The following is a 72089-nucleotide window of genomic DNA, read 5'->3' on the forward strand; positions in this document are numbered from 1 at the left end:
AGAAATCCAAACTCAAACCAGGGGCTTCAGGAGCTCCACACTCAGTCCAGGCCTGGAAGCCGGACCCTGCAGTTCCTGCCCTGACTTTGTGACTTTAAAACAAGTTTTAGAAAACAAAAAACAGCACAAAGTAGAAATTCATGCTGCAAACTAGCATAAGAATTTATAACAGTGAGCAGTGAATTTAAGGTCCAGCTTCATAATTTGATAAAAAAAATTAAGTGTGAGCATACTGATCACAAGTGACATTAAGTACTATCTATAACACAGAACACCACATGGCCAGGGATAAATTTTATTTTCTCATTTTTCCACCTTAACTAGATGGTTACATTTTAGTAGGTCTTCATCCTGAGTCAAGCGTGCTGTGATATGGGAAATATTACCAAAAATGACTAGGGGGGCTGGCAAGATGACTGCTGGGGTGGGGGTGGGGAGACACACTTGCCACTAAGTCTGCCAACTTGAGTTCAATTCCTGAGTCCCACCTGGTAAGAGAAAACTGACTACCACAGGTTGTCCTCTGAATCCCCACATTTGTGCTGGGTGCATGCATGTGAGCGTGTATGCACCCACGCGCGTGCACGCGCGCAAACACACACACACACACACACACACAAATGTAAGTACCTTTAAAAACAAGGGAGGGTAAGAGGGTTCAATAGGTGACGTCATTTGCAGCCATGCCTAACAACCTGAGCTCAGTCCCCATAACCTACGAGGTGGAGGAGCCTGACAGCGCCGAGTTCTCTGACTGATACCCCAGTGTATCAGAACAGGGAGGGTTAAAAGTCACGGTTCCCAATGGTCTGAAAGAGTCAGAAGGAAACACCAAACTTTTGACAATCATGTACTAATAAAATTAGTTTTCCCACTTGAGTGCTGGCTAGTGAGAGCATCTCTGTCCAGGCCTTGGAAGACAACTTTAGGATGTCACAGTCACTGCTGGGAGCTTTCGGTAAGAGGTTTCAGCAAGTTGTCAAAACAAACAAAGCACACCTACCTACTTCTTCAACAGTAACTTCACCGCCACTAGGGGGAGCCATCTGCTTCGCTTTCTAACAGGATCTCTAAAGATGGGAGAAACTCTCAATGTGTCTGCATAGGACCTGGGAAATCTCGAGTTCATTTCCTGACTCCACAGCTGACTCGGTAGTTCTGGAGCCATGACGGGAAATGGTGTTTTTTGTGGGGGCTGTCAGGTTGTTTTCTTGTTTTTGCAAAAGCTCTCAGGCATTTCTGGGATGCTACCACCAGGGTTCAAGAGTCCCATCCCTGAAGAGGGGACAGGAAACATGCGCGCACCCAAGGGTGCGGAGGAGTCTTGGGAAATGCAGTCTGCTGGACGTGATGCGGTCGCTGTACTCATGAACCTCACTATGGTTCTGGTCACCTGCACAAGATGAAGCCAGCAAAATCAGCCGCCATTCCAACAAGCAGGGCTAATTAGACTCAGTGGGTTACAGGGACCAAGAAGAGAACACGAAGCTGGGGCATGCTGGGAGTGCCTGGGGAGGTGGGAGGTGGGGTGCATATGATCAAGGTACACTGTTTGAATGTATGGAATTCAAAGAATAATTAAAGGTGTGATATTAAAACTATGTCACTGGTCACAGCTTTAACCCTGGCACTCGGGAGGCAGAGGCAGGAGGATCTTTCTGCGCCCAAGGGCAGACAGTTCTATAGATCAAGGCTACACACGAGCAGCCGTCTGAAGTCAATCAACCAGCTGTGGCTTCTCAAGAACAGCGCACTGTGGTGAGCGAACACACGCAGTGAAGTGAGTTCAGAAGAGAAACCCATCACAGGAACACAATACAATTATCTTCAAATTTAAATTTATTAAGACATTCAGCTATGTCTGTCAGTTTACATCCAAATTTGCTACAAAAAAAAGAAAACCACATCCCACATTAAGAATACCAAGTCTGAAATACACTTTTTTTGAGCCAAGCTTATTGTATAAATAAATGACTAGTTTTCTTTTCATATCAAAATCCCATAAAAAAAAATGATATCCCCCCCTCCCCAGTTCTACCTGTAGCCATGATGAATGTAAAAATTTAAATATGACACATCCTTGTCAAAGAAAGAGTGCAAAGTCTATTCACAGCTTCAAAAGTGGCATTTGCAGGGTGGGATCATACAGTTAGGTACTCATTCCCCAAGTGCAAATGTTGCCAGAATTTAACACTGCTTTTGATTCAGTTGTGAGAATGAGACATTACACAGGACTGAACAGTACACCAGGGCCTTCATCAGTGCCCTAAAGCTCCTCCCACTTTGGCCTCACTTTTAAAAGTGGACTCCAAAGTGTTCATTAGAGTTTTAGTTTACCTCACACAGCCAACAAAGTATACGATATATTAACAAAAGGTCCATATACATCAAAATATGAAGACTCCAGCATCAAGTCCAAGGGTCTCAGGTGACATGAATGTCCCCCAAACGGCCCAGTGCCCGCCCACCCCTTCTCTGAAGCACATGTTGATGGGTGCGTGCCTCCATCTTGGATTGTAGTCAATGCTTCTACATCTTTGATTCCATTTGTGGTGCTGCAGAAAACGACAAAATCACCTGGTGGTTCCAATCAACTGAGGGGAAGGGGAGCAGAGAAAAGGGCTGGTTGTTACCCATACTTTATAATCAGAGTGATCCTGTCCCATGGGAAAGGAAAAGCCAGTTCCCACCTCTGCCTGCATCTTCCCATGCTGACCTCCAGATCTTTGTCCTCTTGGCCCCTTCCAAAAACTCAAACCTGATTTCATTATCCCTCGCAAATCAGGGGCCACTCCTGAAGTTGCTGAGATTGAATTTTCTTGGCAAACCTCCACAAAACATCAGCATAGAACATATAAACACATTTTGATTAGTGTACATTGCAAAATTTCTCCTACAACACGAAGTGGGCTGGAAAGCAGGTGGTGTCCACCGAGTACCCCTGGAACAGATCCTTGGAATGTCAGGGCCCTGCCGCATCCTCTCCTCCATCCTCTCCTCAGATCTGAGCATGAGCTCCACCTTGGGCTGCCCTTCTCCATGGTGCAGAGCTCCAAGCCTGCTGCTTCTCCTCTAGGCCGACTCAACAGGACACACTCCGCCTTTTGTACTCTGAGGATCCTCTCTGGGGTCAACAGCCTCTTCCTGACTTGCTGAGCTTCTGCTGTGTTCACTACTGTCCCCAGAACCTTCCTGTGTTCCAGTCCCTGGAGGACGCTCATGGTCAGGGGGTTCGGGACCTTCCTGAAGTACAATGTTCTGCTCAGCCCCTGCAGGAGGTTGTGGAGCCGGTTCCGTCCCCAGTCCTGGAAGCTGGGAGGAGTTTTTGAGGTGGCAGTGACACAGAGGGCAAGTATCCTGGACATAAAGCCATTTCTTAAGACATCCTGCATGGAAGAAATGGCTGCAAGGCGTGATCACAGCCGATTTCATGTCCTAAAAGAGAGGTTGAAAGAGGCACCTCAGAAAAGTCAACCACTTAACCTTTAGGATCTACCCCAAGCGCCCTGACTCCAGCCTCTCTTTGAAGTGCAAACAGAACCCCCGCAGCCCAGGCCTTGGGGCCATGTGACATCACTAATAAAGCGGCTGCCCGTGTCCAGTATGTAAGAGCCACCGTGGACACTACATCAAAAGGGAGCAAACCCAAAGTGAATAAGAAACTGTCTTCTAAACAAGAAACACAAAGGTTACACTACACAGTACAAAGATGCAAGCCACTGGGATAAGACAAAAATAATTATAGCCTTGGAAAAAATCTAACACAGACAGGACTTTTTCCACAATTATGCGCCAATGCAGCTAGAGACTATTCCATGAGGAGACTATATGCAGGGAGACAAAATTCGGCCATGGAACACCAGAGAGTTGGCAAGGAAGTGGCAATTGTGTTAGGGCCAATGCACAGACGTTTTTAAATCACTTTGTATAAACCAGCACTCCTCAAGAATTCCATCCTATTCTTGGGCTACACCAGACCTACTAAGTTAGAAAATCTAAACCAGGATCTGTAAATCTATACTTAGAACAAGTCCCTCATATGACTTATAGGTACTCAAGATTAACAATCATAGAAACCAATGAATGGTGACACCCTCTTTTGATATTAATATTCTTTAGGGATGGAGGGCCTGACAGGAATTTAAAATCTTAGGATTTCTTTTTCAAGTACTATTTAATATCCATAAACAAGGAAGTGTGAAGACCCCAAAATTCCTTGCCAAGAGTTGGTAACACCCGGGAGTCAATTTTGAAGCAGGGAGCTGGGAAGCTAAGCAACTCAACTCTCGTGTTCCATGTGTGAGCGGCAGGTAGTTCTAGCACCTCAAAAAAAAGTGGTGACAACAGGGGACACAAAAAAAGGACTCTTGGACCCCAACATAGGAGATTTAGACACTGGCTGTCGAAGCCGACTGTGCCAAACTTAGTTTTTCTGTGCTTTGCTCTGAGGATAATGAGGCTAAAAAAGACATGGAGTCTACTTCAGAAACAAAGAGAATATTGGACCATGACCAGACTCAGGACCACACTCCTCAGTGCATCAAATGCTGGCAAGGAAACAATAAATGTTCCTGGTACACTTTTAAAAAGTGGAAGCTTTATGTTACTATGAGAAAAATTCCTACCATTGGTAGTTATACACACACACACCTACAGCATCTGAACTACAAGGAGCCCTGGAGGAAAATCATTACTTCACACACAGCGACACTATCTATAGCTGTCTGCCACCAGCCTACACGCCCAGTGATGTGACACGGAGCCTGGTTGCAGCTGTTGCCAGGTAATTTTGTCCACACCTCCAACTTAATTCTAAATGCTGCTACTCAGTCCTCCCACAAGTGACTGGGGACCAAACTCTAGGCTTTATAAATTTCTAAGATGACTTAAAATTATCTTTCACTTGTACTAGAGGGCAACCATCATCTTGACATGAGGCCGTCTGTCCATCCATCCTCAACAGCACTCTCATATTCTGCCTCCACCAATGCTCCAAAACCCACAGGACTGGAATTCTCTTAGAGAACAGCATTCACTCTTCAGCAGCTTTGAGTCCAGACACTGCTCCCCAACCCCTCAGACGATACAAGGAAAAGTCAAAATTTTGGCACACCACTTTTCAGAAGTTGCTGACTCCTGGTTGCTAGGATATATTTAACCATACATATATGTGAACACTGTGTCTCTGTGTATTCAGTAGTAAATATAAAATACACTTAACCTGTTTCTCCTTTATTTATGGGTGAGCAATAATATTGAAAACAATAATAATTAGAACTTGAAAGACTATATTAAAACTGAACTTAGAAGTAAAATGGATATATTTTTTCAGGTCTTTAATAATCTAATCTATGAACCCCATTATTTTTTTTTTCAAATCCAGAAGTTGTGTCTGGACATTTACGTTGAACCAGTTCATGCTGTAGCCCCCAAGGATCACCCCACCTGATCCACCCAAACAGACTGCCCCTGAGCCGGTCACCTGGTAACAGATGGCACAGATATCATTGTGCTTCTCCAGCTGCTCTTTCGTAGCGATGGGGAGAGACTTAATCTTATTCACAGCATCCCTGCGGAGTAGGAAGCTCTTCCATCCCAGCTGGGCACGAAGCCACACGTTGTAGTAGGAATGGATAAAGATGATCATGGAGCCCATCACGGTCCACTCTCCAAAGATGGTCTCTGAGACGCCGTAGGCCACCACACAAAGGGCCACAAGAAACTCTAGCAGGCGGTAAGTACCGTTCACATAGTAGATGACATCGTCCATGTTTTCCACGGGCTCTTTGCGGAATTCCTCAACCATAAATAAGACGTAAATAAAAAGTGTTCCCAGAACCTGGAAAAAAAAGTATGTATATTATTAGAATTGATCATAAGAAAACATTTCTCCCTAAGTCTAAAGAAATAACACACTCTTGGTTCTTTTAGGGTACCATATTTAAAATCTCAAGCATACCCAGAGAAGACTGAAATATAAAAATATGGTCTAAGAGCCAAAGGTGATGCACGTGGGTGACGGTAGCCAGCTACTGAGATGGCAGACGCCACACAGCCAGAGCAGCGTTCAAGAAGTAACAGTCTCCTCATGGTCCATCAGCTCTCCGCTGACCTTCCTCAGCCCTCTGCTCCTCTGCCCTCTACAACAGGTCTGAGAGCACCACTTCCAGGGCCACGTTTCCTTTAGCTGCTCACTGAAAAGGCAGCAGACTCCTCCAAAGTCACAATAAGCTTGCCATGTCTAGACAATGCTGTTCACATGTATGAACATATGTATTCATGTGTAATACATGTTAGCTATAAATGTTTATATTATATGTCATATGTGTACAAACATGAGTTGTATAGATATATATTATAAGAGTATTTTTGAGTAGACATATACTTTGAAAAGTCCACCCTAAACAAGCTCCAAGGTATTTTAGTGTTATAGTTTCTTATCAATTTAAGGATTATAAGACAACTCTGCATTGTATCATTTTGCAAAGATAACCTGAAAGGCTTAAATTGTTTTGTTTTGTTTTTTTAAATATACTTTTGTCAAGATGGCACCAAAACCAAAGGTGGCCTCCAGCCCCTCTGAAAACCAAGAAAGCAGACAGTGATGGAAGGCAACCCCAACGCCCTCAGAAAGAACTCGCCCAGGAGAAATTAGCTTGAACACTATGCCACTGTCAAGTTCTCCTGACCACCTAGTCAGTCATGAAGATGGAAAGCAAACATGGTGGGTGCACTTGTATTCCTGTAGATGACAAGGACAACAGGTACCAGAGCAAACCGGCTGTGTAAAAACTCCATGACACTGATGGCCAAAGTCAACAGCCTGTTTGGACTGCACTGAGAGAAGGCCTGTGTTTGGCTGGCTCATGATTATGATGATTTGGATACTACCAACAAAATGGGATCACCTAAATTCGGTCCAGATGGCTAATTCTAAATATATTCTTATTTTCACCATGAAAAAAAAAAAAAACAAAGCAAAATGTTTGTATCATTACCACAAATGGAAAACCACATGGTCTAGGTAACATGCACGAAAACAGTGTCTTCATGACATGTAAGCGTCATGCTTCTCATCATAAAGGAGTTTCTCTCCCCTCCCAGAAAGACCCCAGAGATATTGAGATGCGCCTATCTAGCATTTTCATAACCAGCTGTGCTCACATACATGCGAAACGCTCTAGTAAAGAGTGCAAGGGGACAGCAGGAGTCCGACTCCTCTGCTGGGGAGGACTGTGAGCCACCAGGTAGTGCAGAGTCAATCTGAGGCTCACCTGGAGAGAGGTCAGAATGCTGCTGGAGATGATGATGAGAAGCCAAAAGTCCATGTGGAAGAACTGGCAAATCATGTAGGCCATGTACGCTGGGAATACGAGGAGGAACAAGCAGAGGCTCACAGCACGGAAGTGTTTCCACAAGCTCCTGGACAGACACAAGAGTCTCTTAGCTTCAAGGCGGTCACTAACTGCTTCCTCCCCAGAGCAGTGAGGCAAGGTGGCCGCTCCTTAGCTCTGCAGGCACTCTCAGCGGTGACGGTTTTCTCACAACTTTTCCCACTCACTGTAGCTACCGTGGTCCCTTTACTACCGTGGACCACTGAGGATATGGGGGTGGGAGGCCCAGACCCTTAGGTAAGGCTTCCCCCCTAAGTTTCCTTTGTATTTGGTTCTGATAGAGAAGAAACAAACGGGAGACTGGATCCGCATCTTGGAGGGATGAAGAGCCACACCTGCTAATTAGTTCTTATTGGAGTGCAATTTGGGGTTTTTCTGTCTTTTACAAACTTTCTATAGTATGCTAGCATTTCCACTAATATGCAAAATTAATTAATGTAATCTTAAAAAGACACTCAAAAAACAACAAAATAGTGACTGTAGCTAAGTCAGAGCACCCGGATTTTTAGTCCCATGCAATATCCTTTCAACTGAGCCTACCCTTAAATATCCGACATGCTTTATGGAGAAACCTTGAACTCCAAGATCAAATCTCCAGTAGTTGTAATTGACAACAATCACTAGGATTATAACTGAGATGCAGCTGAGAACGCGAGCACTAACAAAATGACTTTTGCAGCCACAGCACCTTTTAAAAGAATTTTACAAAATGTTTGCCTATGGAGAGGATGGAGCACTTGAGCAAAGCTGACAAACTGTAATTAAAATGCTAATTTCAATTATTTTATAAATCTGCTCTCACAATTCCACCTCCCAGGAGACTGCTCTCTCCAAGTAATAATTCAAACATAGTTCCAGAACCAAGCATCAAAACGTGGATGGAACACGGATGGAGAGAACAGTGACTCTGAGTTTTAACCAGTCTTTTATGGAATTTCTTTGCATGAACTACAAACCATAATAGTATCATTAGTTTTGTACGTTTGTTTTGTGGTGCCAGATATTGAATTAAAGTTCCAAACATTTTAAGCAAGCCCTCTGCCACTAAGCCAATATTCCCAGTACGCAAGATAGCATCTTTGAAGAAAGAATGCTTTGGGTTTTAGGTCTTTAATGTGTTCTATGGCTGCAGCCACGGCTTCATCAGCTCAGTTGTTAGAGTGCTTGGCTAACATCTATTGAAAAGCGTGCTGGGCCACATGTCTATAATTTCAGCAGCAGAAGTGGAGGCAAGAGGGCCCTGGGGACTAGACAGCCAGGCAGTCTAGCCAATCAGTGAGCTCCAGGATCAGTAAGAGAGCCTGACCCAACATTGACCTCTGTCGTTCTGTCTCTGTCTCTCTATGCAAGAAGAGACTCTGATTCGACATCAAACTCTGGTCTCTACACAAGTGAATGCATACCTGCATATATTCCACATAAGAATAAACAATAACTTTAAAAAATAAAAATAAACATAATTTAAAAATGTTCTTAATATTAGATGTACACAGATCCAGCTACTAATTTTATTTGGTCCCATATGGCATCAAAAACCTCCATTAGGCCATCCCTCCATATGTTGCAACTTCTTAAAAGACCATCAAAGAAGGTTGCAATTCTGTAGGTACCTATGTTTATAAACCTTATCCTTTCTTCTTCACTTGCATTTCCCCCTAATACTTTGTCTCCTTTAACTATCCTTACATAGGATAAAATCGTACCCTATCTCATACACTTACGGGGCACTCTCAGGCTGGGGATAAAACACTGGCGTGTAAGTTTGAGAACTAGAGTTCTGATTCCCCAGGGAGGCAGCTGCCTAATCACAGTGCTCAGGAGATAGAAACCAGATTCCCCACGGCAAGCTGGCTGACTAGAGTAACTCAGTCATCAAATCTCATGTATAAATCAGGTAGGTGTACAAGAATCTAGGAAAACACCCAGAACTCATCTCTGGCCTCGACATGTACATATACACACACAGGCAAATACAACACATGAATGACATACAAAGACACAGAGTCAAAAACTTCCTATCAGGAAGTAAACAGCCAAGGGAACAGCACATTTCCAGCCATCTCCCCTCTCTAAACCTCTCCTTCAACCTACAGGCTTGTGGGAAAAGATACAGCAACAGGATCAAAGAGGATGAGGGTGCTCCTTACTTGTCTCTGGATGCTCCCAGCGCCAAAACAATGGGATCTGCAATCTCTAGCATGGACTGCAGGATGGAGGCAACGACGATGAAGAGGATGATGCTGAGCAGGAACGCACGGTGAACCACCTGAAGTTCTATGAGGCCGGTCTGCACTGCCAGGATCAGCAGAGTGACTCCTTCTGTCATCCCCCTGACAGGCAGACAGTGCAGAGGTCAGTTCATGTTCCAAAGGCTCTGACTGCTGACTCCATAGTTTTACAGCTATGCTGACATTTCAGGCTAAAACCCTATCTGTATGCAAAGTGACTGCGTGTCCCATTGCATCAGTGTGACACGACATACTGATGTACACAGATCCTTACATGTTCAAAAGCATGCAGTGAGTTTACCATACAACAAAAGAAAGAAAAAAAAAAGCTTCTCAAATGAACAATTCCTACACAGACTGCCACTGAGACAGAGCTACCAGGACAGCCAATGGAACGTGCAGACTCACAGCACCATCTATACACCAATCTCCCCCCCGCCCATACACACACACAGACACACAACACAAGCAAACTAAACATAAAAGTATTTATTTAAAAACATACTTGCTTCTTGGAAAGGAAAATATCCTTTTTAAAAAAGATAAGAAGTAGGTGGGCAGTAGTGGCGCATACCTTTAACCTCAGCACTCAGGAGGCAGAGGCAGGTGGATCTCTGTGAGTTAGAGGCCAGTCTGGTCTACAAGAGCTAGTGCCAGGACAGGCTCCAAAGCTACACAGAGAAACTCTGTCTTGAAAAACAAACAAACAAACAAAAAAAAAACAAAAAAAAAGAAAAGAAAAGAGAAAAGAAAAAAGGATAAGAAGCACTAAACAGCATAAACAAAGACAAATCTTTTTGTAATTAATTTTCATACGGAATAATATATATATGCCAAAAGTCTCATGACTTTATAATATTCTATTGGTTTGGTTCATGAAAACAAAACAAGACAAAAAAGCCTCAGATAAGAAATAATAGGCATCATTTAAAACTATGCTAGAAAATATTTCAAAGTGTGAGGATCCTGCATAGTACACTGGAATGTGTGGGACAGGGAACATGCCAATTTTGACAATATCCACAGGTAAAATATTAATGGAGAAAACTTGCTAATAAATCAATCAATTGAATACTGGAGTATACTGAACAAACCTGCCAACTCAACAATCCTCCTGGTAATAACTGACTTTACAGATTGGCTACACAAAAATAAAAACATTTGCTAAAAGAAAACAGCCAAGTGGGGTACGCTCTCTGACACCACAGAAGCACCAGCAAAACCAGGTCTCTGGACACCCGCGGGGCAGTGACCCCCTATCTTCAACTAGCAAAACGCTGCAGGGAAATACTAAATGTTATATTAAGCGAGCTTAAAAAATGGACCAGTCAAGTGCAACATAGGTCTTATTCATATCTTAACTGAACAAAGTATTAAAAAAAATCAGTAGAGGAATCTGAGTAACTGGTTGTGATATCAAAGGTTCTTGTACTAGGAATGGTGATTTGACCCTAGCTATACCTCTGTGAAGATATTTAGAGATGGGGCTGGAAAGATGGCTCAATGGTTAGGAACACTGTCTTTTCTTCTAGAGGACCTGGGTTCAATTCCCAGAACCTAAGGGCAGCTCACAGCTGTCTATTATTCTAGTCCTAGAGAATCAGATACCCTCTTCTGCCCTTTCAGACATTACATGGTACATGCATGCATGCAGGCAAAACATACACACACACACACACACACACAATAGAAATATGATTTTAACAGGACACGTGCTTCAAATGGGAAAAAGCAAGCTTTCTAATTTCTCAAAATCTAGAAAATCCAATGAAATATCCTATATTCATCAGAATATACATATAATTAAAATACATTCTCCACATTGAAATTTAGTTGTTTTTCACAGTACTTCAATCTCAATACTGCAACCAGCTGGTCAAGACCAAGAATCCTAAAAACTCCATTTTCTCTAAAACCCATCAAAGACATCCATAAAGACCACATCCATACTCAGACTGTACGTGACCAGTTTACCTATTCATGGCAGGATCGTTCATGAAGGCGCGATATCCCTGCAGGTAGAACTTGCAGAGTGTCAGAACACCCAATGCGACAAAGGACACCGTGAAGACCAAGCCCAGAAGGGAGTAGGGTGTGCTGCAGCACTCCGCGATGCTGGAAAATGGGAGGTGGGCAGCTGAGTTCTCAATCTGCAGTAAGAGCATCTTACGCCTTTCAATCACCAGCAATCACCCAGGACCCCAACCTGAGGCAGCGCCACCCATCATTCCATAGAGAAGCTAGGTTTTCATTTTGCTCTTTTATTTACTGGAACAGGGTCTTGCTCTGTAGACCAGGCTGGCCTAAACTCACAGAGATCCGCCTGCTTTTCCTGAGATTAAAGGAGTGTACCACCACCCCGGGCCACCATAAGCAATTTAAGCCACTTTACCACCTGCTGTTCTAAACAGCAGCAGCAGCGAATATCCAGCACACATAACACATCTCAGCAAGGTCCTTAATTTTTTTTTTGAACTTTATTTAATTTTCTGTACAAGTGTTCTGCATGTACACCTGTGTGCCGGAAGAGGGCATCAGATCCCATTGTAGATGGTCATGAGCCACCATGTGGGTGTGAGAATTGAACTCAGGACCTTTGGAAGGGCAGCCAGAGCTCTTAACCTCTGAGCCATCTCTCCAGCCCAGGTCCTTACTTTTTATTATCTACCACCATCAAATGCAGAAATTCCAAAGAGTTTAAACCTTCCTCATGCCTCCAGAACCATGTAATTCAGATGATGGCAAATATTCCACAGTAACCTGTGCTACATGCATGTTGTTATAGCAACTGTTAGCTGTTCAAAAGCTCAGATTGTACCTACTGATCACATGGGTACTTGTTAGCACTCCCCCACGTGACCAGTCATTATCAAAGACCTCCTCACTACCCAGGAGGCCCCCAAATTCAGCAGTATTAACCACACTGCCATTGCCTCAAATTTAAATTTTATTTGGTTATATAAAATAATTTAATTTTAAACAACTACTTTACAACCATACCCAGGAATAGAATTCAAGATTATTTAAAGATTGTTGTAATTTTAAAAATTAAAAATCATAACTTTGATAAGCATAAAAATGAAGCTAATTTAATATTGAACTGGTCATTAAAATATATCTGGTTTTGTTGATATCAGTACATGTTTACGGAAGCTACTTAGAATTACAATACCTCGTTTTTACAATGTGTGACCAAGGATACATGTGAACACACCACACACATACACACATACAAGCAAATAAACAAATCATAAGAGACTGAACCTGGGACCTGTATGGACAGAAAAAACTGAGCATTTCCAATACAGTCTCAGTGGAAATGACAAATATGGACCCAACATAAGCTCACAATAGACACTACAGTGGCTAAGGGCGCAACATGACACACAGGACCTAAAACAAAACAGAAACCCTAATGTAGGGCCAGAGAGACAGTTCAGTGCGTGAGCTTTTGCTGCACACACACGAGGACCCAAGTTCGGATCCCAGCACCCACCTAAAACGCTGTGTGGCTTTGTGCACTGAGGGGAGGGGGCAGCCTGGCTCTAAGTTCAGCGAGAGACCCTGTTTCAAGGTAATAAGGCAGGGACTAATGGGTCCAGACACCCAGCACCCTCCTCTGCTACACACTGACACACATGTGCAAACACCCCCATGCCCCCCACAAACAACCTTAAATCCTGAAAACCAAGTGTTTGAATCCTTTGGGGCTGAACAGAGAAGTGCTAGGATCCATCCATTTACCAATTATTTTACTATCTCAGCACAGAAGCAAAACATGGATATGAGGATATGATCCAAGCACAGAACAGCCCAGACATAGGGCTTGAGAGGCATCTGTGCCTCTTGTCACAACGTCACCAGGAAGACGTCTGGAATCTCCCCACTGTAAATAGGAAATGGTGAGAAAGGTTCCTGTCTCTCAAAGTTGCTGGAAAGATAAAGGGGAAGGGAGGGGCTTAGCAGTAGCAGGTCTGAGAGGCTCAACATGACCACCATTTTAGTAACATGTTCACAAATCCCTCGCTGAACCCTGGTCCCCATGGCAGCCAAACACACCACCACACGTCAGTCCACACAGCCCTTCACTGCCAGACAGAGCCCCCACAGCTGAAGAGCTATCATGATGAAATACAATCCTGTGATACTGCGAAGAAGGACGTCCCAGATCCAAGTTCTCTCTTCTGAGAGTGAATTACCTTGTCAGGAAAAGGAAGAGAAGCCTCTCTCGGGATGCGGGCTGATCTCGGGTGCTGAAGTAGGAGTAGATCTGAAGAGCGAATAAAACAAGCCAGAAGACCATGAAAAGCACGGGGACGACCAGCTGGTTCCACAGGGACATTCCCAAGGCCAGGAGGCCGTACACCTCCACTACCTGGAGAGAGAGACAAAGCTGCCTTAGAGCTCAAGTACTCAAAGATCAACCAGCTCTTCTCTCCGCAGGATTGCTCCCACTAAACTTTGTCAAAGGCAGATGGATACACAGTAAGCAGCACGGTTTCACACATACTGAATTTCCCACTCCTATTCACACATGACATGTGTGCATGGGCTGGCAATGGTACACTGCCCCAATAGTTCAGAGAGAAGGCCGGATTCACAGCACAATGACCTCAACGGTGGTTTTGAAGACACCTGTTTGACATTCATGTCTAATCAAGACAACCAAAATAAGCATGAAAACCATACTGATTAAGGAAATGGGAGGTGGGGTGGGGCTGGAGAGATGGCTCCAAGGTTAAAAGCACTGGCCGCTCTTCCAGAGGAGCCAGGTTCAATTCCTGGAACCACAGGACAGTTCACAACTCTGTGTAACTCCAGTTCTGAGGATCTGACACCCTCTTCTGCTCTCCAAGGGCACTGCACAAACAGGTGGTGCACAACATACACAAAGGCAAACACTCATAAAATAAAATTAGTGGTATTTTAAGACAGGGTTTCTTTGTGTAGCCTTGGTTGTCCCAGAACCGGTTCTGTAGGTCAAACTGGCCTCAAACTCATAGAGACCCACCTGCCTCTGCCTCCTGGGTGCTAGGTTTAATAAATGCATGTGCCACCACCACCCAGAAATAAAAAAAATTTTAAAAAAGAATTGCTTAGTGATTACTCATGACTGCCACATTTGCAACAGAGTACCTCATCTCCATTGTCCTCATCAGGGAGAAGCGAAGAGAACTTGTCAGCATGTCTTTCCCACAGACAAATGGAGTCCTCCTGCTCCTCCCACGTGTTCATCAAGCACCATTCTCAATTTATTTGGTGTGCCAAATGCATTACCACCAGGAAAAGGATACACCTTCAAAAGCTACTAACCTCAGAACCCACAGTTCCTCAGTTTGTAAACATCTCTCATAAACCTAACATGATTAATATTGAATAAATTATTATTAAATCTGAGATGACACACATAACCCAGCTTCTAGAGCTCCTAAATCAGGCACCAGACCCAGGTAAGTAAGTAGCATTCTAATAGGTGGCCTACAAATCCTTAACCCAGAAGCCAAAGAAATCTTTCCATGTCTCAATAAAATATAAAGAGCTTGAGGTATGATGTTAAAATACACTCATTTACGCTTCTTTTTCAGATTTTTTTTTCAAAAATTTACGTGGATGTGTGTGAGCTTGCATCAAGTATTTGTGTACAATGTACATGCATGTGCCCATGGAGGCCACAGGAGGGCATCAGATTCCCTGAGCCACCATGAGAGTGCTGGATCAGGACCCAGGTCTTTCGCAAGGGCACTAAGCTCTGTTAACTATGGAGTTATTGCTCCATTCTCACATCTGTGACTTTTCTAAATTTAAATTTCTCATCTGTAAAAGAAATGCTTTTTCTACAACCTAGCCAAAATTAATTTCTATTTTTCCCATTTAGAAAATATATGGTGGTATATATCTTTAATCCTTTAAACTGGGGAGGCAGAGGTGGGTGGATCTCTGTGAGTTCAAGGTCAGCCTTATCTACAGACCAAGTTCCAGTATAGCCAAGGCTACATACTTACACACACACACACACACACACACACACACACACACAAAAACCTATCTTAAAGAACCAGTACGAACCAACAAAAAAACAGAAAAGAAAGATAAGATTTAAGTAAACTGTTTAACAAGCTGTCATATTACTATCTGAGGCAAACTAGTTATCAAAAGTAGACAGTAGGCTGCCTCTTTTCCATTCAAGAACAGAACACCTGGACATTTTCCATTTCTTGCTTATGTAATTCTCAAGTCATAAATTTTATAACCTGTAATTTATGTTCACCCCTCTTACCCTAGTGACTTGTGAACCACATAGCAACCAATGGGGTGACCATGACATTGAGAAAGAGACCCTGCCTTATTGCCATTAAATATTTAATGTACATAAACATTTATAAAATGGCTGCCATCTATTATATGTTAGGCTTGCTCCACGCCACAATGATCTAAAGATAAAATGCAGGTTTTGAGTTGAACTCGCCCTTCTCATCCTGAATACAAACACAACCTCCCACATGAGACAGTTCTACACTGTGTGCAAATCTCTCTTTCAAAGTTCTACCTCTGGGAGGCCACCCAGGTTAATCACGGTGCATGAGGAAAGACAGAGAATGCAGCTAAGGTCCAGGGCGTAGGGACGAGTACTCAAAGACCTGCTGGCAGAGCACAGAACACCTCTCCAGAGGGGTAGAACCGGGCCCATCTGAGGGTCCCCGTATGAGACAGTCCTGCACACAGTCAAGAGGTGGAAGAGAAAGCACACCAACACTGCTCATTTACAACAGCACTCGTTAGTTACATCAAACAGAAGCCCTCCTCTTCTAATATCAAATCTGGGACTCACCAGTCCCAGAGCACAAGGCTAAGGAAGAGGAGAAAGACAAATACAAGCAGTTCGTTTTGTGTGTCAGCCTCCAGCACTACTTCTAAATGAGACCCAGCACATTGCAATCCCAATCCACTTAGCTTCCCGGTTTCAAAGGGTCAGGTAAACAAAAAAAAAGAAAAAAAGAAAAAAAAGGAAGGAAGGAAGGAAGGAAGGAAGGAAGGAAGAAAGAAAGAAAGAAAGAAAGAAAGAAAGAAAGAAAGAAAGAAAGAAAGAAAGAAAGAAACTGTATACACAGAAGGAAAATCAAGGACTGCCTGCCAGGTACTTGATTTTTCTTAATTTCGTCATCTTTGGTATAATAGCTAAGACAATATATATCACTCAGAGCTCATCTGAATCTCACAGCTACCCTATAAAGAGAACATAGTGTTACAATGCCAAGGTCATTTAGGTATCCAAGAGCAGCCTTGGGGTGTGAACTCAAAACACTCTGCACCCAGAGTTGCTCCTTTCCTGCTTCCTCCACAGAAGAACTTCTAGGACAAACTGGATGCTCCTAACAGGGCTGAGAAGAGGAGCTTCTTCTAAGCTGTGAGGAAGTGTCACCATGGCCAGAGCTTACATGAAAATGAACTATTCTCCATACAGAAACATACCAACCTGCAGGTGCCCAGCACTCTTACCTGAACTAACTCCCTGTACGCAGACTTAGCGAGGTTATATGGTACTAAAAGATTAGATCCTAGAAAATACAGGACTTCCAATCCAGTAAAAATCATAGCGAATTTGTTGATGATGACGATGGTCTCCAGAGGGACGAGGCAGAGGCGTGCCAGTAGAGGGAGCATGTGCGCCGAAAAGAGCCAAATCTGCTTCGTTTTCATGACACAGGAACATAAGGTACACACCACTAGCTGACCTGAAACGGGGGACAGATGGCATTAACCCTGAGCATTTGGATCCGCAATGAGAAACAAATGATGATGACGACGCTGTAAGGCCAGCCTTGCTGTCTAGCTTGATGACGAAGTTGGAGGGACCATCATGGTAGAATGAGAGAACACCCAGAGAGAACTGCCCTATGACAACAATGTGCCCATGGATCCCCCCATCTCTCTCCCTCCCTCCCTCCCCAGCCTCACACACACACGAGAGAGAGAGAGAGAGAGAGAGAGAGAGAGAGAGAGAGAGAGAGAGAGAGAAAGAAAATTAAGAGTAGTTTTAGAAAAAGTCTAAAGACTTTTTAAAAATATTTTTGTGGTTGTTTTTCAAAACACGTTTCTCTGTGTGTAGCCTTGGCTGTCCTGGAACTCTATCTGCAGACCAGGCTGGCCTTCAGACTAGCCTTGAACTCAGAGATCCACCCACCTCAACCTCCTGAATGTTGGGATTAAAGGTATGGGCCACCATCGCCCAGCTCTTGAACAGTATTTTAAATCAGATTCTAATTTCATCTGGATATAATCACATATTTGAACATCCTGTGAGTTTTGAGTACTTATTTCATAAGGCTAATTTTGGGGGGAAAAAAAAGAAACCAACTTTCTATAGTTCTTGGTAACATCTGTGATGGCTTGAGCAACAGAGGAAAACTTTTTTTCTTTTGGTTATTTGAAACAGGATTCTTTTGTATAGCCCTGGCTGGCCTTGAACTCAGAGATCACCTACCTCTGCCTCTTGAGTGCTGAGATTAAAGGGGTGTGCCACCACCACAAAGAAAGAAAAAGGATTCTTAAATGTCTATTTCAAAGTCACAATAATTCAGACACTGTTTTTCACACTGCTTCTTTTTCAAAGGTAATTCAATATTGAGTATTCTACACTATACACAAAGCCGGAGATGAAGGCTGCCTGCCCATCACCGGACTGTGCCAAGACACCATCTGTTCTGAGGCTCCTAATCTCTAACTGAACCACATAAGCCTCCCAGTGACTCAATCCTGAGACTGAAGGCTGAAAAGTCTGCACCGTTTGTTCTGAGAGAGGACTGAAGTTCACCTCAATCGGGACAGAGAGAGGTGCAAAGACACAGGATGAGGATCTTGGGTCTCTTCTGCTCCCCAGCTACACACACAGGTGAATGTGAAGCCCACTGTGTGACAGCTGTTTGCGTCACTCATTCATTGCCCATGCAGATTTATTCTGTACATGAGTAGATACTAATATTTGGGAAGTTATCTGTTTTAAAAATATTTTTTATTATACTTTATTATTTATGTGTGATGCATGTGTCTGCATGTGAACATACATGTGTGTGCCTGAGAGGGCCAGAAAAGGGAGTCAGAACCCCTACAACTAGAGCTGTACCTAAAAGACAATAGTAAACAGCAAGATGTGGGTGCTGGGAATCGAACCTGGGCCCCTGCAAGAGCAGCAGGTGCTCTTAACCACTGAACCATCATCTCTCCAGACCTCAATTACACAACACTATTTTATATAATGATCAGTGTACAAATTATTTTGCAATCAACCTTCTCCATTTCGTACACTATTAGCACTATTCTACACTATTGCAGTTATTACTATTATTTGTGAGGTACATTATGTTGAATATACTTAACAAGACATTAGCAGTTAGCCTTTTCTCAGAATCACATAATTATACAGTACTTGCATGAACAAGCATACACACATATGCGATAACCTTGCACTTTTATGATATACTTGAGCAACTTCAAATTGGACATGTTTTCTAATATCTGCTTAGGTTATATCCTCAAGGTGAATCAGACAGTCTCACTGTCACCCAGGCTGGCCTCCGTTTCCTCAGCTGCTCTACGACTATGAATGTACACCAGAAGCCTGGTAGAAGTTAAAACACTAGGGGCTTTGACAGACACCTTCAGATAAACCTTTACAACCAAGCCTTCCTCCAGAAAGATGGATGATGCATCTGAGCAACAAGCCATGAGAGATAATAAGGGAAACAGCCAACAAAACATGTCTCATATAGGAAGAACACAGAACAAAACATGTCTCATATAGGAAGAACACAGAACAAAACATATCTCATATAGGAAGAACGCAGAACAAAAATTAAAATACAGAACATGTTGGAGACAGAGCTGATAAACCAGAGAGAAAAACAAAAGCAAGGGGTGAGGAGATACGGGGGGGGGGGGCAGGAAAGAGAGCAGCAGCGGAGAAGCTGGATGTCAGCAGGCAGCGCACACAGCAGGGAAGGGAAGAGGGGCAGCAGGAACTGAGAGAGGATGCAGGGGAAGTTCCTCCTCATCATAAAATTAGCCTATCTGATGGTGGGGGATACAGGGTTCCTTTGCTAAAACATGAAGTCACAAAGTGGAAGCAGAAAAACAAAGAGTGGGAGGAAGTGCTTTGGGGGCAGCGATGAGACAACGTCACCATTTGTCAGCATTGTGGGGCCTCCATCTCCCCTATGTCCAGGCCAGCACAGGCAGAGCCCTGGAGATACTTCCCCTATCTTCTCTGAGAGATCATGACTCAGAAGGCATTTTCTCTTTGAGACTATTTATCCTGCTTCTGTGAGGAAGTCACAGTGGGAAGCCCCTGCAGCTCCAGGGATGAACTGTTTGCCCTGTGAGATGCCCTACTCCGATGGGTAAGGCTGAGTAGAGCAAAATCACCTTGTACTGACTCTCTGAATTCTGGGCTTCACAATTAGAAATAACTCCAGGAAGGCTGCAGCCTCTATGAAATCATGTCACATGTAAAAGGATTTGTTTCTCTTTAACAGCACACCACTACTCCTTTTGTGTAGATGTGTTAGTTTCTCTTTTTGCCGTGCTGGGAATGGAGTTCTACCACAGAGCTAAATCTCCAACCCAAAAGCTTATTATTACTGAAACTGGAGTGGGAATTGACTTTAAAACCAATGTGAGCAGAAAAATACTCTTTAATATCATGGACATCATTTTATTCCCTTATCAGCCAGATCTTAGTTAAGCTACCAATACTAAGACTATAAGGCAGCCAAGGCAGCCTGGATCTCGACTTACAGTCTGCTTTAAATAACCAAACAAACGAAACAGAAAAAGGAAGAAGAGGAAGAAGAAGTAAAAGATGTGGGGGAAGAAGATTGAGAAAGTGGGGTGAGGAGGGGTGATAAGGAAGGGGGCCAGCACTTCTAAGGCCCCCCCTCCTTTGCTAAGGACAGATAACCTAGGACTGGCAGAGCAAGAAGACGGTGGTGACTCCTCCTCCCCCTTGACTCAGCAGGATGGTGGGGGAAGTGGGGTCAATTCATGTTTGGCTGAAACTCATGATGTGTGTGGTTTTGTGCCCTTGGGACTGGACAAGCCAAGCTGGTCTTCCTCCTAGGGGCAAATATGTGTGCCTCAAAGATGGCCCCCATCTCTGGGAGCCCCCTCAAGCACCCCTGCTGCCTGATAAAGATGAGCCACTGGTCAATTTCAACACTGAGAATCTCAAGTTCAAGAAAAAATCCTGTACAGGTTTTTCGACACCCTTTCCTAGGCTTCATTCTTCACCTTCACATTTCAGAAGATGCAGGGGAAGTCCTGAAAGGAATTTTCACTCCAACCGCTCAAAAGCTCAAACAGGCCCACCCAAATCCCTGGACATCACATCAGAAGGAGGAGAGAATCTTACCTGCAGAGCTCCGCTCCAGAGCTTTTACAAAAGGAGTTTTTTTTTTCCAGGAGGTCTCATTTCAAAAAGCAAAGGAGGTCAAATCCAAGCAACAGTGCACTTTATAAAACCAATATACAAGTCTTATCAGCATGTAAGGGAAGATTAAAAGGCATTTATACCCTTCTGCACAAAGTAAAAACTTGAGCGTGTGTTCTGCACACTCTACGCATTATAATGTGGAAGAGTGGTATTTCAAGGTGTGTGACAGCCACAGGTGGCTGAGTTCTGGACAACACAGCTCTCATCTGTACGCCTTGACCAGTCCCCAGACTGTACAGGATTCCTCCTGATCCACTCCGAGTCTTCTTTGTTTTTTTTGTTTTTTTTTTAAATATTTATTTATTATGTATACAATATTCTGTCTGTGTGTATGTCTGCAGGCCATAAGAGGGTACCAGACCTCATTTACAGATGGTTGTGAGCCACCATGTGGTTGCCGGGAATTGTGAACTCAGGACCCTTTGGAAGAGCAAGGCCAATGCTCTTAACCACTGAGCCATCTCTCCAGCCCACTCCGAGTCTTCTTTGTATAAAGGTCTGGGCGATTCATCCAGAAGCCCTCGCAGTTGATCCCTAAGTCTTCTCTGTATGAAGGTCTGGGAGAGCATTTCAGATGTAAGCTGCTTTCAGGACATTTTCCTTCTCTTTAAGGCTGTCTCGGGAGGCGGAGCTAGGGACGGTCCCCTCACTTCCTGTCTGGGGTCTCCAGCATGGCAGGAGCAGGTGGCTCACTTTGTACTGTATCTGTTTGCTTTTAAGCCACTACTTTCTATTTTTAACATTGTGCTTCAATCAAGTACAGGACTTATTTCTGACCATAGGATGCTCACTTTCAACAGCCTTAAGTAAATCTGAGACATTACCTAACTCGCTTTAGCCTTTCAAAGTAATGACTAGCTGTTTAAAAATTAATCTTCCTAGATATTTAAAAACCCTTTAAGAACCACAAGTCAGCCGGGCGGTGGTGGCGCACGCCTTTAATCCCAGCACTCGGGAGGCAGAGGCAGGCGGATCTCTGTGAGTTCGAGGCCAGCCTGGTCTACAAGAGCTAGGTCCAGGACAGGCTCTAAAAAAAGCTGCAGAGAAACCCTGTCAAAAAAAAAAAAAAAAAAAAAACAAAAAAAAACAAAAACAAACAAAAAAAAACCCACAAGTCTCCGAACTATTTTTGATATGATTATAAACACAAAAAAATAAGAAAGGCTATGGGATTCTCAGGACCCACATCACAGAAGAAGAAACCAACTCCTGCACGCTGTCCTCTAATGTTCACACACACACCAAGGCATGAAAGCACAACACACATGTGCGCACTGACGTGCAATAGATGTAGAAAGGAAGGGGGGGTAAAGGGAGGAAGGAAAGGGAAGAGGAGGGAGGGTTCGAGGAAGGAAGGGGGAGGAAGAAAGGAAGAGAAAGAAAGAAAGAGAGAGAGGGAGGGAGGGAGGGAGGGAGGGAGGGAGGGAGGGAGGGAGGGAAGGAGGGGAGGAAGTGGGAGGAAGGAGATGGGAAGAAGGAGGGAAGTGTGTGTGTGTGTGTATGTGTGTAGGCTGAGAGAGGAAAGGTGGGCTGTGAGTAGCTTGGTTGGTAGAGTGCCCGACTGCTAGCATGAGAGGTGAAGGGTTTTGTTTTCTATAAAAGTAGTTTGCCCAATAAGGCCCTAAATTCCAGGAATTTCCTATCTATTATCCTAACCTTTTGATCTCTCCACATGACAAAATTTTTGTTTACTGAAAATGCCTGACGGTATTCCCATAACTTGAAACACTGACTCGTGACCCTCACCCTTGGTTACACTTCCCTTGCACTGATCCTTTTAAAACTAGTCAATTTCCAAGGACTATGATGAGTCAGCAGCTCCCAGCCAATGGGAAAAAGACAGTCACCACCTGAGTTAGAATAAAATCTAAGTGGACTTTCTGCCCCAGCGTGCTTATGCTTGCTAGCCAGGTTTGGCTCCTGTCCCACCCTTTTTTACAAAAAGAACTGCTTGTCCAGCTTCTCTTATTTTGTTCATATGTTCCTTTGTACAACACAATTATTCTTTGTTTCTAACATAAGCACATATAAATCCCTGGGTTCAATTCCCAGCACGCAGAAAACCCCAGCCCTCAGGAGGGGAAGCAGCAGTTCAAAGTCATTACTGGCTACATGGTGAGTTCAAAGTCAGTCTGGTTTATATGAGGTGTTGTCAGAAATAAGTTGGGGCTGGGGGAAGGAAGGGAGTGAAAAAAGGAGGGGAAGAAAGAAGGTAGGAAGCTGGGCAGTGCTGGCATACACCTTCAATCCCAGCACTCAGGGAGACAGAGGCAAGTGGATCTCTGTGAGTTCAAGCCTGGTCTACAGAGTGAGTTCCAGGACAGCCTGAGATACACAGAGAAACCCAGTCTCAAAAAAACAAAAAAAGGAAGGGGGTAAGAAATGAAGGCAGGGGGAAGAGAAAGCCAAAGTACAAAGATCCAGTCAAACTGGGATGTGGCACCACTTTCCCCGGGGAAAGAGCATCAGGGAAGCAAGAGGCCAGAGTCTGAGGGAAGAGAAGAGAGAAATCTGACTGAGGGCAGTGGAGGGGGAAGTTTAAAGCCCCCTGGGTTACACAGCAAGACACAGTAAAAATCCCCTAAATACAAACAAACGAAAACCCCAAACAAAACAGTAAGTTGTATCGGAGAGCGATAAACAAACTTGAATTTTTAAATTATGTTTTAATGACTGTGAATCAATATTTTCTCATAAGATGGTGAAACCAATCAATCCCTACCTATACATTTAACTCTTAACAATACTTACCTATTAAGGCTGTGGTAAAGCGATTCAGGGAGAGAGGTTCTAAGTACATTGGTCCTTCATAGGCCGACTCCAGTTCACTCCTAACATAGTCCCTAAAGAGAAACAGTAAGAACACACTGCATGAGGAAGGGCAGCTCAGTCGCCTGCTCTCAGAAGAACTCATGTTACCATTTCTCTCTTTCAACACATAAGAAAGACTCAGATCTACAGATTTACACCCGCGGATGGCCTTTATCTCGTCTTTCATGCAGTGGGCACAGACATAGTTTCCCAGCAACTGTATCTGACTCTGCAGATGTATTTTGTGGGGTTTCCTTTTTCCCATCACCTTACTCAATATTTGACACCCAGTAAAAAATGAGGGAAGACATCCTCTCTCAACAGTAAGGAAGAGAAAATGTCTAATGATGGACAGTACAGTAAATTCCTCATTTGGTTTGCTTCCTCCAAGTTCTGTTCCCAACTATTCCATTAGCTATCCAGAAAACAACCAACTAGCTAGAGAACTACTCCCCAGCAAGAAAATCCTTCTTCACAGCCTTCCTTTCAAATCTACAAGGGACCTCCGATAAGAACTGTAATGCCAAGAACAGCATCTAAGAAGAGCAAAGTGTAATACCTATGCTTTAAAGGGCTTTGTTTTGTGTTTTCAGTCTATGTGTACATCTGTGTGCAGGTTTGTGCACACAAGTGCAATGCCTATGGAGGCCAGAAGATGGCATTAGATCCCCTGGAGCTGGAGTTACAGGTGGGGTAAGACATCCAATGTGGCTGTAAGGAACCAAAGGTGGGTCCTCAGCAAGAGGCCCAATCTTAACCACTGAGCCATCTCTCCAGCCCCAGCACCCACATTTCTAAGGAAGTACCACATCAGATCAAATGGCCCTGTCCAGATGAAATTCTTTCGGTCCGGGACAAACAACAAGCTTTCCACACTCAAGAAAGAACTGTTTACACCTGGAAAATCAGGCTGGACGCACAGAAGGGAGGATCTTAACTCTCCGGTACGTCAGGCGGGAATGCGACAAGATGGACACCCAGAATTTTTATACTGAAGAAGGGAAGTTTGTGGAAAATAATTCTTCCCTGTTTTCCTTAACTGTTGACTGCTTTATTCACTTTAAAATACTTTCAATGCTTCTAATATTTTTGAACAAACTCAAATTCTGTATTTACTTTTCCCATGAAATTACTTCCTGTTAGGCAATCAGGTTGAATTCTTTCAGCACAGCAGAGTCAGCTTGGAATGAGCTTTACAAAGTCAAGCAGTAGAAAGCTGCCAAAAATTCAAAATTTAAAACTATTTTTTTAAGGACAGGAACAGTTTAGAGATTGTTTAAGAAAACAGAAACTCAGTCTGCGGCCATGAAGCAATTGTCCATTATCACCTTCTGATGGCTATCTCTCTCACGTGATCACTCACATTTATACTAAAAGAAAAAAGTCAGAGCCTCAAGAGGGAAGAATTTAGTCAGTGTTTGTCAACTGTGAACAATTCACGCTGACTTTCTCACCTGGGGAGGAGAGCACATGACTGGCGCCTGGTTAAGTAGGTTAAAGGTTAAGTAGCATTCTGCAGTGTGAGTGAGCGCCAGTCCCAAAAAAACATCAGTTTTGATGTAAAAAAGCACAAATGTGATCTCAGGAAATAACACATCAAGTTCTGATTGCTATGGCTAACCACCAAGTATATAGTTGTGGGGTAGTCGAGAAACAACAGGCGTACAGCATAAAGACACCATCAATAACCACAGCGCCTCTGAAATGAAACTAAAGCAACAAATTCTTTTGTTGCTATTGTTTGTTTGTTTCAAGATAGGGTTTTTCTGTGTAGCTTTGGAGGCTGTCCTGGAACTCACTCTGTAGACCAAGCTGGCCTCAAACTCACAGAGATCAGCTTGCCTCTGCCTCCTGATTGCTAGGCCTGCGCCACCACCGCCCAGCTAAAGCAACAAATTCTATATAAAATGACTGAGCCTTGGTACTGCCAGGTCCTCCAAAGCCCAACTCTTTCCTTGTGGCCACAGCATATTCTGTACACAGGTCTGGTTTAAATTTAAACAGGGGACAAGGAACACCCACAGACAGAAAGCAGACTACAAGTTGCCAGGGATCAGAAGTGTGTGTGTGGGGTGAGGATATACACATAACTGTCCATAGTTTAAAATGTCAATTTGCCACCACCTAGAATCACCTAAAAAGGCAGTCTCAATCATGGACTCGCCTAGAACAGACTGTCCTGACTGATGACTGGCAAGACCCACCGTGAATGAGGCAGCACCTTTTCAGAGGCCCTGAGTTGTCAACTGTTATGAGCAGAGAAAGCTGGCTGGGACTAAGAAAGGAAGCGAGCAAGGGTCGGTCACACGTTTACCCTCCCTGTTCTTGAGGGGGATGCAGTGCACCGCTGCCCTGACTTCCCCATGACGGGACTACAGGCCAGCAAAACAACTCCTTCCCTCCCGGTTGCTTTTTATCAGGATACAGTTAACACAGCAAGGAAAATGGAAGTGGGGCCCTGCTTGAGGAGCCCCGGGCTTTATTCTCAGGTAGTGAAAATGTTTGGAGATTATGTAAAGGCAATGAGTACACGGATGCATTCTGCCACGTAAATGTCACATCAAGAGAAAAGCAACGTTGGCACACACGGCTGCCAGGGCCTGGGTCCAGGAGCTCAAGTCGAGGAGGCTATGGAGACTACAGAGCAGAGAGCCTGCTGGATTTGTCGCTGTTATCATCCACAACACTGCTTCTAGAACTTCCGATGCACTGTCCTGGAATGTCAGGGGCTCAGCACTACTTGAAAGCTTTCTTTCAGCTCGCATTCTCAAAAGCTCTGCTTTGTCTCTGACTTTTCTCATCTTAAATTCTAGTACAACAAACTTCTAAAGGGATGCTGGGGACATAACTCAGTAGTAGAACGCTTGTCTGGTGCTTGTCTGGCCAGGACCAAACAAACTGCAACCCAAACAGAAACCATTATACACATACGTAGCCAGCACCCAGCTGGGCTATAAGCAACACTATTCTCAGAATGAGTTACAACTGTATGAAATGCTGTAATAATACAAATGTGGTGACCGTTTCAAACTTTTGGAGAACTTAAGTCTTAAGCTGCATAGCTCTAACAGATGACCTCTTTCACCCTCAGCACCACCAGGTTCCTTCTCATCTGACCAGTTATGTCTGCCCCGTACGTTAGCATGAGTAGCCCCGTTTTCCTCCACTCTTTCCGTTACTAAAGAATCCAAGTCTATACTACACTCCTTTGATCGTAAAGCCTTTTCTTCTAGTCCTTTCCACCGGTTCCGTTCTTTTTCATGTTCCGTTATTCCGCACAGCTAAGGCCACCAAGGAAGGGCTATCTCCCAGTAGATTATCAGCCCTACAGTCATAACAGCACCCTGACTGAGTCCCTCCTGCTGGTGCCTGCACTGCCACCTTCTAGGACCCTGGACTTGGTTCTCTCCAAATGCTGTCATCTTTGCTGCTCCAGGCCACCCTAATCCCTCCCTATCAGCTACCTGACTCCAAAGACCCAGCATCTTCCCTTTCCCTCCCTTTACCCTCATCGGTCTTCCCTCAGGAGAGACCTTCAGACTCCAGCTGGCTGTCCAGCAAATCCATCTCAGGGCAACAGCCAGGCCCAGAAGTGGGCAGGCGCCCTCGTCGAACCAGCTGAGCTAAGCCGAGCCTATCAGAAGTGAGACTGATTGTGGTGAGAGGGCTCAGCTAGGAGGAAACCACCATGTAGACGCTCTTCGGGAGAGGTCAGCACTGCACCCGGCATGCAGAACTGAAAGGAGCGAGCCTTTAGGCTAACAAACATCTCCAAGTCCAACTTACATGTGCCTTCAGCGCATCCCAGACTGATAACAAGAACACTCTGGTCGGGCAGTGGTGGCACACACCTTTAATCCCAGCACTTGGGAGGCATAGGCAGGCGGTTCTCCATGAGTTCAAGGCCAGCCTGGTCTATGAGGGGGGCGGGGAAGAGGGGGGAGGAAGGAGAAGGGGGAGAAGAGGGGAAGAAGAGGGAAGATAGAAAGGGGCTAAAGAAGGGGAAATTGGGCAGGAGAGCTGGGGAGATGGTGAGGAACAGGGCTGACATAAAAGCGGGACAGTCGGGATCACCTCTAACTCCAAGCAGAGAGGGTTGGGGGAAAACTTGCTAACTAGAATGGCCACAAATGGAGACTTGATTCTGACTTGGTGAATGAAGGCAAAGAACAATGGAGGAAGATACCTGGTGTCAACACACTTGCCTGAATGTGCATCCCAACCACACACATGTGAACCGGCAACATACACACCACACACATACACAAACCCAAATCGCAAGTCACTTTAGGACAGAAGAAATTCACGATACAAGCCAAGGAGCTCTAGTTACACTTTGCGCCCATGGAAGACGATCAGATGAGCTGCTCAGGGGGCCGTCACCACGCTTCAGTCTGGAAGGTCTAAGAGGACAACGCACTAAGCCAGCCAGGTGCAAGCACCCCTGCCGTCCTTCCTGGTACCCTTTCCTCCATGGACAGTTTATATTTCTGTAATGTGTGGAATGCTGACAGTGAACCTCTAAGCACTACAAAACCAAACACTGGGACAATGTTCTCTAGTCCTCTGTGGGAGTCTCTTCACTTTCATCTGGAACATGTGTGTGTGTGTGTGTCTGTGTCTGAGTGTGTGTTGGGGGAGGGGGATAAAAATGTGTGAGACACACAAAGAAGTCCTCAAAGGCACCTTGCAATTGAAAAAAAAATGCTATAAAGTATTATGTAAGCCATTAAAAATAAATGAACAGCAGCAACCAAAAACAAACCCAGGGAGCTTACCATTCTGGCTAGTGACTGAATCTTTATGCAACAACCTCTTAAGCAGTCTGACGGGGTCCTTGAACATCGTGGGAACAATCTGTACATTCTGGCCACTTACAGGAAGCTTTCAAAAGATGCTAATTTCATAGAAACCTAATCTACTTTCAGACAGAACAAAAAAATGGAGCTCCAAGTCCTTGCAATATGAACAAATAAAAAGTTCCATATCAGAGCCACCACTCAGGAATTCAAGCACCTAATGTGCACACACACACACAAACACACACACACACACACAGAGACACACACACACACACGTGTGCACACACACGCCTACTGCAGCCTCAGCACTGGGCTAGTGACTGAGCTGTTCGTGTACACAAGTGAATTTTAATTGTTTTAATCCCTGCTTTTCTTCCTGCTCCTTTCTGGCCTCCTATATAGATATTTAGTGCTTGGGTTCAGTAATGAGGGAGGAAATGCCAAAAACTGGTCAAGTTTATTCCTGTCAAAACTTCTTTGGTGCATATATGACAACATTCCACTTAGCAATCCCTTGACAGAACAACTCTCAGGTAAGGGAGTTTGGGACCCAGGGGGCTTATGGTGACATCCAGAGACACATTTTGGCTGTCATAGTGCTTGGGAGGAGGTGCTGCTTGCATCCAGTGGGTAGAGACTCAGAACAGTCTCCACAACAGAGACTGAACACATCTAAAACGCTGTTATTCCCAGGGCAGACACACCCTGACTACCCTTCCAATTGGAGAGCTTTTCGTAGAATGTTTGTATTTTACATATATTTGTTGTATCTTACATGTACATTCTTGGGGATGTTTTATATTCGAAAGCAAATCTCTACATCTATCCAGCTAGGATGCATATCAAATGCTTTCCATCTTCTGAAAACCCTTTCCAGTGGGGACTTAATTAACATCACATGTGAAATCAGTATGTTAATTCAAAACGTAACAAAAAACCTGGAATTAAGAATACTAAAGTTTGACATTTTTTTTTTTTTTTTTAGAAAAACACATAATGATAGCTGTGAGTCATGACCACGAGCTTACAGGAACATGCATGGTTCAGTTCTGGACTGTCTCTATTTTAAAGTAGTAACCATTCTGGCATATATATTAACCACATTGTTGCATGGGAAAAGCAGAGTTCAGCAATTTTTAAAGTCAAGACAGTATTTTAAATTTTTAAACCAAGTTCAACTATAATACTACTAATATTTTCATTACACTCGGGACTGATGAGATGACTTGGGAGATACAGTTACTTGCCACCAAGCTTGACAATTTGAGTTCAATCCAGATGGTAAAAGGAGAGATCTCTGACCTCTACGTGTACATCTCTCTCGCACACACAGTAAATAATTAAACATTTAATTATTTGTATTGCACTGAGTGACATCATGGAGCTTTGAATATGTAATTCTTATGTACTACAAACTGTAAGTATCTACAGTCAAATTCCAATACTTCTTTTTTGTTTGTCTGTTTGTTTTTGAGATAGGGTTTCTCTGTAGCTTTTGGAGCCTGTCCTGGATCTGGCTCTTGTAGACCAGGCTGGCCTTGAACTCACAGAGATCCCTCTACCTCTGCCTCTGGGATTATCTGCCTCTGCCTCCTGAGTGCTGGGATTAAAGGCGTGAGCCACCACCACCCAGCTCAAATTCCAAACAAGTTTTTATGCAGATACTCATCAGCATGATATAAATAATTAAGAAAAAACAGAAACCCAGCCTTCCAAGTGTCTATAAAATTTTCAATTTAGAAAATTAATATCGGTAAATACCTCTACAGCTGGTTTCTGAAGTAGCAATTTAATTACTGAGCGTGCCCAAATACTGAATCTCCCAGGAGCAAACTACACTGTGTTGTCCTTCTGGTTGGGAGCCTTAGCCTTGAACAGCTGAGCCATCTTTCCAGCCCAGACACTGTGTCTTACACAGCAGTGAGGAAGATAAGTTATCTACAAAAATGTCTAATAAGGAACCTGTACCCAGAATATATACAGACTTCCCGCAACTCAGTAACAATTTAAATCAAACAATTGGCAAAGAATCTGAGTAAACATTTTTCCAGACAAGATTTATAGAGTTTACTGAGAAGGCGCTCAACATCACTAGCCAAGAGAGAAATGAAAACTCCAAATAATGAACTGTCACCTCACATGTGTGGCGGAGGCCCCACAATGAAACCTTTGTTGGCAAGGGTGTGAAGAAACTGAGACTCATGTACTGCTGACAGAAATGCAGAATAGCTCGGCCGCTTGAACAAAACAGCCCTGCGGTCCTCAAAAAGTCTAAATTGGGAGACTGTACAGTCTAGCAATCGTACTCCAAGGTATCTGCCTAAGAGAAATAAAAATGTGTATCTACATTAACAACCAGCACACAGATGTTCACGGTGGAAACGACCTAATGTCTATCTATGCATGGTGGTGACAGGGAGTGAAGAAGCCGCACAGCGGACAGAACTGGGGTTCCAGTTGATCAGAGAGGGTGCATCCAAAGTCTTGGGCTAGATGCACATCACAACCCCTCCACCCCCCAAAGAAGGAGGGGAAGGAGGAAGAGACAGGCAAGGAGGAGGAAAGGAAGGTGGTAAAATACTGCAGTATGAATCAACCTGCTAAATCAAAGAAAACTTGGCACCAAAGACCGTGCTTCTACAGTTCAGGATAAATGAATTAAGAGACAAAATAAGGGCTAGGAAGATAAGATCACTTGCAGTGAAAGCCTGGGGATCAGAACTGGAATCTCCAGGAGCCACATAAAAATGAAGATGCAGCCATGAATGTCCCATAATCCTAGCATTGCAGGGATGGAGACAGGCTGTTCCCAGCTCACTAACAGCCAACCTAGCTGAGCCTGTGTCAAGGTAGAGTGCTAGACCACAATACATAGTGTCATGGTCTCTGCTCACAGTCATGCATATACATACACACGAGAGAGAGAGAGAGAGAGAGAGAGAGAGAGAGAGAGAGAGAGAGAGAACAATAAAGCTGATGGTAGCCTAGAGATGAAGATCCAGGGGTTTGTGGGAAATGAGGAGTACCGAGATCTCTTAGGGAGACATCAAAAGTCTAACATCCATTGTGGCCACAGTTTGCATAACTCTGCAAAAGCATCAAGAACCACTGAACTGAGCTGCCAGACTTTAAAGGGATGTGTGAACTCGGTATGAAGCCACAGATGAACTAAATGCAAAAACATTTTTAATTTGGTTATTAAGTTGACATTATAATATTGAAAGTAGTGAATTAAATGACCTATAATTCTAATGTCACTATTTCTTAAGTAGAGACATGAACATTGTATCTTAAACTATAGTAGACTCAAACATCAGTATTTGTTACGTGTGACATGTGACAGATAATTCGAGGGCAGCGCATCTTTGCTGCTAACCTTTTATGAGAAAAGAACAGCCAGTGAATTACACTGATGCAAACACTACAATATGTCCTAGCTTCAAAGTCATTCAACATCAAAAACAAAAATACCCTCTGAGACAGGCATTGTCTGTTGCTTCAAAGCATCAGCTTGCCATACAGCACACTCACTGAGCCAACCAACTTGACTCTACCACAGTTCTCTTTCCAAGACAAGTCTGGACCCACCCTTCCCTGGGGTCTGCCTGCCCCAGATTCCATCTGCAGGTCTCCAAGTGACCCAGGAAGATGAACTGTTCTTGCCCCACTATAAAATATTCAAAATTCTTTTTAGTATCTGGTATGTTTTAACTTTCTAATGATGAAAACAAACATTAAATATTTAGAATAAAAATTCATATGTTAAAACTAAATAGTTACAATTGTACACCCTAAAAGGGCCTTTTTATCTTTGTACCCTTGAATCTGTTCGGGTCCCCCTACCCCACCCCCATTTTCGTTACATAAGAGGATTTTGCCCCCATTTAGAAAGGGATGGATTGGTAATACTGAAGATAAAACAGAATCACATGTTTTGGGCCATTACTGCACCAGTAAACCATGTGTAAATGCTCATGAGATTCACCCAGGACTACAAATGAATAAAAACAACAGTTCTGAAAAACTCTGCCTGAATTTTGAGATCTTCTTGACTGCCCCTTCTAAAAGGCTAGAATGTGCCACAGAATGCTTTACCATTCAACAAGTAACTTAAAAAGACCAACAGCACAAGAAAACCCTCACAAACACAACCAAAAGGAATGTTAGTTGAACTTCAGTGAACCTTCACTGTTCTAAGAAATGCAGATGCCTTATTTGACCCTTATCACTGTCCCTTAAGATTGTCATCACCATTCCTCAGGTGTGGAAACTAAGGTTTATCTTTCTGGTGACACATCAGTTGCAAAATAGTGAATTAAGTAACCTGCAATTTAAATGTATCTATGCATCTAGCCACCCAGCCTTCCATTGAAGAAAGAACGACGTGGCTCCTAGGTATCTGGGCACTCATTTGTACACTGAGACGGTGGCTCCAGAGCCATGGTCCTAAACAGACAGTGTATTCCATGGATGGGATTTTGTTTCTTAAATTCTTTGCTTAGTATTGTAGTGTTTAGAATGAGTAATGAAGTATCTCCACGCTGAGCATGAAGCAGCCAACGCAATGGAACAGGGTGTAGCTTGAGGCTGACAGCGCTCTGTGAGATCATCATGCCCTCTCTGCTACACAAAATCACTGGCAGCTGTTCCCACAGAATGACTGGGGACATGATGTAGGTAGGACACAGTGACCAAGAGGACTGTCTCCACTTGATTATGAAGTTTAAGTTTCCTCAAAATTTGCTTTAGGTTCAACTACATTTTAACATGTTTCTCCCAAAGGCAGGAAGCTCATATGCTATGGCAGATGTCAGCTTTAACTTTAGCTCTGACCAAGCTTGATTTGAACACTGAGGACTCTAAGATAAAGTTGAGACCAGAGTTTAAGTTCAGACTGTAGGGTCTGACATCACAGGGCAGGCAGGGTGGCAGAAGTTAGCTGTGTGCAGTCCCTCCGGGTACCACTCTTTCTAGCCAGGGAGGAGCAGGGAAGGCAAATGGAAGAGGAGCGTGAGAACACGACTAAGGGCAGTCTGAGAGGTGGAGATGCAGCACCCAGCAAGAGGGCCAGAAGCAAGGGCAGCCCAGGTATTTACTACTCTTATTCCAGAGAGCCACAGAAAAAGCTGGGCAAGACTGACAGGGCTGCATCATTTCCGGTAACTGTCACTGCCTTAAACTTTCTGCATTTCCATAAAACTTGTCCACAGTGAGCACTCCAATTTCATAACCAGAAATTTCGTTATTTTTATTATTTATTTATTGGGGGGGGGGGTCGAGACAGGGTTCTCTGTGTCCTGTCCTATAACTCACTCTGTAGACCTGGCTGGTCTTGAACTCACAGAGATCTGTCTGCCTCTGCCTCCCAAGTGCTGGAATTAAAGTTGTATGCCACCGCAGCCCAGCTTATAATTTTTATTATTTACAAAAATCAATTTCATTTTAGTAGTATAACGAGATTTCTAGATTCAAATTCAAGTCTGCATGAAAATGTGTAGGGCCTGTGTTATACTCAAGGTCACTGCCAAATCTCCTTAGAATTCAGAGTATATTTCATCACAGTAAGTACATGTCAATCAAAAATTATGAAATTTAAGTTTGAAAAATAATACCTCAAAATATGCTTTAGGTTCAAAATATGCTTTATCCCAAAGGCAGGAACCTCATATACTATAGCAGACTTCAGACTTAATATTTTAGTCTCAAAGACACAATTAGTCCCACCAAAAAAACTGATGGAGTTACCATCTATATTTCTGCAACTTAGTGCTGACTCTCATAAAGACAGGGCTGGGGAGAGTTCAGCTGTTTCTCAGTCTCCTGTTCTCCGGTAATACAGAGAAGCACATCTTTAAATTTAACCGTAAGGTCTGTTTCTATTGTTGTTTTCTCAAAACCAGAATCCCAAAATAATTCCAAGCTATTAATCTTGAATGGTAATAAACATCAATCTGTCTTTGAAACCAACTGTGATGGTTATCTTGACAGTCTACTGCTTTCTTGATCAAATTATTACAGGTGGAAAGAGCCACCCTAAAAGTGGGACATACCTTCTGTGAGCCCAGACCCAAGTCAGGGAGGAAGAAATGTTGCCCATTTCCCCTCATGCTCACAAGTCCATCTATTCTGCTGCCCCAGCACCCTCCACAGACATTAGAACCGACTTCTTTGGGCTTTTGATGTAGATGCAAATCAGCAGCCACATTGGTGCACCTCTACTGCGCCCTGTGTAAGCCAATCTCTTAAACCCCTCTGGTACAAACCTTCATTCTCTCAGCTCTGCTTCTTTAGCAGGTCTTGACTAGTAACCTAATTAAGCCATAGTTTTGTAACAATATTCATGAGAAACATTGTACTGACATTTAAAAACAGAAAATGCAATTTTTAACTCAATCTCATGTTCCAAAACTAGGGTTGCAGCCTTACCTGGATATCTGATGTCCAGCATAGAGGAGCAGGGCAGTCAAAAAATATAAATAAAGCTGAACCAGATGCTGCCTGGGCAAAGTGAGGAGCACGACACTTAAGACATAACCTGCAGTAGAGACAAGAATACAAATGACTGCACTTTCGTCTCCCAGTTACAAGCAAACCAGAGACAAGCAGAAATAAACTACTTTCCAGGCAGCTGTCAACAAATCGAGGTTTGCTTTTTAATTTCACTATCAAGGTTCATTTAATTCAAAAATATCTCTATAGATTTTTGAAATTGGAAATAGCAATTGTAACTTTTCATGTCTGCTTTCTACCTTGTAATTAGATGCAGCACACGAAGGTACAAGGTGACCTCATCACCCCCTTTCCTCAGTGCCTTCCCTATTTCCCCTCAACTCTCCTCATCTCTCTGACTCCCAGGAGCTGCCCCTTCAGACTTTCTATCTCCAAACAGAGCCCCGGTCTCTCCAACATCTTCCCATCCATCATTCCACCTACGTGACAAAAGTCCTCAAAGCTCATTCAAAGACTCCTTCCCACTGCAAGGGGAAAACCCATGTTTCCCCTCGCAGCAATTTCTGTGCAGAATATTCCTTTACACTACGTGAAGCTTTGTCACTGTGATTGATTAATAAGAGCTGAGTGACCGATAGCTCGGCCAGAAAGAGGTTGGAGCAGGACTTCTGGAAACAGAGAGGTCTTGGGGAAGAATGAAAAGCAGAGTCACCAGGCGGATACAGAGGAAGCAGAATGTGCAGGAAGAGAGGTAAAAGCCAGGAGCCACGTGACAGCACGTAGATTAATATAAATGGGCTAATTTAAGTTATACGAGCTAGCTAGTTAGAAACAAGCCTAAGCTAAAGCTGAGCTCTCATAATTAGTAAGTCTCTGTGTCATGATCTGGGGGCTGGTGGTTCAAAAAGCCTGCTACAAATTTTCCCTTGTCGATTAACTTTTCACTCCATTTGTACCCAATGCTTTTATTTTCTAATCATCTATTTAACCCTTTCTCTGCCGTAAAAACATTTTTACCTTTCTACTCTATAACCCAGAAGCCAAGCACATCCTGCTGAAGCCAGTATCTGAGACAGCACCCTTGCTATGCTGCCATACTTTCATTTGAGCCACTCATCTCTTGACCTCTCATTTCCCCCTTCCGTTTCTTCTTTCACCTTCTTAAGTGAGTGTTGGAAATGTGGGTCCCTAAACAACTGCTCCCCTCTCTATGGAGCTATGAAGGATCTGGCATAAAGCCACTCACTCTTGCTTTTGAATATTGGTACCCCTTTCCAGATATAATACCCCACAAATAATTGCCAAAGTCCTCTTGCATATGGAAACAAACAAGCAAAACCACTTTTACTCTAAGTGGACCCATCCATGTGTTTCACACAATCAAGAGGTACCAACAGCTCTTCGCCTACCCGACCAGGTAGCACAGCCTCTTCCAACCTGAACCCCCCCCAGCCACTCATGAGTGAACATGCATCATCACTACTTGCTCTGTAAAATTAACCAAACAGCCTCAACTACGGGTGACAACGATGACGCTAAAGCCCACAAGAATTTATAATTAAGTAAACTGGCAAGATTTATAAATGATGACCCGCTTAAAACCTTAGTGATTGGGGTTGGAGAGATGGCTCAGCAGCTGAGAGCACTTGTTCTTGCAGGGGGACCCAGGTTGATTCCCAGCACACAACTGTCTGTAATTTCAATTCCAAGGGATCAGATGCCCTCCCCTCTTCTGGCCTCCATAGGCACCAGGCATGCGCAGGGTGCACATACATACATGCAGACAAAATACTCCATATACATAAAATAGGATTAAACACCAAATATTAAAAACCACGTTATTGATGAACCTGTTGATTTATTATTAGAGAGATGGTAGGACTGGGAAAGAACTAGGGGCCTGATCAAAGCAGCAGCTTGATCAGGTACTGACTTGGCAGTCAAGCGTTGAGATACATATTTAAACAGATCTAAGTGTTGCTCTCTGCCTGAGTGGTTTGAAAACAAGGAAGTGGAAGTGGCTGTGAACTTTCCAGCTTGGGTAATCAGGAAGATGGTTCTGCTACTGAAACAGTTAAACACAAAGAGAAGCAGAAGTCTGCCTAGGTCAAGGTGCTGAGTGCAGTGACTGGTGGCAAGGGAAGTGTTCAGGCAGTTCAAGGGAAGACATCCAGCAGGTGGCTAGGGATGCTGTCCCTGAAGATTAAGTACCAGTTACAATACAGGGATAACAGACAGCCCGCGTGACCAGAAAGGCAAGGCTCTCTGGAACAGAGACTGACCTTCACAAGGCAGCACAAGCACCGTGGCAGAGGACAACTCACACAGGTTTGCTGCTAAAACTCTGGGAGACACCCAGGACACCAAAGTAGAAATGGACGGATTCTGAACAACACCAAAGAATCTGATTTCTGAGCATGGTGGTGCAAGCCTATAGAGCTGAGGACTCAGGGGTCAAGGCCAAGCTGGGCTACCCACCCAGTAGTTACCTGTAGTATCAAAATCTTGCCTGATTCAAAGGGAGGGAACAAGGATTGAGGGGAGAGAGGAAAAAGGGGAGGAGGAAGGGGAAGAAGGAAGGAAAAAAGTAGCAGAGGATGAAGGAAGAAGAGTCATAAGCGATAAAGAAATAAGTTAGACAAAGAAACTGGGGGCGGGTGCACTTGTCAGCTTTTATTGTCAACTTGACATAACTTAGAGTCATCTGGAAGATGGAACCTCATCTGAGGAAGAACCTGGATCCACTTAGCCCATGGCCATATCTGTGAGACAGTCCTGACTGAAGGTTGATGTGCGAGGCCCCGCCCACTAGCAGCGACACTGTTCCTGGGCAGGTGAGCCTGGGCTGTCTCAGAAAGCAGGCTGAGCAGATGCCAGTGGGCAAGGCAGCAAGCAGAGTCCCTCCATAGTCTGGACTCCAGCTCCTCTCTGGGTTACAGCCCTGACTTGCTTCAGTGATGGACTGTGACCTGAGGTATCCGCTGAAATAGACACTTTCGTCCCCCATGCTGCTTTTGGTCAGTGTTCCATCACAGCAACAGAAAGCAGCCTAGAGCAAAAGGAGACGCCTGCCCTGCAGGCAGGCCCAATGCAGAACTAACAGCTCGGGCATGGTGTTGTCAGGGAGACAGAAACAAGGAGACCCCTGGGGTTCAGTGACAGCCAGTCTATCCTATTACCAGTTTGAGGCTACTGAGAGACCCTGTTTTTCTAAACCAAAACAAACTTTGAATAGACAAGCTGCCTAGGGTTTCACAGAAAGAACATCCTATGCTACCATTCATACGAACAACACAAGTGCAGTAAAATTTCAAGACGGTGTTTGAGGAATGAAGCTGGGTAGTTAAACTCACACAGCAAACTAATGAAATCTATATAATTTTTGAATCTTGATGAGAACAGGATTGACGATTACTTCAAACTGGGTCCTGCTTTTTGGGAAAAAATGATTTTATAAATTAATTTTTAAAAGGTTTCCTATCCTCAGGAAGAAAGGAAGGGAGGGAGGGAAGAAATGGAGGGAAGGGAAACTAACAATAAAAGCCCTAAAAGGAAGGAACTAACTATCTCAAATAATAAAATATCATCTAAGTTCCCAGCAAATAAAAACAGGACACAAGTACACCAAGGACTAAAAGAACTGGGGATGTTGGAATGGACCAAAGAAGCAGACACAAAAATTCACTGAGGAAAAGATGAGCTAAATTAATACACAGGCAGTGGAGTTGTCTAGGAGAAATTATTCAACACACTGTGACCTGCACATGCAGATAAATTCCAATCAGAGAAAAGAGTTCAATGTAATAATGAAACCAAAATATTAACCAAAACAAACACAACTCTTTTTTTCTCTCTCTCTCAGTTTTTCTGAGATGGGGGGTCTCATTAAGTAGCTTGGGCTGGCATCAAAACTTGGGCTCCTCCCTCCTCAGCCCACCAAGGACTGGGATTGTGGATATGCACTATCACCCAGCTCAACTCCTGAGAGTGAAACTGACCGCAAAGAATCCTAATGCTGGGGGGGCGGGGGGGTTAAGGGGCTGGGGAGCATTTAAGTAGAATCTTACACTTGGCAAGTCTAGAGAATATATCAACATAAAAAAAAAAAGCACAAAACTTATATTCCTGGGTGGGGTAGACACCTATACACCTGTAAGGAGATCATTTGGGAGGCTGAGACAGGGGGATGGCAGCTTTAATAGTGTAGCTTGGGATAAACTGGACTACACAGTATAACCATGTCTCAACAGTAGTGATGTTTCCACATAACAAGTGAAGGCCAAGGCTTCAGAGCCAGGCCCCCTGTGCCACGTCCATCAGAGAACAGGGGACCACATGATTCCCACTGACTTCAGCCACAGACCAGGGGAAACCAGAGCTGCTCTGAGGTGCTCCAAGGACTGAGATAAAGAACAGGCAGGGGAAACACTTTAACACATGCTTTAATGTTCTGATTTCTCAGCATAAAGGCAATACTTTGACATTTGAGAATTTTTACAATGTATCTAGGAGTAAATTCTGTAAATGAAAAAGCATTAGATTACATAATACTCTGACAGAACCCCTCCCCCAACCAGAGAACCAAACACCAGTTTCACACGATGGTTGTGCTCACCTTTCCATGGGCCTACCTAATCACTGTGTTTGAGAAGCTCCACTGAGCCAGGTGGTGTGGGGCACATCTGTAATCCCAGCATTTGGAAGCAGAGGCAGGCAGATCTCTGTGAGTTTGAGGTCAACCTGGTCTACAAGGCAAGTTCCAGGACAGTCAGGGCTACACACAGAGTAACCCTGTCTCAAAAAGCACCCCCCCCCCCCGCCAAAAAAGGAAAAAAAAAAAGAATCTAAACTGAGTTGCCAAAGTTGTAAGTCAGAGCTGGTTCCAATTGTATCAGAACCTATTCAATTTCTAAAACTAATGCTTCTATTTATTAGGCAACTGTTTTATAATAACTTCCAAACTGTTTAGAATAATATCATAATAAAAAGCACTTTTTCAAAACCACACTGTGAAATACTTATTAGATTAAGCTAGAAAATCTATGCCTAGTCACTGTCAACAGCTGACTGGAACCGGTTTCCATAAATCAGTTAGCACAGAAAGGCTAAAGCTGAGTATTCCAGTGTCTGCAGCATAAAGGAAGCCCCTCGTGTCACACATTTTCCCAGGGCAGTATCATGCGGGAAAGATGAGCTCACTGAACCCACCTGCCTCACTTCTCATGACAGATCTGGGACACTCTTACAGGCTTCTAAGGGCTAAGTGCTGGAGAAAACACTTCTACAGACCTGTCATAAAGATAGGTCAATTGCCTGTAAGTTTATAAAAGATACACATTGTTGCTTTACAAATCTAATAATGGAAATGCTTTTAAGTGTAAGAAGGCACCATGTAATCTGCGTTTGGAGCCAGACAATAGAGATAGTAGTGAAAAGCATGTCATCTGTTGCTAAGATAAAAGTTAATTTGAATAAATTGTTTCATGCCTGAGTATCCTAACTTTCTTTAACCTCAAAGCATAGTAAGTCTGTTCTAGAATTATCATTTTCCAAGGAAGAAATTATTACACTATAAAATTTCACTTTGTTGAAAGAAATATTATATTTGTAAGTGTTATTAATGCTTTATTTGACTTAAAAGTAGTAAGAAAGGCTAGAGAGATGGCCCAGCAGTTAAGAACATTGTCTCCTCTTCCAGAAGATCCTGGTTTGGTTCCAAGACCAGCATGGCTGCTGTAGGCACTTCATGAATGTGCTACACAAACATACCAGCAAACAAACCTTCATACACATATAAAGAAAAATATTTCTTTAATAAGAAGAATATTGCATTTTCTAAAGCTTACTTTGGCAATTACTACTTAACCCCAAATTAGAAGAGGCCAAATTCCAGGAAAAATATTTCTCATTATTTACACTTTTTCATACTAAAAGCAAAAATGTTTACCCGTGTCTTTCAATTTTATTCTAGAAAAATAAATCCTGCTCTCCTCTGGCTCTAGTAATTTCTATATCAGGGTAAAACAAAACTAGAAACAAAACTCGCAAACACATCCACAGTCAACTCCATATCCTGGATGCTCATTTTATCCAATTAAAAAATGGATGTAAGGGCAATTAATGAAAAAAATGCTGTGAATATGAAAGAGAATAAGGAGGACATGGGAGGGTTGGAGGGAGGAAAGAGAAAGGGGGAAATGATATACGTATAGCATAATTAAAAGAAATAATTTTTAAATAGAAATGGAAACAAATTCATCACAAAGCCAGGAAACACATGCAGACACTTACCTACATAATGCATATTAAGAGCCAAATACTTATACTGGAAAAGAGGGTTGTTGCTGAGGCTACTTCTTTGGATCTGCTGGAAAAGGAGCTGACGTCCCATCTGTACAGGACGTCCAGCAGCATGATGCTCGGCACTCTCAAGGCCACGTTCAACACCGCCTCCAGTTTCTCCTTCGCAGCCATGTTTTTGTTTTTGATTGGTTTCTTGGAGCCGACCTAAAAGTCAGAAGACACCATATGTAAAGAGAAGTCAACACAGACCACCTTTCGAGAACCTCCCAAGAATCTAATGGGTTGTTCCGGAAACATCTCTGTTTCCATATTTATGTTACATTAAAATGCTCTCACTTTCAGATATGCCCCAACATGACTCAGAATAAACATTTACACTTCAAAACTTAAAGAAGCCACTACCTCCAAATCTCCTAACTTAGTCACAAAAACTCCCCATGAGAATGCTCTAATTTGAAGAAAATACCCTCCCCCTATGTTGGTATTTGAGACTGACTAACCACTCTAAGAGGAGGGAAGATGTTAAAAATATTTACTAAACGAAAAAGCCTAAAGTACTAATGAAAGCGGCAGGTTCGGTTCTCTGCATTTTACACACGTCTTTATCCTTAATGTTTATAACCAAAACTGAAGAACTAAGTATTATTTTTGTTTCTTTTTACAGTACTGGAGACCAAACCCATGGCCTTGCACCTGTGAAGCAAGCCTGTATCAACTAAGTGTCCCAGCTACATAGGGAACAAACAACACAGAGAATTTTCAAGGAAGACACAAAGAAACAACGTGATATTGTTTCCTTTTCCCACACTTATCTGGAATCTCATAGTCTCTTTAAAGAGAAGGAGGATGAGGCTCATGGAATGAGTGGTAACAGTGGCCATGGGAGATGCCAAGCTTTGAGTCTGTAAGGTCTTTGCTTACACAATGGCAAGCACAGAGAGAATGGAAGGAAAAAAGCAGGAAAGGAAGGAACTGGATGGCAGTTAGCGGGATCTCAAAAGAACAATTTGATGAAACAGCTACAAATTAATGCTAGGAATGCGCGGAGGGCAAACGCAAGTGGGTAAAGGACAGCTCCAAGAGTAAGGAGAATTCTGGACTCTTGGCTCTGACGATATCCTTTTAAGAATTTTGCTGAGAAAGCAAAACATTTCTAGCTTTGGCAGTCATTTCAGACATTAGCAGAGAGACGAAACATTTATTTTGACAGGGATTACAGTGACAGATGCTGTGCTATAGTCAAGTGTTTGTCAGTGTTCCCGCTGTCCTCGGGAACCACTGCGAACTCCTTAGCTCTGGCACTCTGAACTCAAAGGAACTAAGCTTAGCACATCATCCAGAGGCTTCTTATGACCCTATGTCAATCATTCCCATAACGGGAATGTTCTCACACATGTGAACATGCTGCCAATCATGTTATCTTTGTTTTATAGATAAACTATAATTCTGGTGTACTTTAATGAGTAAGAGCTGTTATCATTTTCCTATATGCGAAATTCACCATGGGACTCACACAAAGTAACTTTGTCCTAGGAAGAAAACATCACAAAAAAATAAAACTCTACAACCAGTCCTAACTGTGACCACACTGTTGAGAAACTCAACTCAAGGCAGTAGTTCTCAACCTCCCTAATGCTGCGACTCTTCAATACAGGTTTTCATGTTGTAGTGACCTCCAACCATACAATTACTTTGTTACTTCATAACTGTAATTTTGTTTAGAATACTGTTATGAATCATACTATAAATATCAGATATGCAGGGTATCATATCCAAAGGGGCCGCGACCCGCACGGTGAGAACCACTTACTTTAACGGAAGCTCTTGCTCCTATCTATAGTCAACCCACATATCCACAATTCTGTATCTGTGCAGTCAATGATCTCAGCTTCAAAGTATTGAAATGTTTGTTCTAAAATATGGTCAGACCTTCTCATTACTGTTCCTTAAGGAGTATGATATGAAAGCTACCTACCTAGTTCATACACTGTATTAGATATTGTAAGTAATCTAGAGATGGTTTGAACGCGGCATGGGTGCAGCTGAGTGCCAGGGCTGACACGTGAGTTCGATTCCTGGACGCTACATGATGAGAGGAAAGCACCAAGCCCCACAAGTGGTCCTAGGACCCGTTCCATGACCGCTCCCCAGATAAAGATGAGTACAATTTAATAAAAAGCATCCAGGAGGATGTTCGTAAGCTGTATTTATAAAGGGGACCTCAAGCTCATGCAGGTTTGGGTAATCTAAGGGGCGTCCTACAACCTAGAGGTAAATGGAAGAAGCACCATATGACGGCGACCTGAACATTATACTGGAAAAGTGACTGTTTCTATACATCTAGAATCCAGTGTAAATCACTGCTGCCATCTGTGTAACCAACAGAAGTAGGCATTACCGACGGTGATATTTTACGGTCAGTATCATCTAATCTGGTGCCTTCCTCTGTTTAATGTTACTTTTAAATTGATCATATTTCCCATAACTCTAAAAGAGAAAATTTAAGCACTACTCCCCTGTTGTAAAAATCTAGATCTGGAATGTGGAAAGAAAAAAAAGTGCTGCCTAATCCATTACATATATCACAAAAGAAATCCATTAACCAAAAGGTGCATGTCCCTGGAAATGCCCTGTCTCAACAATACAAACAAACAAAAACACAAACAAACATGGGTCCCGAAGGCTACCAATCTCAGAAAATTATCCAGAAACAAAGATCAGCACAGTTACTCAAAGCCAAACACCAGAAGAAGTGGAGTAGCTAAAGTCAGCCCACCTGAGAACAAATGTATTCCTTATTCAGTGTTCCTTCATTTCTGGACCTGCTTGAAGTTATTAATAGATGCCCCATAGTGGACATGGGAGAACACGTAGAACGATGAAACACCAACCAATCTCTGAGAACTTTGAAGTGCTGAATCTTCCTGAAGTAGGCATACATAGGTAGGAACCATCATCAAATAAATCAATGATCTACAGTCTAGCCCCCCACGCTCTAACTTAGTGGTTCTCAACCTTCCCAATGCTGCGACCCTTTAATTCAGCTCCCCATGTTGAGGTGACCCCCAACCACAAAATTATTTTCATTGCTACTTCATAACTGTAATTTTGTCACTGTTATGAAGCATATGTAAATATTTTTTGGAGATAGAGGGTTGCCAAAGGGCCACATCCCACAGGTTGAGAAACACTGGGACTAAACCAACATCTAGACAAAATTCTGAGATAATCTGCCCTGTTTGTAGACGCTTACCACTTCCAAGCAAAACTCCAGCCTTCTGGGCTAGCGACAAGGCTCAGTGCCTCAGACGTTTTGAACAAGCCCTGAGGGCCTGAGTTCAGTCCCAGGGACTCCGGGGCTGAAGGTGGGGAACTGACTCTCAAGGTGTCCTCTGACCTCCATACCGGCACAGAGATACTGCACACCTAAACCCACACGACACACAAAGTAAAACAATAGAAATCGTACATCCTTAAGATTGGTTCAAACAATGTATTTTCCTGGTCTAGTGTCAAACAGGGCTAATTAGTGTTTATGAAACTGGAGCTCACGCTTCTCTTAAAACAGAACACCAAAACCAAAAGTTGAACATACCCAAATCCAATATATAAACTTTCTGCACTATCTTCTGACCTTCCTGCAAGATCCTAAAACTTCCTTTTGTTAGGGAAAGAACTGGAAATGAATTCTGCATCATGTTTCTGCAAACGTCGCAAACTAAAGATGACTCAAACCTACTTTATGACAGCACAGCAGCTAAAAAAAAATAATTTTTGCTTTCCCAGAAACCAAACCTTTCTTCCCAGAAACAGAAAGGACGGTTCAACAAATGCTCACTCCAAAACAATCCTAGTAGTTTCCAGGGAATGCCTTTCCATGCCTGGAACAGCAATGTCTTGTATAATGTGCACAAGTTATCATTGGATTTGTGGTTTAGGAAACACAGGGTCCTCATTCTATATTTTCCTAAACCTACCACATTTACTTTTTAAATAGGAAGAAATCAAGATAAAGCATCCTTAACTAAAAAAAAAAAAAGTAAGGCTAAGTACTGCTAAAAATTACCTTACATTTTTAAAAAGTGTGGGTATTACGATAAAAATAAGGGAATCCCACAACTCCTTAACTCCCTTTTTTAAAAAGACAAAGCAAAAATAACAAATGCATGACTCAATGTAAATTTCTGATGATTTAAATTGATAATATAGGTAATTTAGGGCTGACAGTTACACCTCTTTCTCACCTGAAGGAGAGTAAACAAAACCCATCACCATTAACCTTCTTTCTTCGCCCTCGGCAATTAAAGAAAAATTCTGTATCTACTAAACCTAATGGTAAGCAGATGGAGGACGGGAGGCTGTCCATCTGTTGGGATGCTAAGACTTTAAAAAAAAGTGAAAGGGCAAAGCTGGACCCTAATAGCCGAAGTAACTGCCCAGAAAGGAGAAACCAGGAAAGAGAGAGAACTTCCTTACATAAGTGTTGGCACACGTTTTAAATATAGCTAGTCCTCCCCACTCCCACTTGCGTTGCTAGCTAACTTTGTATGTACTTGGTTTTCCACAGAAACTACTAGCATCCTGTGATTCCACATCATTCCCGAAAACCACATCGATAAGAGTCCCACTCAAGTGCAAAAGACAATCATCGTCCAAAGTAAGGGACGGACAGAAGGAAGGGAAAACAATGCCTACCCTCTTGCCATTGGCCGCTCAGCCTGGGTCACGACTGCAGCACCGACAGACAGCTCATCCTTTTGGGCCTCGTTCAAGATTCACAGAGCTGCACACTCGGTATTTTATAAAATAAATACGCACACAGTCCCCCTCCTTTCCTTTCAGACTAGTTTCCTGTTTACTGCAGACAGCGATCAAAGCCATCCATTAATCTTTGATGCCTTCCCACTGCAAAGGCCCCTTCCCCGCCCCATCTCGCTCGCTCTCTCCCCGCATCCCCCCCCACGCCTGCTTTTCTCAGATACATTTGAACTGTAGTAAACCCAAAGCCAACTCGCGGCAAGCAGGCAGCACAGCACAGCAGCACGCGGCGGGGACGCAGCAGCCCCAAGGCTAGGGGGATTACGTGTAGCAGAAACTCTGGCCAGGGAGAGGCCCGGGTGCTCCCCTGTCTCGCCAAGGTGCTGGTTTCAGCCGCGCCACACACCACCGAAAAGCGTGCTTAGAAGAGTCCAGCAAGTTCCTAATCCCAGATAGAATGGGGAGCCCATTCCACAAGGGAGAGCACGACTCGTAGGGTGGGAAAGCAGAACTGGAAAGAGCGAACCCAGGATGGCAAGCGGGAAAAGGGAACCAGGACACACAACACACACACAGAGACAGAGACAGAGAGATGAGCAGCTCGTGACTGTGAAGTGGTGTGACGTGACACAGCTGCACACTGAGTCCAGGGGTCCCCACTACTCGATGGGCTTAGCAGGTTTTTTGAACCCGGCAACCTCGCACCTTCTGCACAGGGTTAGGCTGAGTTTAGGAGCTGCGATGAGGGGACGTTCAGGAAAGAGGCAGGGAACCTTGGAAGCAAAGTGGACTTTAAAAAGGCAAAAGAGGGAAAGTTGGAAATGCAAACCTGAGCAAAGGAGCCCGAACTGGGCACCTCCGCGAGACAGACCGGGAAAGACCTTGCAACCGGGGTACTGGAAAGAAGAGAGGGGTGAGCCCGAGTGAGGGCATCTCAGGAATGTGAGGGTTCTTTCCCTCTCCAGGCGCGGGAGAGGAGGGATGGTGGGTAGGAAGGAAGAAGCCGAGGCCCCGGTAGCTAGTACGGGGCTCGGCAAGGAGGTAACAAGAGACCGAGAGCAGCTCGAGGGTGGGCGAGAGGGCGCGGTGCGGAGGGGGTGACGAGGCCCCAGCCAAGATCCGGAGGAGGAGGGGGGCGCGACTGGGAGGAGCGAGGATGGGGGAGGGGAGGCGCAGTGGGTAGCAGGCCTGCGGGATGCTGTGAGCTGACCGCAGTCACCTGGGGCCGCAGTCTCCTGCCTGCCGGGCGGCACTGAGGATGGCGGTGTCCGCTGCTGCCCGGTTTCCGTCGCCCGCCCCTCCGGTGAGATCCTTCGGCTGAGACGGCGGGGGACCCGGTATGCGCGGCTCACAGGCGCGGCTCTTCAGCGTCCGGCCTCGGCTGCGGCGTCTCGGGAGGCGGAGGCAGCGGCAGCGGCCCGAGCCGCGAGGTCACCATCGTCCGTGGCGACAAAGGCACTCCCGGGCCGAGCGCCAGCACCAGCGCCCGGCGGCCGCCATGGCCTGGTCCCCGCGCTCCGGCTCCGCCCCCCCGCGCTCTGCGGCGACTGCCGGTTCGCGCGCTCTGCGCCTGCGCGCGAGCTTGCCATCGCCCGGCCCCAGTGGCGCCCACGCTCACTCACAATCGCTCCACGGCGGGATCTTCTCGCACCGCCTCCGGTTGAGTGGGCCTCAGATGCCGGCTTCTCTCTGATGCTGGCCCGGGAAGACTCTGCCGAGGCAGGGCGAGGCTACACCTTGACAAGCACTGTGACCCCAGCCATTCTGACACGTGTTCGCGCTCACTCCGCCGACACCACGAGCGGCACGCGCCCACACCCACACTCACCTGCTGGGACCAACGTGGGACAATGTGAAAAGCTGGTCCCTGCCGCGTGCAAACGCTAGAGCAATTTTTAACTCTCTCCTCAACTGGACTAAGACGGTCGCCTCTAGGGTATTAGGGACTACGTTGCAGGAAAAAGGTTGGATGCTGGATGAGTGAATGGTTTGGAATTGCTCCCAGGGACTATTCTAACTCCTTGGTTTGGTGCAAATAATTAACCACCTATGAAAATAAATGCTCTTAATAGGTCTGTCGTTTCCTTTGGTTCAAGGTTCAAAACACGTTACTGTGCACACACCCTCTCCCCGACGCCCAGGAAGCTCTTTTGTTCTGCTGTAGTCTTCTAATACTGTGAACTTTTCCTACCTTATTTTAAATGTCAAAGCTTTTAGAGCAGGAAATGTTCCCATGGTATAAGGCCTCAGGCTCTCTGTGGGTATTTCTCTTCCCAGGACTTCAGCTGGACTTTGCAGGGATCTTTTACTGTGTTTTATATTAACCTTGCCTGCGATTACCTTCTGCAATTTGCCCTGCTGTTCCTTGGTTTGGTTCAGTCTCTAGAGAACCAGTTGCCACTAGAAACTAGTGTGCCTTTCATTAGGACAGTGCCTAGGTAACAGAAGATGAACAGCAAGTAGTCTGTAAGGTGTTGCACCATGCTGGTGCATTCTGAACTTGCCAAGAGCCTCCACCTTATGCCTGTACAAAGCAAAATAAGTGTTCTTGAAGTTTGTGTTCACTCTGTCCACTGGTTAAGACACACACACACACACACACACACACACGATTCTGAACCTCTGGGTCTCCCTTACCGTAAGTGTAAACGAAACTTCTACATTTAAGCAGTGCCATCAGAGCTGGAGAGATGGCTCAGCTGTTAAGAGTACTTTCTGTTCTCCAGAGAACGTCCCTACCTCATCCCCCACCCCCTGGTTCAGTTCCCAGCACCCAGGTGGCTCTAACTCCAGTCTCAGGGGATCTGACGCCCTCTTCTGGTCTCCATGGGCACTACAAACATGTTTTGCGCAGACACACATGGCAGATGAAACAGCCATACACATAAAATTTATACGGAAACAATGCTATCTTGGAGACATCAGTAGAATTTGCAGTAGCTTATCTTCCCTTCCGTTGTGTCTTAGCTTATTTTTCTGTGGCTGCAATAAAACCCAAAGGGAACTTTTGGGAGAATGGATTTACTTCAGCTCACTGTTAGATGCACGATCCATTATGGGGGAAGTTAAGGCAACAGGAACTTGAAGCAGCTGGTCACTCTGTATCCTAGTTGAGAAGCAAACAAAGAGAGATGGCAACGCATGCCTGCTAGTGCTTAGTGCCTCCCTTTCTCACTCTTACACAGTCCAGGATACCCTACCCAAGGCATGGTATCACAATAATCAAGATAACACCATCTGGGGCTAGAGAGATGGCTCAGTGATTAAGAGCACTGACTGTTCTCCCAAGTACCCAGGTTCAGTTCCCAGCACCCACACAGCAGCTAACAACTCTCTGTAACTTCTAGATCTGACAACCCTCACACGAACATACATGTCAGGCAAAACACTATGTACATAAAAAATAAGGATAAATAAATTTTTTCTAAAAATAGATAACACGCTCCACAGACATGTTCTCATGTGACTGGTTTTGTCAAATCGATGATGAGCAGCATTGTCACATATACTGACTTCATAGCATGGTTTAAGTGTGTCTGGGAATTCTGTTCATTGCTCCTATAACCACTTCTGTTCAGGTTCCTTGGGCCACTCTGGAATAACATGAACCCTGTCCACATCGCAGAGCAGTGGGTTCATGCGTCTCTGCCTGTGGCGTACTAAGCGTGAAACTACTCTGGTTAATGGTTGCAGTAGGAAGCTGCCTATGCTAGCAAGACATTCTCTTGGCTTTCACTCTCAGGGTTTCACTCCTGGCTGAGTCAAGAAAGCACGGGGCCAAAAGCATATAACAAAGAAGTGAAAATACATATATTAATCTGGATGGTGGCTTTGATTCTCAGATAAACAGCAGAAATCTTGACAATACCTTACTGTTGCATGTGATTTTTGCTTTTGCCTAGGTGGAAAGAGAGGCCTGCCTCAGCTCTTGCCTTTCTTTGTCCTTTCTAAAGAATAAAGAGAATGACTTCAAAGCTTAAGAGTTTCACCATGAGTTCACTGGACGTGTAAAAGCAAGGGCAAGTCACATGACCACTTACCTTTGAGTTTTACAGGAGTGGCCTGTAAATGCTGAAGTTCAAAACAACATGTGAAGAAATTACTCTGGTAATGAAAGGGTTACTACTGCTGGAACCTAGCTGCTCATCCAGTTTGGGGAAGGCTCCCCGAAGGTAAGTAAATCAACTGAAAAGAAAAACCCAGGGAGAAAAAGAACCCAACTGGGACTGGAGAGAGGGTCACTCCAATAAAAGAGAAGGGTCACAATGTAAGTCCTTCCTGGAAAGAGACCATTCAGCCACCCAAAGCAGGAAAAACCCAGCAACTGTATTTATTGGAGCAGACTTAAGGAAATGCCCAGATGCCACAGCTTGATCATAAAGGAACCAACCTGGGAGCTAAAAGGGCAAAGGTGATGGAATATAACTAGGGACTGACAGACAGAGCATGCAGGGTTCTCGAGTTAACTCCCTTTCTTCACAACTGCCTCCAGTGGCCGGGCGAAAGGCAGTGCAAGCATTGCAGAACTGAGCCTGCTTGTTGCGGTTCTAGTTGTTCTAAACGACCAGCTCCCAGGTTCCTTATAAAGCCAACTGTTGCTGATAACCAAACAGAAATAGGCTCCCGTGGGAAATCTGCATGGGACTGATGGCCAGTTCCATAGGCACTGCCTTCTCAGGCCAGAGTTGAGGTATCATAGCCTCAATTTCACAGGCTCAACCTCCAAAGACCTGGAGTAGCCAACATTGAGAACTTAAGTGGAGGGGAGGATTTTCATGTGTTCATTTATTCTTTATGCTATTATTCTGAGTATTCAGAAATATTTTTTTCTATCCAGTTAAAATATTGGACAGTCAACATTGAGAATTTTGGGGGCCTGAGGAGATAGCTCGGTGAATAAGAGGCCTGTTCTGCAAGCATGGGGATCTGCATTTGAATTCTCCAGCACCCACATAAAAAGCCAGGTCTAGCTGAATATGCATGCCTGTATCCTAGTATTGAGGGGGAGTGATATGTGATTCCCCTCTATGCTATGAATATGTTTCATTACCATTGGTTAATAAAGAAACTGCTTTGGCCTATGACAGGGTAGAATATAGGTAGGCAGAAAAACTAACCTGCAGGGAGAAAGAAGGCATAGTCCAACAGATGCCATTTAACTGCCAAAGAAGTAACATACCAGCACGGGGAAGCAACAGCCTAGCGGTAATGCACAGATTAATAGAAATTGGTTAATTTAAGATGTAAGAACTAACTAGAAATACGCCTGAGCCATCGGTTAAACAGTGTTGTAATTAATATAGCTTCTGTGTGATTATTTGCGTCTAGGTGGCCAGAGAAGAATAGTCTCTGTTTTACAGGATGGAGAGACATGAATGCCAAGAGCTTGGTGCTCTCCCAGCTTAGACAAATGGCTAGCTTCAACAATAAGACAGAGGGATAGAGGAGGACTCCTCACAACCTGCTTTGATGTCTGCATGCTCAATCCCATGTGCTCAGATAAGCATACTCACAAGTATACAGCACACATATTACACTCGCACACGCACACACACGTGCACATATGTGCATATACATACCCACTCAATAATCGACTGCCTAAATGAGAAGAGTCTACAGGAATCTCATTTCAACTAACTGTCCTCATGGTTTCATTCTGAAAGTTAATTCTATAAAGACAATGGTAGTGCCATTAGGCCACATGGTCCAGTAAGGAGAGTGTGCTGGTTTGAATGAGAGTACCCTTCCCTCATAGGCTCATAGATGTGAATGCTTAGTCACCAGGGAGTGGCACTATTTGAAAGGATTAGGAGGTGTGGCCTTGTTGGAGGAAGTGTGTCAGTGAGGTTGGGCTTTGAAGTTTCGACGGCCCATGTGGGGCTCAGTGTCTTCTTTCTGCCTAAGAATCAAAGTATAAAACTCTCAGCTACTGATCCAGCATTTGCCTGTGTGCTGCCACACTCCCTGCCATGATGAATATGGACTAAACCTCTAAAACTGTAAGCAAACCCCCAGTTAAATGTTTTATTTTGTAAGAGCTGCATTGATCATGCTGTCTCTTCCCAGCAATAGAAACACTAGAACAGGGAGATTTCCTTTTTTCTTATGCATGTAACAGCTGGATTCACACACCATTGAATCTACCTGAATACTCCCATTCAATGCTTTTAAAATTATCCCGAGCCATACAACCATCACCACGATCAGTTTTAGAACATTTAATCATAACCTCAGGGGAGGCGCGTCATTAACAATCACTCGAAAGCCTTCTCAACTCTGAGCAGCCAGGAATCCTCAGTCTTCACCTGTTCTCTGCACTGCACAGTGGTGATGTCATACGCTATATAATGGGGAAGGTATTTGGTGAGGCACGGGTCTTGCTTCTTTCATTTAACGCAGTATTTCAAAGGAATATACACACACTTAGTGGAATCAGCAGGTCGCATCAGTGTATTTATGCATTTGTATCTATGTAACAATACTGATTAAGAAAAAAGAGGCCGTGAACTCGAGGGAGACGGAATATGGGAGGGGTTGGAAGGAAGAAAGGGAAGGGCACAAACATGTAACTATGCTTTAATTAATTAATTAATTAGTGTATACAACATTCTGCCTCCATGTATGCCCGCATGTCAGAAGAGAGCACCAGATCTCATTACGGATGGTTTGTGAACCACCATGTGGTTGCTGGGAATTGAACTCAGGACCTCTGGAGAGCAGCCAGTGCTCTTAACCACTGAGCAATCTCTCCAGCCCCTATGCTTTAATTTTTAAATAATACAGAAATAAACAATAAAGAGCAGCTCGGTGTGGTGGCATATGCTTATAACCACAGCACTGTGGAGGCAGAGTCAAATCCCAGGGGACCCACTGGTCAGTGATCCTAGCCTACTTGGAGAATTCTATGTCAAATAAATAAATAGGAATGGCATATTAGGAATAGCACCTGGGATTGTTCTCTGGTCTAGACACGTGTGTGCTCTTAGATTGCCCCCAATTACCATCAAAATGTCAGTATCTTTTCCACTGTGGGTCCCATCAAGTTGAACTCATTACTTTGATTCTTAGAAAAGACAAGCCAGATTTACTTTTCCCTTGGTAACAAGCTTTTGACTTACTTCCTTACTGTGCTGGAGATCAAAACCTAGCCTTGTACATGCTAAACAAGTCATCTACCACCAAGCAGAATCCCTACTCCTCTACTCCCAACCTCGCTTTAATCAACCTGAACTTAAGTTGCTAATGGCAGCAGAAAAGTATTTTTTTTTTATTGCTTTCAAACCTAAGCTTAGCTGGTGTACCCCATCTACCCGGCTATTTTCTCTCTGCTTGTTCTGATTCCATCTGCAGTAGGGGATGGTATGAACTTGTGTGCCATTTCCAAGCATGATAAGATTAACCAGATAGGATGGATACCAATGGTCCTTCCTGGTCTTGTGTTAGCTGCGTCCCCACTAGCATCCTCTTTTCTCTTATTCCAGTACCAGCCTTGAACTAGACTAGTCATGGGGTCTGTCGGCCATTTGCCATGGATGGAAGAACTGAGAGAATATTTATCTTAATGAATAATTCAAGGAAGGATCTGTGACCCACAAGGTTAACCAGGATGGAGGTGATAAACGCTAAGGCTTTGACTGAATTGTTGGAAGGGAAAACTTCCTATTGAACTTTAGGAAGGAAGCCTGTTACAAATGTCCCTCATCTTACAATGGGATTGTGTACTGATAAACCCTGAATTGAAAATGTTACTGTTGAAAGTTCATTCAATACATTTGACCTGCCAATCATCTCAGCTTAACAACACAGTGGCACTACAGTGTTGGTTCTTCACTCGCGAGAGGATTGGGCTGAGTGGCTGCCCAGCTACTTGAAAGCAACGTGTGACATATCACTATTTCAAGAAAAATAAAAGTTAAAAACTAGCCAAGCATGGTGATGTACAAACTTTAATCCTGGGACTCAGGAGGCAGAGGCGGCAGGATCTCTGTGAGTTTGAGGCCAGTCTGATCGACAGAGTGAGGTTCCAGGAAAGCCAGGGCTACATAGAGAGACCATGTCGCAAACAAACTTAAAAACTAGAGGCATGGTTTCTACTCAAAATTACTACCACACTTCTCTGTAAAATAAAACTTAAAACATCTAGCCATGCGCACGCCTTTAATTCCCAGCAACTCGGGAGGCAGAGGCAGGCGGATCTCTGTGAGTTCGAGGCCAGCCTGGTCTACAAGAGTTAGTTCCAGGACAGGCTCAAAAAAAAAAAAAAAAAAAAAAAAAAAAGAAGAAAGAAAGAAAAGAAAAAGAAAAAGAAAAAAAAAAAAAAAAGAAAACATCTAGCCATGGTGATGCATGCCTGCAAGCCCAGAGCTTGGACGGTAGAGGTAGGAGGATTAAGAGTTCAAAATCATACTCAGCTATGAAGCAAATTCTAATTCAGACATGACTACTTTCAAACCTGCCTCAAATAAAAGTACCCCAACAGGGAGCTGGAGAGATGGATTGGTGGTTAAAAGCGTTTATGGCTTGCCCTTGCTCTTGTAGATGACTCCAGTTCCGTTCCCAGAAACAGCTTTGGACAGCTCTCACCACCTACAACTGCAACACCTCTGGCCTCTGAGACCACCTGCACTCATGTGCACATGCACACACAGATGCACAGGCATGCACACACACACACACACAATAAAATAAAGAGTAAAAATGTTAAAAGCACTGCAGCAACAAAGCAACTACATACATGAAACCATTGTAACTCCGAGATTGCCACTAATGCTGAGACATAAAAATTAACCAAGACCAATCTCAGGGTATGAGACCTAGCTAAGCTTTGTCTAACGACATGCCCTGTCCCGACTCTCCTACTGAATTTGCCAATAAAGCACCTTGTTTGTTTTGGCAATCTAGGTGGGTACTCTCTGGTTATATGCAGCTAAGAGTCCTGAGCCATTTGACCTTTTAATTTGACACTCCCTCTTGAATATGATCCGTGTTTAAGACAAAGGAGCAACACCGCACAGGAAAGGAGCCATAAGCCATAGCTTCGGGTGTCTGGGGGCCTGTACAATAGAGGTAAATAGGCAGGCAGAGGGACCCAGCAGTAAGAAACTGGAGGTAAAAGTGGGGTGACGTGGCAGTTTAGGACAGATGAATCCTCCCACATCACAGCTACTAGTGCTAAGAACCATCAGACAATCCACAGAGAGCCACCCACTTCTTGCCATGGTTGATTAGTTATTATTTTTAAAAAAAACCACCCATTGAGCTGTCAAAGAACAGTTCCAGTTCTGTGAAATATCTATTGTGTATTACATGTTCTACAGTGTGGAGGAAAGCGGAGGGTCTGGCCCCTCTCGATGGGTGGAAACTCTTCCACAAAAACAAGGAGAGATCCTGTGACCTTATGGGCTCTCTTTTCCAATGAGGTGACTTTAGCTATGCATCTGTATATTCTTTTTAATCAATTGCTACTAAAAAAAAGTAATGATGTTAACTAAGAAAGAAAGAGGCAAGGTTAGCTACCTGCTGGGACTGGAGAACTTGAAGGCACTGATTCCACTAACTTCCACCCACCCATGGAGTCTGGGACGTAAACTGAGAGGTATGAGGAAGATACCCCGAAGGAGAGAGAGCAGAAGTCAGCCAGGGGCCTTCAGAAACAGAAATAACGTGTGTTTTTTAATTTTCCCCTTTGAGACAGGGTCCTACTGTTAGCCCTGGTTGACCTGGAAACTCCTGTTTTTGGAATAGAGACCGAGGTATTTAATTAACATTTTGACTATGTAGTTCACTAATCAAGATGGGGGTTTACATGTTAAAGTCTATCTATGCCATTTCTATTGCCCTGTCCCAATAATCAAATAACCCCAAATGAGTGTCTAGTAGTTATTCGTGGGAATCTAGGGTCCCATCGCTAAGTTTTGCAATATTCTTCTGCTCTCAGAGGTTGGCTGCTGGGTAATAAGCACTCAGGATAATCCATCCATCAGGAGAACCAGAGTGGATGCTAGAATCCCCTCTGTTAGCTTTCTCTATGACTTTCACATCTGTGGGACCAAGGACAGCTTAAAGGGAGGCATTACTTATTTTGGTTCATCTTCTCAAAGGTGTCTATGCATCATGGTGGGTGGGGGAGATATAGCTGAACGCAGTGGTTTGTGTCACTGTGAGCCAGAAACAGCAAGATGCCAAAACATGTCCCTTCCCAATGCCCACCTCCTACCTCCTACCATCTTAAAATAATGCTATCATGATGATGAATCTATCAAGGATTTACCAGCTCATTCCAACAGTGCCCTCATGAATTAAATGTAAGACACCCTCACAAACACACCTGAGGTGTGCTGTATTCATCTCCTAGACAGTTCTTACATGAGCCCTCACACCATCTCTGAAATAATGCTAAACTTTCCTCAGACCCGCTGGAACGTTCTAGATGGTGTCATAGTTTACATGCAGTCCAACACACCTTTCCATGCCTTCTAATAAGCAGCTTATCATGTGGTTTCCCGGGTTCACTTCTCTGCTAAAGACAGGCAGACTGCTGGGTGGGGCCCAGCAGCTGGGGATATTGATTAGGCTGCCAGCCTGCCTAACTGTGGGCAAAGGCTCCTGCCTCAGCCCCGATAACAGTGCTCTTCTTCTTGGCTATAGTAAGTGAATAGAATCACGTGACACCCTCCTGAAGTCTACTCGAAGGAAGAGAAGAGCCTGACATAAAGCCAGCGCGGGGTGACAACTCATGAGAGCTGCATTTCTGGAGCTCCGACCCGCAGGCAGCTCCACCAGGGGAGGATCTTCTGCCCCAAGGAGTAGCTGCTGCTGTCATAACCCTGTGGGTGGAGCTTGTGACTCTTGCAACTGTCCTGCCCTTCATGGCCCTTGTAAGTTTCCTGAGCTTTTTCAGGGTCACCAGCCTCTTCCTTCCCTCAAAAGTTGTTCAGTGTGATAAATTTACTCACATTTCAGAGACTAAAAAGGAGAAGGGAAATAAATAAAGCAGTTATCACTAAGGAAGAGACTCATCTTCCAGGAACCCAGGGGCTCCATCCACATTCCAGGGACCCAGCAGCTCCATCCATAATCCAGGGACCCAGGGGCTCTATCATGGGGGTCAGTTGTTTCTGCAACCAGGTGTCCCCGATGCCAAAGAACAGCAGCAATATGTCTGATAAGGCCTTCAGAATAGGAGGCCATTTTTCTTTTTTTGAGGTGGGGATGAGCATCAACCCACTATGTAGTATTCTGTAGTGGGGTAATGGAGACCTCTAGGGAAGACATCGGGAAAGAAGTAGAAGCAAATGACTCCTGTTTTGCCTCTTGACATAGCCTGAAGAAACAAGAGAGAAGAACTGACTGAGCAAGGAACTTGAAGACATTTTTGCTCAGAGACAAATAGAATGAGCAGCTGAATTCATTGCAGAGGATGTCAAAGTATAGAATGTCAAGGTCAAGGTGGGCAGATGAGTCAATGGTTAAGAGCACTTGCTGCACAATCAGGAGGACCAGAGTTCAGATCCCAGCACCCACGTAACAAGCCAGGTATCTCGTAAATGCCTGCAACAGCTCAGAGCATTCATTGCCGTCTTTTGGGCTCCATGTGCACACAGTCACATGCATCTGCACACATGTGTGCATATATTCACTAAGACACAAATACATGGAATACATATTTTTAAATAATTTCACGAATGAGTCCTCTGAACCCTGAAATGATTGGGAAGTTGCTGCAAGAAGCAGGTTGCAGCAGACACTACAAGAAGCTTGCTGACGGGTGAGGATGTGGGCAGCATCTATAAAGGTGAAAGAAGAGGTGGGGTGCCTGAAGTCCTGCCTTCCTTTCCCAGTGACTGGAAATGAACCTAAGCATCCCGGGGATCCCTGCTGCTTGTGGGGTCCGTGGCTGCTAGAGCCTGGGAACTCCTGCAGTGCTTAGCATTCTTAGGACCCCATTTCTGAGCTTTGGCCAAAGAGCACTTGGTCCCTGACCCATCAGGAACAGAGTACAACTACCCGTAGTCTTCCACCATGACTAATCCTATCAGCCTCTGCGGTCGCTAAGAGGTATCTGAGATGGTATAGAGCATCAAGTCAACATCTTTCTCCCTGGGCTCATGGAGGGGTCCAACCAGACGGATGGGGTAATGGGGTTCATTAGAGGCATACTGGGCCTCCCAGGCTGTTGCTCTCTGTGAACATCATGCCTGATGCTGTCCAAGAGCACAGCCCGAGCCGGGCGGTGGTGGCGCACGCCTTTAATCCCAGCACTCGGGAGGCAGAGGCAGGCGGATCTCTGAGTTCGAGGCCAGCCTGGTCTACAAGAGCTAGTTCCAGGACAGGCTCTAGAAACTACAGGGAAACCCTGTCTCGAAGAACCAAAAAAAAAAAAAAAAAAAAAAAAAAAAAAAAAAAAAAAAAAAAAAGAGCACAGCCCACACATTGCAGGACCCACAATCCAGGCAGGGTGGGGTCACACAGTAGAGGATAGAGTCAGAGAATGGCTCTATACATTGAGAAAGAAACATAATAGAAGTCTGATGTTTTTTAAATCAGCTAATGAGTAAAAGGGAGATTTGGAACTAGCATCATAAATTCCAGAGTGATGGGAGGAGCCACAGGATGGAGTATGGTGGTTTTGCTCTGTGCTTATATTGTTGGATGGAATATTTCTTGTAGTCAGCAGAAAGACTTAAGGCTACTCTTTCCTGCTCTGTGAACCACATGCACTTTCGTGGAATCTTCAGGGGTGGTCGAGCACCATAATCTCATTTTATTGCTCTACGCCATGTCCACAGAACTACAGTACATTGGCTCCAGTCTGAGGAAGGACAGACAATTCCTTGTAACTTCCTGGCTAGGCTGCCAATGATGTTGCCTGTAGCATGAATAATAAAAAACCCAAAGACAGAAATTGGGGTTCAAAAAAAAAAGAAGTAAAAAAGAAATTGGGGTTCAACCTGAAGGTCAGTAAAGCAAAACACTGACTCTTATATCTACCTTAGTCCGAAATGATGATCCTGCCTCCAGGAATCTCAGAATGAGACTGTATCTATGAGCTGTCTCCTCCCATTTTATAATCCTCTTTAGGGCTGGATTAAAGGCATACATGGCCTAGTTTCTATGGCAAACTAGTGTGGCTACTGTAATTAAAGGTGTATGTAAGCCAGGTGGTGGTGGCAATACTCTTTAATTCCCAGGACTCAGGAGGCAGAGGCAGGCAGATCTCTGTGAGTTTGAGGCCAGCCTGGTTACAAGAGCCAGTTCCAGGGTAGGGCTCCAAAGCTACAGAGAAACCCCGTGTCAGGAAAAAAAATGTGTGTATTACCACTGGTCTGTAAGGCTGACCAGTGGGGCTGTTTTACTCTCTGATCTTCTGGCAAGCTTTATTCATTAAAATACATATGAAATATCACTACAGTTACCAACCAGTGAGGAGGCTGCAGAGGACTTAGGGACTGAGAGAGACTTCCACATCGAATGCTCCGAGCTTTGTGTCAGCACCAGAGAAGAATTTGGAAACAAGATAAAGAAAGGAATTAGGAGGAAACTTTTCTTGCAAAGCCAAAGTAGGCACTCAGGGTACATGTGGGTGACCTAGAGGTGAGTCCCATGTGCACGAGTAGACTATACTCATGGGAAAACTCTAATAGATGAGGAGAATAACTCATGCACTAAGGCAGGGAAAGGTGGGGGGATTCCCAGGATGGGGTAGGGATTTTTCCGTACACAGAGCTTACTGCCCCTTTTTGTCATATGGGATTTCCGACGTGGTATGATATCACATGCATAAAGGACACAAAGTTTGATACTAGAAATATGGAAACGCAGTTGCAGAGCACAGGAAAGCCTTGGCATCCTCTTGGTGGGTCATACAGTCTGCAATGTGTTTCTGATGACGTCACATGACATCTTGCTGCCTAAGGCTGCTTTGCTGTTGCATCTCTTAGCCACCATGCAAACAGCCTCATTTAGACCCAAAGGCTGGTGCTGTTCTTTGTCTTCATCAGAGAAACTTCTTTTTTCTGTAGGTGGCTGTTAATAGAGAGTCATAACCCGTCGGAGTGCAAGAGGGGAAAGTGACTGTGGAGTGCTCTGGCCCTAAGCTGGGACATTCCTGTCACCAGCTCAGGGGACACAATGGAAGAGGGAGGGAAAGAATGTAAGAGCCAGAGGTCGGAGAGCAGTTCTGAGGCACATTGTCTTCTGAACACAATGAAGCCATTGCTTTCTGCACTCGTGAATTCATACAGCTATCCTTACCTGTAAAACAAAACAAAACACCTCTTCATATGATTGGCCCACTACCAATTCAACCTACATGGGGGCGGAGGTGGGGTTCACGAGGGCTCCGCCTCTCAGTGAGGGTTTACCAGTAAAATAAAGAGGAGGACCGCTGGGAGGAGAAAGGGTTTCAGTGGGGCCAGGGGGTGCAAATCTTCCAAAACTCAGTATATACACATAGGAAAAGTAAGCCAAAGACCCGAATAAAAAAATAGACAAATAAATCTTTCCCCAGACAGGAGGTGTTGGAACATTTACCAGTACATCAGTACTCCCAGCTCTTTGGGAAATTTCAACATGTGAATACTATTTAAAGAAACCCTGCATGGAGCTTGGTCTGACGGGCGCGGAACGCTCACTGCTCACTGTTAAAATTAACACGAGCGAGCCGAGAGGGACAGTTGTGAGAGCCCCGGAAGATCAGGTGGGTCCTCAGAAACGGGAGCGACAGGCATGGAGGAGCAGACTGTATTTTCTTCCCGGGAACAGGAGTCAGTTTTCAGCACACCTCTGACGATCCCGGAGAACGTTTCAATTTGATTCCCTGTCCGCGTCTATTTCAGATGTCCCCGCTTCAGCTGTCAAGGACTTCGAATGCCTTCACAATCTTTCCCATGTTACTGGAGCTCGGATTTCTGAATCCTGCCACTATTTACTGGTGAAGCTACACGAGGGGAATGATGATTGAATCCTGGACTCTGTCACTACTATCATGGTGAAACAAGGGCTCGGGGGAGATTTGCAGAAAGAGCAGTATTGAGACCTCAGACTTGCCTTCCGTCCTATGAATGTGGCAGGATGTTGGTCTCGATGTGGAGACTGATGCAGTGTTGAAAAACATGTGGAAAGTTTACAGGAGGGCACCAGGCACGGAAAGAGACGCTGAGGCACACTCCGAATGCAGCTAGGTGTTTTGTGAAATTTAAAGCTTATGCCCCACACAACACAACTCTGTCATCAAATCATAGTGTTGGGACAAATACAGATGTTCTCTGATTTAAAAGACCTGGTCTTCATAACGGTGAGACATGATACACATTCAACAGAAACAACATTTTTTTTTTTAATTTTTGAACTTCAGTTCTTTTCTGGGCTTATGCTATATATTGAGGTCCTCATCTGTGATGTTGGGCAGTGACAATGAGCTGCGCTTTCTAACCAGGGCTAACATTCTCTGAGCTTCTGTGGCTAACACAGGATGTTCGGTAGGTTAAATGGGTTAAACACATTTTGAAGGTGCTGTTTTTGACTTCAATAGGGTTTACAGGATGTAATTCTACCACACGTCTAGGGCAAATTGTGTTTTCCTGAGATCATAGGATATGAATGTGAGAAAGACCACTTTGAACACAGTAATTGGGAGTGAAAGCCACACCGAGCATGCACAGTGCAATGTGGTCAACACAGGCCTTCTAAACTCAGCTTTGGGTAAGGAGACGCAGTCTCCCGCGGAGAGGCTGTATTACAATGGAATCATAAAGAGGTCAACCAAATGAAGTGGTGAATGGGGTAGGAAGAAGACAAGTTACAAGGGAAAACTATTAGACCGGAGAAGACATAGCAGTCAGAAATCACAGTCATTTGGCTTTGGACTCTTGCCTGAATGAGCCAAAGGGATGAGTCTGGAGGATGTCTATTTTTTCTGATGCCATATGAAAGAAGTAGGCAGCAGAAGAGGACGACCTTGGTACAAGCAAAAGAAGGATACATTATCTGTAGAGTATAAGGAAACAATAAAAACGACTAGGTTGTTACCAAGTCTACAGGCGGACAGATACACTACCACACGCCTTTCTCGGAGGTTGTGGGTAAGAAAGTAGCAGCGATGAGAAGTCTCATAGGCCCCTGCTAGGGTCTCTATTGCTGTGATTGAAGCAGCACCGGGAGGAAAGAGCTTACTTTCCCTACACTTTCATATCACTGTTCATTATTGAAGAAATAATGTCAGGGCAGGAACCTGGAGGCAGGAGGCTGATGCAGAGGCCGTGGAGACCTGCTGCTTACTGGCTTGCTCCCATGGCTTGCTTATCCTGCTTTCTTATACAACTCAGGACCACTGGCCCCAGGGATGCCTCCTCTACAATGGGCTGGACCCTCCCACATCAATCACAAACTAAGGAAACGCCTACAGGCTTGCCTGCAGCTCTACCTTGTGGAGGCTTTTTCTCAATTAAGGTTCCCATTTTCTCAAATGACTCTAGCCTGTGTCAAGTTGACTTAAACTTGCTAGCATAGGTCACGAATAGGCTCGTGCATTTGAATACTTGGTCTTCAGTTGGTGACTCCGTTTGGGGATGTTATGAGACTTTTAGCCGGTGCAGATTTGCTGGAGGACGTACATCACTGGGGCAAAGTTTGAGGGCTTACTATCTTTGCTTCCTGATTGAAAACGAAAATATTATCTCTCAGCTTCCTGCCCCCCGCTGCCCTGCCATGCTATCCCCACCACAGTAGACTCAGTTCACTCTGGAACAACGTGCTGGCTAGTTTTCTGCCAGCATGACACAAGCTAAAGTCGTCTGAGAGGAAGGAACCTCGATTGAGAAGATGCCTCCATTAGATCAGGTTGCAGGCAGGCCTGTAGGGCATTTTCTTAGTAACCCACTGGGCATGGCTGAGATTATTGCGGATGGGGCCACCCCTGGGCTGGTGGTCCTGAGTGCTGTACAGAAGTAAGTTAAATGAGCTATGAGGAGCAAATCAGTAAGCAGCACTACTTCATGAACTCTGCGTCAACCCCCTGCCTTCCTGTTCCTGCCCAATTTGAGTTCCTACCTTGCCTTTCCTCAAAGAACTGTGACTCTGGATATGTAAGCCAAACAAAACCCTGTTCTCCCCAGGCTGTTCTCAGTCATTGTGTTTCATTGCTGCAATAGTATCCCTAACCAGTACAAACCGTAAGCTAAAATAAGTCCTTTCTTTCCTAAGTTGATTTTGGTCGGAATGTTTTGTCCGAACAACAGAAAAGTAAACTAATATAGACATCAACTCTGGCAATAAATAAACAAGAGAACTCTCCTCTGTGCTCCTAACCCCTGTCCTGGAAAGCAAGTCCACTCAACCATGTCAGCACTGAGCATTTCCTCAATCACATGAGCAGCTCCACGAGAGAGATAACACAGGAGAAAGAACAATTTCCAGGCTTATAGATTTGGAGGCAAGGTAGGTTTTTTATTGGGTTTACGGGGAGATTTATAGCAACCAGGTAACTTTTTTTATTGGAATTATAAATTCCTTAGCATAGAAAAGGAGGTTCATTCTTTGGAAGCAGAAGCGATAACTTGGGAAAAGTAGACAGTTGGGCCAAAGATGGGATGCTGAATTCTATTGGAGGTGTTCCCAAATCTTTGTTTTAATGGATATGTGTGTGGTATGATTGCATGTATCTATGCTTGTTAAGGTGCTGGTTATTATGTCTGCAAATGTGCATGCACCCACGTGCATGTAGACATGAAGACCAGAGACTGACGTCCGGTGGCTTCCTTGATCACTCTCCACTTTATATTCTGAGGCAGGGTCTCCCACTTGAATCCACAGCTTCCTGACTCCAGCTACTCTAGCTAGCCAGCTTGTCCAGGGTCCGGGTATCTGGGATTGCAGTGTGCAGACTGGATGCTGAAGATCTGCGCTCCAGTCTTCAGGGTTGCACAGCAAGAGCTGGGCCATCTCCCCAGCCCATCCATTGCCACGTCTCTTTAGAAGAGCTCTGCTCATGTGGCTCAGAAATACTCCTCTAGTGCCCTCTGCTCTCAGCCACAGTCCTCTCAAAGCCCAGACTGCTCTGGAGCCTGTTCTTCACAACTGTACCTCAGAAGTTTTTCTTTTAGAACATCCACTGATATTTTGTTTTCTATATTCTTTCATCCTTTTATTCCAATTCTTTAAAAAAAGTAGATTTTCCTTTCCTCCTCTACTGCTCTCTCTCTGCCCCCCGTGTGTGTACGTGTGTGTGTGTGTACGTGTGTGTGTGTGTGTGTGTGTCTTTCTCTCTGTCTCATCGCTCTCCTTCCTTGGTATTGTGAAACCAACTAGACAGCCTTTCTGAGGGGAATCCACAAAAGTGGAAAATAAGAACAGGTTCATCTTAAATCATATTTCTTGAGTAAATATGGAGGATTAAAGAGAAGGCTCAGAGCTTAAAAGTTACTTCATTCCCAGCACCTGTGTTGGCTGATCATTGGCACCTGTAACTCTAGCTCTAAGAGATCTGATGCCCTATTCTGGCCCTCACAAGCACATGTGTGGCATGTACTCACAAAGTATACAGTTAAAAACAAGTTTAAGGTAAAATAAATCTTCAAAAAAACACTCAGTGAAGAAAAAAGAAGAAAATGGAAGTTGCTAGAAATTTTAACATTGTAAATTAATTTGCTTTCAGGTATTTCCTATGCTTTTATAATACCCATAAATACGAATTGCAAAATACTCTTAGGGGCTGAAGAGATGGTTCAGCACTTAAGAGCCTGTGTCTTGCAATCATCTTTTTTTATATTTATTTATTTATTATGTATACATATTCTGTCTGTGTCTATGCCTGCAGGCCAGAAGAGGGCACCAGACCTCATCACAGATGGTTGTGAGCCACCATGTGGTTGCCGGGAATTGAACTCAGGACCTTTGGAAGAGCAGGCAATGCTCTTAACCACTGAGCCATCTCTCCAGCCCCTTGTAATCATCTTGAGTGCTCATGTCCACACACACCCCCCTACATGGACCCATACACATTGTTTAGGAATACTTCTCATAGTGAGTCCTCTCCACTGATGCAAATAATTCCAAATTAGACCAAATAAAGATGCCCATATTTAATGCAGTTCCCCCTGGTGGCACTGGGAAAGCATGGCGAGGGGAAGAGAGAGACCAGGAGACCACACAAAAACCTGGAGACAACGTGTTCATTCTCTGGGAGGCAGTTTAAGTAGCCTGTGAGAGTGGTCTTGACCTTCCTGGGGAGGGGTTACCATTGGCAGGCTTCTTAACCATCCTTGGGGAGGGGGTTACCTTTTGGCAGGCTTTCTTGGAGGTGGAGTTTGGACTAGGCAATTCCCAGGGGAGGGGGCTTGAAATGGAGTTCCTGCCCAGTATTCCAAAGATAGGTACCAGGGACTGGGATGAGGCCCCAACTATAATATTCCAGACTCTTTGTATAAAGGGGTGTTAGGGAGCTGGGGTGATACTTTTTACCAAATACACATACATACACATATTATTTTATAAAAATAACAAAACACGTATTGTTGATACGTATTCTTTCATGGTTTCTTTCCTTCCTTCCTTCCTTCCTTCCTTCCTTCCTTTCTTTCTTTCTTTTTTTTTTGTTTTTGTTTGTTTGGTTTTGGTTTTGATTTTGGTTTTGGTTTCTAGAGACAGGGTTTCTCTGTGTAGCCCTGCTGTCCTGGGACTTGCTCTACAAACCAAGCTGGCCTCAACTCAAGCTCAGCAGCCCCCGCCTCTGCCTCCGAAGTGCTAAGACTAAGGCCCGTACCACCACTGCCCTGCTCAGTGTTTCTTTTAACTAATTTTATATTATTGCCAGAAGATATCTTTTAGAATGGTGGTGGTGGCACATGCTTTTTAATCCCACCACTCAGGAGACAGAGGCCAGCGATCTCTGTGAGTTCGAGGCTAGCCTGGTCTACAGACTGAGTTCTAGAACAGCCTGATCTACAGAGAGAAACCCTGTCTTGAAAATAAAAACAAAACAAACAAACAAGTCATGGAAGCAAGCAGTATTGATGAATGAGTCACAGTAATGACTGATTATAATTGTGGAGAGATCAGAGGAAAGCAGTATCAGTGAGTGGTTTCGAAGTATTGGCCACAGGCAACTAAGGAGCATCCAGGAACTGTTGGGTGTGGAGTGGGGCAGGTGACAGGTAAAGTGTGAGACTTGCTGAAGCTGAAGCCCTGTGGGACATAGCACTCATCTGATCAGTAGCTATGTGTGTGGGCCTGGAGTTAGAAAAGGCACAAAAACTGTGAGTCACCATCACTTAAGTGGAAGCTGAGACTCATGGGATGGATGAAATCACCCAGTCACATGATCTATAAAAGGACACCTTGTATACATTCCTAGGAACCCAATACTTAGAGGGAGCCAGAGGGCATGAGCTCATGGGAGTGACATAATTAGGCCTGGGACTCAAGAAGATGGCTCTGGCAGCAAAGTTATGAAATACCTGGAACTGGAAAGAAAGAGGAGACGTGTCTCATGTGCCCCAGGGGGAAAAAAAGAAAGAGATCCGGAGCTCTGAATGAGCCTGTGTGTCCATTTCTTTCCTCATGCCCTGCCACCCCCGCTCTCTGTGTAGTCACAGTAAGCAGACATGTTTGGGCCCTATCCTTCTCAGCCTTGGGAGTGTTATGTGTCCTCCTTGCCATGTGTCCCAGCCCAAAGACCCTCATATTAGACTTTCCAGCCTCCAGAGCTGTGAGGCAGAGAGGCTGTGTTGTTTGTCAGCACCCGGTCTGTGCTATTATCAAACAGCAGTAGGAAACGACTACCTGCTCAGTAGGTCAAGGGAGCACACAGTACACACCAGGCAATTTCACTCCTAAAAACAAAACAAAACAAAAACAAAACAAAAACCCTTGTTTTTGCTCATGTTCAGCCCTAGATACTTGTAGAAGCCCCATTCTGCCATAGCCGGTAACAGTTTCCAAAGAGGACCAGAAAGCGGCACAAATGAAATGTCTGTTATTGTTACAGAAGTAGATTCTAAACCCGTTGACCTCTCCGTACCACAGATCTTTATAGCTTGGTGAAAAACACACACAACACACACACACAACCTCACAGACAAGTGATGCCCCAGACCGTGAAGGAAAGCCGCAGAAAGCCACACCTGACATGATGTAACTGTAGTTTTTTTTCTTTTTAAAGACAAAAACCAAACTACAGTTTTGGAACTATGACCCATGTGGTGGAAGCCCTAGAAAAGAAGGGCTGACTTGACCCCAAGGTAGGGATATGGCTACCTCTGGAGAAAGGCAGGCATGTAATACAGACCATAAGGAGGCTTTGAAGGAAAGAGCCGGGCTTCCCTGGAGGTCGCAATTAAAGGCCTGCCTTGAGGTATCCTGAGCAGAGGGCTCTCCGCCTGATGTGTGCGGCAATGAGAGAATGAACTATAACCATGTTTTCTTGAACTCTAGATACCACTAAGTGCTTTGGACACATGGGGTGCTCCATCATTCTGAGGTATCTGGGTATCTCCCAAATACTTACAAGACTGGACGTTGAAGTTGCTGCCTTCCTAGAAGAAAAGAAGAGCTCATTCAGACATAATCAGAAGATTTCAGGGTGGTGTGTGTGTGTGTGTGTGTGCGTGCGCACAGGTGTGCACTCCATTCATTGTTCTTGGAAGATGCTAGGTGCCCTTGATCTGTTATCCCCTGCCTTATTCTCTTGAGACAGGCTTCTCTTTTCTCACTGAACCGGGGGGCTAGTCATTTTTTAGTTAAGCTTAATCAGTTAGCACTGGTTCCCAGTGCTGTTCCAGACATCAGAGTCCACACAACAGCTTTTACTTGGGTGTTGGGGATCTGAAACTCAGCTCCTCATTCTTGCTCAGGCAAGCACTTGTAACCACTGAGCCATCTTCCCACCCCCAATGTCAATCTGCTTTTTAGAAAGACAGCCTGAGATCAAATGATCTTAAATACACAAATAGGTGCTTATTAACAGCAATCTGAAAATATCCCACTCTATACCACGGGGTTAAATGACATAATTTTTAATTTAATTTTTTTGAGAATTTCATACATGCATACTTATTTATAGCATCTCCACCATTCCTCTTTGCCCCTCCACCTCCTCCCATACCCCCTTCACTCCCTCTCAAACGAATGTCCTCTTCTTTAATTACTACTGTGTACACACATAATATACATTGAACCCGCTGAGTCCGCTTAGCATTGCTTATATGAAATAATGTGTTAAGAGATAAGCACTTGGGACTGGATACTTTATTAGAAAGCTTGTTCCTGGAGAAGACGGACCTTTCCCTCCTCAGAAGGCCCCTTGTTTCCTGTGGTTTACCAGACAAACCTTTAGGAGAAATCTGAGTGTTCAGGACCATGGGGCTAAGAGTGAGAGAAAAGGAGAGATTTGCGTTGTTGGAAATGCAGGGGAAATACGAGTACAAGAAGCTGCAGCTGAAATAGCCCTAAATTGACAGATGGGGCAACCACGCAGTGGCCGTAAAGGGGGCTCGGGTAAGAGCCCCTGTCTTCCAGAAGTACAACTCTGCACTCACAGGAACAGGAAGGAAAGGGAGAGAAGGGATGGATGGATGGAAGAGGTTAAAGCTTCCAGGGAGCTGGAGATTAGGCTGCTGCTCTTGGCTAACAGATCTGCAAAAACCGGATCTCACTTGCTTAGCAGATAGGGACGATTGCCCAGGAGACTAATAAAATGGAGGCTTTCATTGAGGTCAGATTCATGAAACACAAATTCATCATTTTTCTTTTAAAAAGTATTTAGAAGCCGGTGCCTTGAAGTATGTCCACTGTGTTGTACAGCTGCTGCGACTCTGATTTCAGACCATTTTTGCCAATTCAAAAGCAACTTATTCTTGGAGAGCCTGGGTTACTGACATTCTGTTCAGGGCACTGGGCAGCCCTGTCACTTCTTCCTCTAAACTCCTTCAAAAAGTGATAAAGGCATCAGCCTTCCTAAGCCAAGAAAGGACAGCCTGGTTTCTGCTCCCTCAGTTCTGGTCTCTGAGGTCCCTCTCCCAGGGCCTTTCTTCTTTATTTCTTAAGCATTGGAGAGCATTGAAAGGCATGCTCGTGAGTGATGGGACCTAACTAACCTGGGACCTCAGGGGTTTCTCAGACAACCGACCCCTGCCGGTACTCCTGGGTGAGGTCTATGTAATTGAGAGACAACTTGTTCTGACTTTTTTCATGAACAATGCTGACTTCTAGAAGGGCTTGGGAGTTGACTCCTGCCAAGGCTATTCCTTCAGGAGGTACGTGTAGATCACTGAGAGCCAAGCTGCCAATTTGTTTCTTGGGGAAGTTCTAGAGTTCGGGGATCGGGAACATGGCACTAGAGACCAACAAAGCCCTTGAGTAAGGCTCCTAGAAGAGGCCCTGTCCAGGCCTTGGGGAAGGAATGGCCTCCTCAGCTCAACACCTGGAGATGGTTTTCCTGAGAATCCACCATTACTATTACCACTATTAGTTCAAGCACCACAACCAGCTCCAGCACCACCAACACCATCACTGCCATCAACCCCCTCCACCAGCACCATCACCGCCATCAGCCCCCTCCACCAGCACCATCACCGCCATCAGCCCCCTCCACCAGCACCATCCACCGCCATCAGTCCCCTCCACTAGCACCATCACCACCATCAGCCCCCTCCACCGGCACCATCAGCACCATCACTGCCATCAACCCCCTCCACCAGCAGCATCACTGCCATTAGCCGCAGCACCACCAGCACCAGCACCACCAGCCCCCTCCACCGGCACCATCAGCACCATCAGCACCATCACCGCCACCAGCCCCTTCCACCAGCACCATCACCGCCATCAGCCCCCTCCACCGGCACCGTCAGCACTAGCACCATCACCGCCATCAGCCCCCTCCACCGGCGCCATCAACCCCCTCCACCGGGCGCCATCAGCAACAGGACCATCACTGCCAGCACTACGAAATCACCACTTTCAGAAAATGTAGCTGCCTTCTTCATCCTACATGGTAGATTGACTGAGGGAAAGCGCATGTATCATGTTGACAAAGGAATTTAACAAGAAGCTAAAAGCAGAAAGCCATGTGTCCTGGCTTTTCCCCGTTTTCTTGCCTGTCCGGCCATCTGTTCCCCCCCTTCCACCACTCGAATTCTGTCTCCCGCGGATGGGGTGTAGCTGCAGCTCCACCCACAATTGTGGGAAGAAAGGTACTTTTCCTGATTTGTGTATCAATATGTATAAGTGTTTGTATTTTTTGAACTGTAAATACTCTATATTCTTTAGGTCTTCAGGAGTGCTGGTTGAACTTCCTGCATTACCTTTTTGGAAACCTCAGGTTAGCCAAATTCTTAAGCAGACTTGAAATTCTTTTAACATTGGCTCCTCGGAAGGAAAAAAAAAAACCAACAAAAAAAATCTCCCATCACTGTAAATAGTTGCTTTGCGATCTTGCCTCACATACCTTAAACAAGAGATGTAAACAGACTCACACACTATGGTGAGGCCCGAACCCACGCACCACGGGCACTAAGGGAAAAGGGCCCACAGTGAGAGCTGCTCTTACTCACGTACCTCACAGGTTAAACACGGTTGAGGTTAAGAGGAAGATTGGGGTTTAAAATGGCAGAGTCAGAAGCACTAAGGTAGGCATGAGAGGCTGTAGCTGGCATGAGGCGACCGCTCCAGGAAGGTAGGTGGAGGGCTATTGCTCGGGGTCGATGATAACAGGCTGTGATGCTCCCACTCCTGGAAATCCTAGACTCTAGGACCTGGAGGAACATATGCAAGGCACTACTGACCTTTCCCATATCTTTCCTTCTAATTGTAACAGAGTTAATAGGAAGGAAGGAGGGCTCCTAAAACCAAGCTTCCACTTAGGAGCCCAGCCCAGACCACTCTATAGGCAAGAAACTAAAGATGAGGTAACCAGCAAAGTCAACAGCTATTTCTTGGAGGCCGTGACAGATACCTTTGTCATAGTAAAGCTACAGTTGATTGTGTAAATGTGAAAACTTAGTATAATTGACAGCACTCGATGTATACATTAACTAATGGCAGCTAATAGTCCAGGTCAAGACTACCAAAGCCAGAGTCAGAGTTGAGAGAAGGGGGGCTTCCACCCCTCCTAACTTGGGGGCAGCACTCTCTGATTGGGCCAACGGGACAGGCACAAATTGTGTGGGCTCTTCGTTGGCTCCAACCACCATATCCCAAAGAATTAGCCAATCTCTGTAGTGGCTATGTCAGCCTTTGTACTGATTCTGCCCTTGAGTTCTAAAGCCCTTAGACAATGGGAACTCAATATCTTTTTCCTCCCCTGGGGACCCCTTCCTCCCTCGAGAACTTTCCCTCTTGCTTTCCCTCAATTTCTCACGTTCTGAAATCATTAAGAAACCCTGGTGCTCCTTTGCGCAACTCCCACGAGAGTTCACATCATTAATCTTTGGTGTGAGTCAAGAAACTTCAAGTCCTCGTCCCCAGTCAATCATCCATGATCATAGGTGTCTGAACTTGGCAGCTTAAGTCCCTGGGCCATGCCCAGCAGATGATGAAAGGTCCTGTTTTTCTGAGGAATTCTCATTGTGTGACTTTTCTTTTCCAAGTTCAGGCACTGTGTGCAGTAAGTCTAATTCTCCCTTCCACTCATGGCCGAGTAACATTGCATTGTACATATCTACTACGTATTTGTCCTCCATGGTCCTCCATGCTTGAACATCGGGCTTGTTTCAACTTATTGCCTATTAAACTTAAGATTTAAAACTTAAAAATTAAAAATAACACTTTTTTGAGCTGGACAGTGGTGATGCATGCCTTTAATCCCAGCACTCAGGAGGCAGAGACAGGCGGATCTCTGCGAGTAGCCTGGTCTAAAAGAGCTAGT

At 44.5% G+C, this 72089-nt stretch overlaps 1 protein-coding gene across 1 annotated transcript; it reads right to left on the reverse strand.

Moving 5' to 3' along the window:
- Nucleotides 1–1821: 1821 nt before the first annotated feature.
- Rnf145 (ring finger protein 145) lies at nt 1822–47078 on the reverse strand. Its single transcript, XM_038328076.1, is given in 12 exon segments — nt 1822–3435; nt 5483–5839; nt 7275–7422; nt 9542–9724; nt 11597–11737; nt 13822–13997; nt 17120–17355; nt 23859–23950; nt 35147–35255; nt 41462–41545; nt 41548–41677; nt 47061–47078. Coding segments are annotated over 11 exon segments (1986 nt in total). The 5' UTR covers nt 41645–41677; nt 47061–47078; the 3' UTR covers nt 1822–3072.
- Between the last annotated feature and the right edge of the window lie 25011 nt (nt 47079–72089).

Source organism: Arvicola amphibius, chromosome 4 (genome assembly GCF_903992535.2).
Source record: "Arvicola amphibius chromosome 4, mArvAmp1.2, whole genome shotgun sequence".
NCBI classification, from domain to species: Eukaryota; Metazoa; Chordata; class Mammalia; order Rodentia; family Cricetidae; genus Arvicola; species Arvicola amphibius.